Below are 60,948 nucleotides of genomic sequence, written 5' to 3' on the forward strand. Positions count from 1 at the left end.
ATGTCATTTCCTCTTCTGTTAATTTGGAAAATTTATATTTTTGTAAATATTCATCCATTTTGTTTAAATAATCATATTTATCAGTATACAATTGGACAAAATAGTTCCTAATTACTGCTTTCTCTTTATTTGCATTTCCTCTTCATTTGGTAGTACATTCATCCTTTTCATTTTTAATATTGATAATTTGTTTTTTTTAATCAAATTACCAAAGGTTTATCTATTTTAATATTTTTTCATAATACCTACTCTTAGTTTTATTTATTCAGTTTATTTTCTTGCTTTCAAGTTCATTAATTCCTCCTTTGATTTTCAGAATTTGGTGTTGAATTGAGAATTTCTAATTTGTTCTTTTTCTAACTTTTAAAAAAATTGATCTGTTTTTTCTCTGTTTTACTCATGTAAGCATTTGAAGATATAAAATTTCTCCTACTGCTTTGGCTGCATTCTATAAGTTTGGGTATGTTGTGTCATTATTGCCATTCTCTTTGATGAAATGATTTGTTATTGTGGTTTGTTGTTTGACTCAGTTATTCTTTAGGATTAGATTATTTACTTTCCAATTAATTTTTAATCTATCTTTCCATGATCTTTTATTACATGTAATTTTTATTGCATCATGATCTGAAAAAGATTTAATATTTCTGCCTTTCTGCGTTTAGATGTGAGGTTTTTATGACCTAATGCATGGTTAATTTTTGTGTAGGTGCTATGTGCTTCTGACAAAAAGATGTATTACTTTCTAACCTCATTCAGTTTTCTCCAGAACTCTGTTTCTAACTTCTAGTCACCTCCTTAACTTCTTTCTTATTTATTCTGTGATTAGATATATCTAATTCTGAGAGGGAGAGATTGCAGTCCCCCACTAGCAGAGTTTTATTTTCTATTTCTTCCTGAAAATCACTTAACTTCTCCTATAAGAATTTGGATGTTCTACCACTTGGTGCATGTACATTTAGTACTGATATTACTTATTGTCTATGATCCCTTTTAGAAGATGTACTTCCCTTCCTTGTCTCTTTTAATTAGATCTATTTTTGCTTTTCCTTTGTTTGACATCAGGTTTGCTACTCCTGTTTGTTTTTTTACTTCAACTCTAGCATAACATTCTGCTTCAGCCTTTTACCTGTACTCTATATGTGTCTCTTCACTTCAAATATGTTTCTTGTAGACAACATATTATAGGATTCTGGTTTTTAATCCACTCTGCTATCTCCTTCTGTTTTATGAGAAAGTTCATCTCATTCACATTCATGATTATGATTATTGTGTATTTCCCTCAATCCTATTTTGCCCTGTTTATACTTTTCCCTCTTTTTCTTTTTACCCTGTCCTTCCTTACCATGTTTTGCTTCTTGCTTCTGACCCCCACCTCCCTCGGTCTTCCTTCTATCACCTCCATTTTTCTTTTCTCCTTTCCCTCCTACTTCCCTATAAAGTATTTTTTATCCAACTAAGTATGTATGTTATTTCCTTTTTGAGCCAAATCCAATGAGAGTAAGATTCAAACAATTCTCACCCCTCTCACTTCTTTTCTTCTACTGTAATAGGTCTTTCATGCCTTTTCATGTGATATCATTTAATCCATTCTGCCTCCCCCTTTCCTCTTCTCTCAGTACAATTCTTTTTTTTAACCTCTTAATAAATTTTTTATCTTTTTTTCACCTTTTAATAAAATTTTTTTATCATCACATCAAAGTCAGCTTGTACCCATAGTCTCTGTTTTTGTATATTTCTTCTAAGTACCTAATAGAGATATATTTCTTAAGAGTTACAAATGTTATCTTTTCATGTAGTGATGTAAACAGTTTAACTATATTTAATACTATGTATTTTTTCTTTCCTATTTATATTTTTATGCTTCTCTTGAGTCTTGTATTTGAACATCAAATTTTTTGCTCCAGTCTTTTCATCAGGAAAATTTGAAAATTCCTTATTTTATTCAATGTCCATCTTTTTCCCTGCTCAGTTTTGCTGAATAATTGATTCTTGGTTATAATCCAATTTCTTTGCCTTCCAGAATATCATATTCCAAGACCTCTGATCCTTTAATGTAGAAACTGATAAGTCCTGTGTAATCCTGACTATGGCTGTTTGATATTTGAATTGTTTCTTTCTGACTCCTTGCAGTATTTTCTCCTTGACCTGTTAGTTCTGGAATTTGCCTACAATATTCCTTGGAGTTTTCCTTTTGGGGTCTCTTTCAGCAGGGATTGAGGGATTCTTTCAATGACTTATTATTGTCTGAATCTAGGATATCAATGTAGTTTTCCTTTGTAATTTCCAGGTACTTTTTCAAATCAGGACTTTCAGATATTCTAATAATTCTTAATTTGTCTCTCTTAGATCTATTTTCCAGGTCCAGTCACTTTTTCAATGAGGTATCTTATATCTTCTCCTTTTTTATTGTGTTAGCTGATTTGTAATGTCTCATAGTATCATTAGCTTCTTCTTCCCCAATTCCAATTTTTAAGGAATTATTTTCTTCAGTTGGCTTTTATGCTTCCTTTTATACTAGGTCAATACTATTTTTAAAGGATTTATTTTCTTCAGTGGATTTCTTTTTTACCTTTTGCCAATTTTTTTAAAGCAAATTTTTTCTTTAGTCAATTTAGTTAATTCCTTTTCTTATTCTTTTTTTTTGTAGTTTCTTTGCATAACTCATTTCTTTTCCAATTTTTCTTCTCTCCTTCATGCTTTTAAAAATCCTTTTGAGCTCTTTCAAAATTTGAACTTGACACCAATTCATATTTCCCTTTGAGGCTTTGCATGAAGGCATTTTGACAGTTGTCATCTTCTGAGTTTGTGTTTGGATTCCCGGTTGCTAAAGTAGGTTTCTATGATCAGGGCTCTTTTTTGTTTGGGGCTCATTTTAAAAAATTGAGCTCTACTCCTGGGGAACAGGGAGCACTGTCTCAAGCTTTTTGCATTGAGGACCAGGGATTTGGTCAATGACTTTCTGCCTTGTGGCTTATCCACTGTGCTAGAGTAACCCAACCTAATTGCCCTGTGCTAGTCCTGGGTTCCAGGGCTGACAGTTTGTCTATTGCACTGGGGCTGGAGGCCTCACAGATGCCTTACTATATCACTGGCTTGGGGTCTGAGGTGCTGATCTTGCTGTAGCTAAGAGCCTTGTACTTGCTTGCCCAGATACTACCTGCATTGGGTTCCATTCCCCTTTTACTTAAGTGAGATGTAGTTCCTGAAATCCTTCTAAATTATCTTGAGGCGAAAATTGTTTCCCTATCTTTTTGTGAATTCTGTCACTCCAGAATTCTTTTACTGGCTTCACTCAATGTTGTTTCTGAGGGACACTGAGGAGAACTTAGGCACCTTCTTGGTTTCTCTCTGCCATCTTGGTTCCCTAAAACTTTTTTTTAGAGTCATAAACTAGGAGTCAGAAGACCTAGATTATAATGACTTTTCATAAATCACTTAAGTCTCCTGAAAATAAGGATAACAAGTTGTCACATTTATATTGCAGAGTAGTTATTAGCATCACGGGGTAATATGCTGAAAGCATACTACAAACATGAAAATCATTGCCCATTTTGTGATCTAGATGTAGCCTATTCAGTCACATACTATCAGAATTATACCCCTCATTTTACAGATGGAAATAGTAAGACAGCATGAATTTAATTTTTAGCTACCTACACTCCTTTAATCTTGCATGCTTGCGTGTATCATTTATAATTTGCAAGACATAATTTGACTTTAAAAATATTTTACTTAGAAACATTTCAGTGCTATATTGGTAACCTTATACAATTCACCTTATATATCATTCATATATTGCTGCTTCCTTATGTATCCCTCTCACTGTATCAGTGGGTTTTGGCTATCCTTAGGAAGCAAGAGAAGTATTAAACAGGGTTTGATAAACCATAGAGGCAGGAAAAAATGCCAGATTTAAAGATAAAGAACCCAGATAGCCTGGATAGAGCCTGGAGTCAGGAAGAACTGAGTTTAAATCTGACTTTGAACAGGTACTGTGTCATGGTGGGCAAATCATTTAACCTCTATTTCCCTTATTTTCCTCATTCCTGTAAAATGGAATTAATAATAGCACTTATCTCCCTAGGTGGTTGTGAAGATGAAACAAGATAAGTGATGAATGGATCCTTGCAAGTATTTCGAATAGCAGTTTGGAGCTCTATTAGAAAAATAATTGAATCAGCAATACCATTGTTACTTCTATATCCCAAAGAAATTTTTAAAAAATAAATAGAAAACCATCTATTTGTACACAAATATTATAGCATCTTTTTTTTGTGGTGGCTAAGAATTGCAAATAACAGAAGGGATGTCCATCAATTGGGAAATGGATAAAAAAAAAAACTATAGTATATAATTGTGATGGAATATTAGTGTGCTTTGAGAAATGACAAGCAGGATGATTTCAGAAAAACCTGGACTTACATGAATTGATGCAAAGTAAAATGAATAGTTGTTTACAGTAACATCAGCATTGTACAATGAAAAATTTTGAATTCCCTTCCCTATCCTTCCCTCACTTCCCCTTCCCTTCCCTTTCCTCTCCTTCCCTCCCCTCACTTTCCCTCTCTTCCCCTTCTCTTTCCTCCCCTCCTCTCCTCTCCCCTTCCTTTTTCCCCTTCCATCTCTTCCCCCTTTCTTTCTCTCCTCTTCCCTTCCCTCTCTTCCCCTCCCCTCTCCTTCTCTCCCCTTTCCTCTCCTCCCCTCCCCTTCTCTCCTCTTCTCTTCCCTCCCCTTTTCTCCTCTTCCCTTCCCTCCCCTTCTCTCCCCTTCCATCCTCTTCCCTCCCCTTCTCTTTCTTTTTTCCTCTCTTCTTCCATTTCTTTCCCGTTCTTTCCTTCTTTTCCCTTTTTCTCCCCTCTCCTCTCCTCCCCTTCTTTTATACCAAAAAAATGCTGATAGAAATATTTTTAAATAGAGAAGATTTTCATTGTCATTGACCTTAAATTACATGACTAGTAGTTGTATCCCGGGGCCAAAGGTTATGAACACTTTAGTCATTTTTCCTTTTAAAAAAAAATATTTTCTTTTATCTTCTTTTCACTCCCCTCCTCTCCTTTCCTTCCCTTTCTTTTCCTTTCCCCCCTTTTCCTTCCTTTTCTTTTGTTTCCTTTTTTCCCTTTCCTTCCTTCCTTCCTTTGTCGTCTTATATAAAATGATTAATGTGGAAATATTTTACAAGATTGCACATGTATAACCTGTATCATATTGCCTCTCATCTTAGGAAGGGGAGAAGGGAAAGAGGAAGAAATAAAATTTGGAACTCAAAAGTGTTTTTAAAAATGTAAAAAATTATTTTAACTTGTAATTTGTGGTAAAAGAAAATTCAATGAAAGTCTTCTCTATATAAAAATATTTCTGTCAGCACTTTTTCCAGTAGGAAAAAAAACCCTATAAACAGAAAGTTCCCATCAATAGGAAAGTTTATTAATAAATTATTGCTCTGTAAGAAATATGGATTACTAGAAACTTGGGAATGCTTATATGAATTGATGCATAGTGAAGGAAGGACCAAGAGAACAATAATCATAGTGATCATAATAGCATAAAGGAAAACTACCACAAAAATATTAGAATTCAGATTAGTACAGTGGCACTCTTTACTCTAGAGAACTTATGATGAAACATACCTTCCTCTCCATGGCAGAAAGGTAATCGACAACTAGTGGGGAAGGAAGCATGTACCAAGGGACAAAAGTCAAAATGACAGTTTTGCTTAACTATACTTCTAAATTTAGGGGGCAGCTAGGTGGTGCAGTGGATAGAGCACCAGCCCTGAATTCAGGAGGACCTGAGTTCAAATCTGGTCTCAGACACTTAACACTTCCTAGCTGTGTGACCCTGGGCAAGTCACTTAACCCCAGCCTCAGGGGGGAAAAACAAAAAAAAAACAAAAACAAAAACAAACAACAACAAAAAAAAACTATAATTTTAAATTTTCTAGGTTATATTCCATTAGGAGGAGAATTTATTTGAAAATGGCAGGTTTTTTTTAAAGCATCAATGAAACATTTTTAAAAGAATATAAAGCATACAAAGAAAAATCTCTTCAGTTAGTATATTATACTAAGAAAAGTGCTAGATTTGAAGTTAAGATGGCTTAAATCCTATCTCAAACGTTCATTAGCTATATGATAGTAGACTAATCACTTCTCTCAGAATCAGTTTTCTCATCAGTAAAATTTGAGTATTCTTGAGCTACCCATTTCAAAGATAATAATAGAGAAAACACCTTGTTAACATTAAATATGCCTTCTAGATGGAGAAATTATAAAAGGTTACAAGAAAAAGATGACATTTGAACTAGGTCCTAGAATACAGAGCTGAATTTCAGCTAAGATTGGGGTGAGCCTCGGAAAGAGGAAGGGAGAAGTTAGTGAGGAAGAAAAACATTCCATGCATACAGAATGATTTGAAAAGGTCTGGAAGTAGAAAAGCATAGGGTGGGAGGAGGGAGAAAAGATTCCATTACAGGAAATATTGAATAGGGTGGTTTGATTGACAGTTCATTCACTTAATAGCATAGATCAAGAGCAGAACACACCCATATGATCTGACTTCCAGTGTAGTATTCTTGCTTCTTTTTGATTTTCTTCAGACAAATTCAACTATGCTTATTGTTTGAAAATCACTGTCCTAGGTGCTGAGGGAGTTAAAATGTTTATACAAGAACATTTATAGAGGTTATAGTTTGATTGGGTGCTATGAAGCATATGCAAATAGTTTTAACAAAATAATAAAAAAGTAGGGCAAGGTAGCATATACTTTGAAGGCAGGATTATTACTGAGCAGATCAGAAGAGGCTTCCTGGAAGAGAAAAATACAAGCTAGAGTTAAATATGTAAGTATGTATTTATATAGCTATTGTGCACAATTACCTTATTCACATATAATCTCAAAAGAGACTAAACTCAGACTAAAACAAGATTCCAACAATAAACATTTATAAAAAACAATGTACTTAAGTACATTGGACTTGTTAAGGTAATTATGAATAAGATTACTCAGAGAGTCTGTAAGCATTTATTAAGTGCCTACTATGTGCCAGGCATTGAATATAAGTGCTAGGGATACAAAAAAATTCTTTGCCCTTAAGAAGCTCAATCTAATGGGGGAAACAATATACCAACAAGCTACATACTGGAGAAATAGGAAACAATCAAGGCATTGTGCTAAATACTTTGAATTCAAAGATAGCAAGGCAAGTCTCTTTCTGGAGAGAAATAACAGGGACATGGATAAGTATACTGTGAGAGAGGCTAGAAAATTGTATAAAAATATTGGTGTGATGGACAGCATCCAGAGAACAGCCATAATGGTGAAATGCCTTGAGTCCATACCATATTAGGATTGATTAATAGAACTGGGTTAGCCCGAGGAAGAGGAGGCTTGGGGAAAGGAAGAAAAAAGGGAGGGGAAACCATGATAAATGTCAAATACTTGAAAGGCTGTCACATGGAAGAGGAATTAGATTTAATCTGCTTAGCTTCATGATGCCAGAAGACTGATGATGAAGAATGTTATCCCCTTCCTAAGAAGAAGGTGATGTTTTAATGTGCAAAATGCAACACATTTTTTGATATAGCCAACATGCGAATTTGTTATGCTTGATTATGCATATTTGTTACAAGGATTTTGCTCTCTTCCTTCTACTGATGATCCATGGGTGGGGCTGAAAGAAGGGGAAAAAATTGCTTGACAACTGAAAGAACATAAACTTTAGTTTTGTTTTGTTTTGTTTTGTTTTGTTTTTATTTTTTGTTTTTTTAATGAATTGGAGTAGGGGGTGGCAAAAAGACCAACCAGAAAGTGACTGCAATAGTCAAGACAAGAGATAACTGAGAAACTTAATTATGGCAGTGATTCCATGAAAGTAAAAAGGATATAAATAAGAAATGTTCTGTAGTAGAAGTGACAATATTTGACAGGTGATTGGATTTGTAAAGTGATTGAGAGTGAGAAATCAAGAACATTAAAGTCTTAAGCCTAAGTTATTGGGAAGATTACCCTTAATGTAATAGGGAAATTTGGAAGAATCAAGGTTTTTTTTTGTTTTGTTTTGTTTTGTTTGGGGGAGGGGGGGGAAATATGAGCTCTGTTTTGCATATGTACAGTTTAGACATTCACAGAACACATCTGACAATGTCCAAAGGCAGTTGGAGATGCAAGACTGGCAGTCAAAAAATAAATTAAGACTGAAAATATGTGGGATTCATTTTCAAAGAAGCTGAGGTATTCACTAAATGCGAGGGTATAGAGGAGAAAATAAGGACCAAGGGAATGCTCAATTAAGAGTAATGACAAAGATAACAATCAGACAATGAAGACTAATAAAATGGGGTCAGAGGGGATAGTGAAGAGTGCCATGAAATCCAGACAGGAGAACATCCAGTAGAAGATGGTCAACAGTAATAAAGGCTCCAAAAAGATCAAGAAGGATGAGGATCAGAATAATGTAGTCTTACAAAAGAGAAGATTTAGGGGAAAACATGAAAACTGTCCTGAAGGAAATAGAAGGACGTCACATCAAAGTAGCCTCCTATATTTGTTGTGTCTCACATTAGAATATTTTAAAAATAAATAAAAATTAAAACAAAAAATAACAACAACAAGCAAACAAACAAAAAGAATGTGAATTCCCTGAGAGGAGGGACTATGTCAGCTTTTCCATTTCCATCATGTGTCACAGTGCTTTTGTACATTATTGTTATTCAGTTGATTCAGCCAAGTCTGACTTCTTGTGATGCCATTTGGGATTTTCTTAGCAAAGATACTGGAGTACTTTTCCATTTCCTTCTCCAGCTCATTTTTCACATGAAGAAACTGAGGCAAATAGGGTTAAATGGCATTCTTAGAGTCACATATCTAGTAAATATATGAAACTGCATTTGTACTCAGGTCTTCCTGGTGCTTTATCTACTATACTACCCAATTGCCCACATTATACATATTAAACACTTAATAAATGTTATCTCACTCATTCACCAAGAAGACTTATTCTTTTGGGTCCAGAGCCCAGAACTAGAAATTATTAATGGAAGTTGCAAAGAAGCAAATTTCAGTTTGATATCAGGAACAACTTTGTAACAATTGGAGCCCAAAATGTAATGAGCTTTCTCAGGAAGTATGGGTTTACCCTCATAAACAGCCTTCAAATTTTCTCTATGACCATTTGACTGGTAAAATGTAGCTGTTGTCAGAGAGGTAGGTGGTACGGGCCTGGAGTTCATACCTGAAGTCAGGAAGACCTGAATTCAAAAATGGCCTCAGATACTTACTAGCTATGTGATCTTGGGCGAATCATTTAACCTCAGTTTCCTAAAATGAGGATAATAATGTCACCTACTTCCCATGGTTGTTGTGACCATAAAATTAGATAATAAATATAAATGCTAGCTATTACTATTATAATACTTAACCTCTGATGTGAACTTGTTTTTTTTTTTAATATTTATGTAATTACAGTTCAATATAATTAATTTCCCATATATTTTATTTTATCCATTTAAAACATGATTCTAAGAAGGGTTCTATAGACTTCACTAAATTGCCAGAGGGGGTTAATGATTAAGAATCAGCTAGGTGGCGCAGTGGATAGAACACCAGCCTTGAATTCAGGAGGATCCGAGTTCAAATCTGATCTCAGACACTTAACAGTTCCTAGCTGTGTGACCCTGGGCAAGTCACTTAACCCCAGGCTCAGAAGAAAAAAAAAAATAATAATCATTGTTATGGAGGGAATTCTTCCAGTGTGGATTGCATTGAATAGCCTCTAAGTCCCCCCCTAATTCAGAGATTTTATAATTCTGAAAATCATTGAACTAATTTTATTGCTTCACTCAGATTTGAAATTGCTTTTTAAAAAGAAAGCTGCATTTGAGTATTTGAAGAATTTAAAAATGATGGTAGGTATAAGGAAGTAGGAAACTCTCAAAACTAGTGCTCTTGTTCATCTTCTTTTCCTTTCTTTCTTGACTCTATGGTCTACTACATCCCCTAAGAGGCAAAAAATCATTTAAAGAAACCTTGAAAGAATAATGAAGTTTCTAAAGAGCAGCCTACAGCAAGTCTGTGGAAACCAGAAAAGGAAAAGATAGTGATTAGGGGGAATTCTTGGACTGATTAAATGGATATCAAGCTCCCAAGCTTCTTTAATAGCCACATCATTTCCCAGTTACTTCTTTTAAGTTACTTGCCCAGACTTTGGCTCCCTTCTAAAGATTAGGATATGATGATTCTAAGGAATGACATACAAGGCTACTGACTGAGGTAGGCTGAGTAAGCAAAGTCTGATGGACAAAGCTTTGAAAAGTGGATCCTGGTCAGGAAAGCTAGGTGACCCAGTAGAGATAGAGCAGAAAGACCTGAGTTCAAAATAGTCCTCAGAAATTTGCTAGCTGTATGACTATGGGCAAGTCACTTAAGTCCAGTTGCCTTTAAAAAAAAAAGAAAGAAAGAAAGAAAGAAAAAGTGGGGTCTTGGAAAGAGCTGGTACTGAAGAATATTTTGGATTTCTGAGGCAAAATCACATATGTAATCTTGGGTTAATAGTTCAATATCCTCACTGGTGTCCAATCTCTTCAGTTGTGAAATGGAAGGGCTATTGCCTAGTTCAGACCCTCATCACCTCTCCTCAGGACTCCTGGGATATTAATAATTGAGTCTTTGCTCATTACAATTAAATCTCCACTCAGCTGTCAAAGTGACTTTTCTAAAACTTAGGTTTGACCATGTCACTGCTTCCCTCCATTATACACAGACACACATCCAATAAATTCCACTGGCACCTTATTTTCTCCAGATTCAAATATAAAACCCCCTCTTTTATATTTAAGCTCTTGATAACCTGACTCCTTCCTACCTTTCCCTTATACCACCCTAGACACTCTATACTGGCCTATATTCCTCCCACAAGATATACCATCTCTGCTTGCTTTACTTTGCCGGAATTGTCCTTCATGCCTAGAAGGATCTTCAGCCCTTCTATCCTTCCCTTCTTTGGATTATTGGAGGACTCACCTTCTGCAGGATGACTTTTCTGGCTAGCTGCTGGTACCTTCCCCTATCCAATTACCTTTTATCTAGTCTATATTTATCTTTGAAAGACCTAGTTAAGATAGATAGACAGACAGACAGATAGAGATGTAGATATAGTCTCCCTCATAGGATGTATCTAGTTGTTTACATGTCTCCTCCTTATGGACTGAATTGATTTTACTCTCTTCCTATTCCTATCACCTAGCACTGTGATGAGGACCCTAAGATATCTTCAGTTCTAAAATCCAAAGATTCAGTAACACTCCATTTTCTGAACTTGAAATTTTGGAGCTAACCAGTGGAATCTCTGTCATAAAGGAGTGGAGGGATAAAATAAATTATCTTCTGCATTCTCTTACTCATAAGTTCCTAAGAAAGTAGGAAAACAAAAGGGTTTATTCCTCCATGAAGTGTACAATGTAGAACACTGCCAGACAGTAGCACACCCATGATGGGGAACATTTAAAAGAGTAGCTTGGATCAAAAAAACCAAAGCATTAAGGAAATCTGTAACTCAAATTTATATCTGAAGTTTGACTATGATAGGTTCTGTTTGCTGCTGCCAATTGTCTTTATTTAAATATCTTTTTAATTTAATGCCTTTCATTTAAATATCTTTATGGCATTAGTCATTACATTGTATGCTATTAAAAGAGAATTTCTGTTGTAAATCTTTAAATGGCAGACCTTTAAGATGACTTAGACAAGAGACTAATCAGCCTCTGTTTTCAAGAGACTTTTGTTGTTTGTTGCTCTTGCAATCATTCAGTCATGTCTGACTCTTCTTATCTACATGGACCACAGAACAGGAGGCCCTTCCATCCCTCACTATCTCCTAAAATCTGTTGAAGTTCATGATCTTTGTTTCCATGATATCATCTCTTCATCTCATCCTTTACCATTCCTTTTTCCTTTTACCTTCTATCTTTACCAACATCAAGATCTTTTCCAAAGGAATCCAAAGGGATTCCTATTCAGCTCCTATTGAGCATGAATTTTTAATGGTATACAAAGTTATAAATCAAATGGTGTAGCTTTATACATTAGATCCAAAAAGCATTTTAGCTAATAAAATATATGTTATATACATTTTAGTAGCAAATACATATTTATTGATAAGCATATAATTATGTATTTAAATAGATATCTTATAAATAAGTATAAACATTTATGTGTAATAAACATAATATATGTATACATATTTACCTTGAATCAATAAGAAATTGCCTTTTTTGCTTTGCTACTTTATTTCCCTCCAAGATTAATAGTAAAATTCAACTGCAAGGAGCAGTTAAGGATGTGGTTAATGTGCATGGTTACAACTAGATTTCACATTTAGTTGTGATAATCTTAGCCATAGAAAAACTTGATTCTCCAAAACTTCTTTCTGTAACATGTATGTCAGAGACTCACAACACAAGGCCCTCAATTTTTTTATTCTCTTTATTCATAGCCCCAGCCCAGGAAAAGTGAAAAAACAAATTATTGTTCACTAAGTCCTTCATTGTTTCCTGACATTAACTCTTTATTTGCAAGTAGCTTGCTGTGTTATAGGGAAAAAAAGGTATTATTAAATGAGGGAAACAAAATAAAAATCCTAAAATTGCAGCTTTCACTAGGTCCTTCTCTGTGAAGGTCCTCATAGTGACCTGGATTCTCAAAAGTTTGTTCAATGCACTGCAGGTTCTAGCAGATATTGAAAACAAAACAAAACAAAACAAAACAAAACAAAACAAAACAAAACAAAACAAAACAAAAAAAAAAAAAAAACCTGGAAAGTCCTCAGGAGAGTGCTCAACAAAACACTATATGCTAGTAATCCAAAGACTAGTCAACTAACTGAAAAGTTATGGGACCTGACCTCTGTCAAAATAGGATCACTGTCAACAGTACATCTTCTATCCTATGGCTAGAAAAAATTCTCACTCCCTCCTCCCTTAATCCTTGTGATTCAGAATAATCTGCTGAGATAATCACCTCTATTTCCATCTTCATCCATCTCAGGGCCCTAGTTCTCTCTACACATTTACATTTTATCATGTCTTCTATAACTATTGCCCTATTGTTAATAATCTCCCCTTCATTCTAGATATCTTTATTTCATATGCTTTCCATTTTCTGGTGCTCATAGAAACCTGGATCTCTCCAGAACATAAGACACAACATGTCAAATACATACACATATATGTATATGTATACACGGAGGGGGTGGGTGGTGGAGCCAAGATGACAGAGAAGCAAGACAAACTTTCTAAGCTAATTCCCTTTCTACCAACTATTTAATTCAGCTTCAAAAATAGCGCTTGACAGGTAAAACCCACAAAGTTTGGAAATACCAAAACTTACCAGTGGAAGAGAAACTGGAATATAGCCAGAAAAGGTTTGACCTGAGGTGGTGGGAGTAGACCAGCACAGAACCGGGAGAGAAATGGGAGCAGGGCGGCCTTTGTGATTGGAAGGTTTACACAGAGCTCTCTGCTATAGCTTGACTGCTTTGCTTTGGTGGCAGAGTAGTGGACAGTAAGAGAAGTTGGAGCCTGGGGTAGAAGGTACTCTGAGGGACGCCAAAGCCCTAGAGGATCTGGCTGCGCTCACCCAGAACCGGAAGTGACCTAGTGCAGACCATAACACAGTTCTTCACAGCATTCTGCAGCAAGGGGCTTGTGGTGGGGGGCAGTCACACACAGCAGGGGCACATCTCGGGGCAGCCTCTCATCTGTATAGTGAGGGGCTCGGCCAGGGGTAGTGGAATTTCCCCAGCTCGACTGTGCTCCCCAGGCAGGGACACTTCTGGATGCAGTGAGGGACAGGACTACTGCTAATACTCAAAGTGGGCTTTTGTGGGGGGGCAGTGATACTTTTGCTCCTTAACCTCTAGCCCCAAGGCGGTCCTCACAGTGGGGCTCCTAGCAGGGCACTTACACAGCTCAGCCTGTGATACCCAGGCATAATCACTTCCCCGTGGAGCTCTTCCCAGAGCCCTCCCGCAGCTCGGCTGTTCCTTGCAGCACATTGAGAGGGCAGTTACTGTCCATATACCCATCCTTGCTCTGCAGAGAAAGCTGGTAATCTCCTTGCCCTGAGGGAAGACCTTGAAGGCTTTAAAAAAAATGAGCAAAAAAATGAAGAAAATGATTGACAGCTTCTATGCAGAAAAAGAGCAGGCTTCCAACCCTGAGGAGATTAATAGCAGACAGCCTCCAGACAATAACCCAAATAATGCTCTCCTAGAAGAAACTATTAAAAATCTGAAGAGAGAATTAGAAGAAAAATGGGGAAAGGAAAGAGAAGCTATGTTAGAGAATAACAATGTCCTGAAATGTGAATTAGAAAAGGTAAACAATTTCCTGAAATGTGAATTGGAAAAGGTAAAGAATTCACAGGAAGTGCAGGGAAACAGAATTAGGGAATTGGAAAAGATAAAGAAATCACAGGAAAGTAGGATCTGTGAATTGGAAAAGATAAAGAATTCCCAAGAAAGTAGGATTTGTAAATTGGAAAAAGAAAATAATTCACTAAAAACAAATTTAGTGAAATGGAAAAAAATTCCATAGAGCAACACAAGTCATTTAAAAACTCAATTGGACACATACAAAAAGATGTTAAAAAAGCTAATGAAGAAAATAGCTCATTAAGAATCAGAACTGAACAAATAGAAATGAATGATTCATTGAGACACCAAGAATCAGTCAAGCAAAACCAAAAAAATGAAAATCTGGAGAAAAATGTCAGCTATCTACTTGACAAAATGACAGACCTGGAAAATAGATCTAGGAGAGACAATCTGAGGATTATTGGACTTCCTGAAAATTATGATGAAAAAAAGAGCCTAGATACTATTTTACAGGAAATCATCAAAGAGAACTGCCCAGAGGTAATAGAACCAGAAGGTAAAATAGACATTGAAAGAATTCATCGAACACCTTCTGAAAAAGACCCTAAAAAAAAAAAAACTCCAAGGAACATTATGGCCAAATTTCAGAACTTTCAAACTAAAGAAAAAATAATATAAGCAGCCAGGAAAAAACAATTCAAATACCAAGGTGCCACAATAAAGGTCACTCAAGATCTGGCTGCCTTTATATTAAAGGATCAAAGGGTCTGGAATCTGATATTCCAAAAGGCAAAGAACTTGGAATGCAGCCAAGAATAAACTACCCAGCTAAGTTGAGCATTTTCATCCATGGAAGAAGATGGATATGTAATGAAACAGATGAATTCCATATGTTTCTAAGGAAAAAACCAGATCTAAACAAAAAATTTGATCTCCAATCGTAGGACTCAAGAGAAGCAGAAAAAGGTAAAATGAACTCTTGAGGACTGTATTTCTGTCATGGATATACATTAAGACTACATGTATAATTTGATTTTAAGGATATGACCAAAAAAAAAGGAAGAGGAAGTAGAAATGGAAAGGGGATAGTGTCAGAAAAAGGAGGAAGGGGAGATAAAAAGAGGGAAACTACATTCCACAAAAAGGCAAAGAAAACCTATCATATCTGAGGGAAGATAGAGAGGGGGAGGAACATTGTGTGAACCTTACTCCCATCAGAATTGGCTCAAAGAGAAAATAATTGATGTATTGGTTTTACAGAAAATTCTTTCTCACCTCATTAAAAAGGGGGAGAGGAAAAGGGAAAAGGAAAAGAGCAATAAGGGAAGGGAACAAGAAAGGGAAAGCACTTTAAAGGGAGGAGGGAAGGATACTAAAGAGGGAGGGCTGCATGATGCAAAGGGGGCTCATAACTTTAATACTGGGGAAGGGGTTCAGGAGGGGTAAGGGAAAAAAGCATAATCAGGGGATAATATGATGGCAGGAAATTCAGAATTAGTCATTTTAACTGTAAATGTGAATGGGATGAACTCTCTCATTAAGTGGAGACAGATAGCAGACCGGATCAAAAGTCAGAACCCTACAATATGTTGTTTACAGGAAACACATTTAAAGCAGGGAGATACATACAGAGTAAAGGTAAAAGGCTGGAGCAGAATCTATTATGCTTCAAGTGAAGTAAAAAAAAAGCAGGTGTGTAGCCATCCTTATCTCAGATCAAGCAAAAGCAAAAATTGATCTAATTAAAAAAAGATAAGGAAGGAAACTATATCTTGCTAAAGGGTAGCATAGACAATGAAGCAATTTCAATACTAAATATATATGCACCAAGTGGTATAGCATCTAACTTCCTAAAGGAGAAGTTAAGAGAGTTGCAAGAAGAAATTGACAACAAAACTATAATAGTGGGAGATCTCAACCTTGTACTCTCAGAATTAGATAAATCAAACCACAAAGCAAATAAAGAAATTAAAGAGGTAAATCGAATATTAGGAAACTTACGTATGATAGATCTTTGGAGAAAACTGAATGGTGACAGAAAGGAGTATACTTTCTTCTCAGCAATTCATGGAAACTATACAAAAGTTGACCATATATTAGGACATAAAAATCTCAAAATTAAATGCAGGAAGGCAGAAATAGTAAAGGCTTTCTTTTCAGATCATGATGCAATAAAAACTATATTCAACAAAAAGTTAGGGGTAAATAGATCAAAAAGTAATTGGAAACTAAATAATCTCATCTTAAAGAATGATTGGGTGAAACAGCAAATTATAGACACAATTAATAATTTCACTCAAGATAATGACAATGATGAGACATCATACCAAAATTTGTGGGATGCAGCTAAAACAATAATAAGGGGAAATTTTATATATTTGGAAGTTTACTTGAAGAAAATAGAGAAAGAGAAGATCAATGAATTGGGCTTGCAACTTAAAAAGCTAGAAAAAGACCAAATTTAAAACCCCCAATCAAATACTAAACTTGAAATTCTAAAATTAAAAGGAGAAATTAATAATATTAAAAGTAAAAATACTATTGAACTAATAAATAAAACTAAGAGTTGATTTTATGAAAAAACCAATAAAATAGATAAACCTTTGGTAAATCTGATTAGAAAAAGGAGAGAGGAAAATCAAATTGTTAGTCTTAAAAATGAAAACGGGGAACTGTCCACCAATGAGAAGGAAATTATTAAAATAATAAGGAGTTACTTTGCCCAACTTTATGCCAATAAATTTGATAACATAAGTGAAATGGAGGACTACCTCCAAAAATATAGGCTTTCCAGATTAACAGAGGAGGAAGTAAATTGCTTAAATAGTCCCATTTCAGAAAAAGAAATAAAGCAAGCTATTAATAATCAACTCCCTAAGAAAAAAATCTCCAGGACCAGATGGATTCACAGGTGAATTCTACCAAACATTCAAAGAACAATTAGCTCCAATGTTATATAAACTATTTGAAAAAATAGGGAGTGAAGGAGTCCTACCAAATTCCTTTTATGACACAGACATGGTACTGATACCCAAACCAGGTAGGTTGAAAATGGAGAAAGAAAACTATAGACCAATCTCCCTAATGAATATTGATGCTAAAATCTTAAATAAGATGTTAGCAAAAAGACTACAGAAAATCATCCCCAGGATAATACATCATGATCAAGTAGGATTTATACCAGGAATGCAGGGCTGGTTCAATATTAGGAAAACTATCAGAATAATTGGCCATATTAATAATCAAATTAACAAAAATCATATGATCATCTCAATAGATGCAGAAAAAGCATTTGATAAAATCCAACATCCATTTCTATTAAAAACACTTGAGAATATAGAAATAAATGGACTTTTCCTTAAAATAATCAGTTGCATCTATTTAAAACCATCAATAAGTATCATATGTAATGGGGAAAGATTGCAACCATTCCCATTAAGATCAGGGGTAAAACAAGGTTGTCCACTATCACCATTACTATTCAATATTGTATTAGAAATGCTAGCTTTGGCAATAAGAGTAGAGAAAGAGGTTAAAGGAATTAGAGTAGGTAATGAGGAAACCAAATTATCATTCTTTGCTGATGATATGATAGTATATGTAGAGAACCCCAAAGATTCAACTAAAAAGCTATTAGAAATAATCCACTATCTTCAACATAGAGAAGAGCTAATCCAATTCCAATTGATCAATGACGGACAGAATCAGCTACATCCAGAAAAGGAACACTGGGAAATGAGTGTAAACTGTGAGCATTTTTTTTTGTTTTTCTTCCCAGATTATTTTTACCTTCCGAATACAATTCTTCCTTTGCCACAACAACAACAAAATTCGGTTCTGCACATATATATTGTACCTAGGATATACTATAACATATTTAATATGTATGGGAATGCCTGCCATCTAGGGGAAGGGGTGAAGGGAAGGAGGGGAAAAATTCAGAACAGAAGGGAGTACAAGGGATAATGTTGTAAAAAAAAAAAAAATTACCTAAGCATATGTACTGTCCAAAAAAATGTTATAATTATAAAATTAATTTTAAAAAAGAAAGTATCCACACCTTTAGCAAAGTTGCAGGATACAAAATAAATCCACATAAATCATCAGCATTCTTATATGTCACTAACAAAATCCAACAGTTAGAGTTACGGAAAAAAATTCCATTTAAAGTAACTACCGATAGTATAAAATATTTAGGAATCTATCTGCCAAGGGAAAATCAGAAACTATATGAGCAAAACTACAAAACACGTTCCACACAAATTAAGTCCAATCTAATGAATTGGAATAATAGTAAATGCTCTTGGATAGGGAGAGCAAATATAATAAGGATGACAATACTACCTAAACTAATCTATTTATTTAGCGCTATACCAATCAGACTCCCAAAAAACTATTTTAATGACCTAGAAAAAATGACAACAAAGTTCATGTGGAAAAACAAAAGGTCAAGAATTTCAAGGGAATTAATGAAAAAAAAAATCAAATGAAGGTGGTCTAGCAGTACCAGATCTAAATTTATATTATAAAGCAACCGTTACCAAAACCATTTGGTATTGGCCAAGAAATAGATTAGTTGATCAGTGGAATAGGTTAGGTCCAAAGGACAAAATAATCAATAACTCTAATAACCTAGTGTTTGGCAAACCCAAGGACCCCAGCCTTTGGGATAAGATCTCAATGTTTGACAAAAATTGCTGGGAAAATTGGAAATTAATATAGCAGAAACTAGGCATTGACCCACACTTAACACCATACACCAAGGTCAGGTCAAAATGGGTTCATGAACTAGGAATAAAGAATGAGATTATAAATAAATTAGAGGAACATAGGATAATTTACCTCTCAGAATTGAGGAAGAGGAATGAATTTATGTCCAAAAAAGAACTAGAGATCATTATTGATCACAAAGCACAGAACTTAGATTATGTCAAATTGAAAAGTTTTTGTACAAACAAAACTAATGCAGATAAGATTAGAAGGGAAACAATAAACTGGGAAAACATTTTTACAGTCAAAGGTTCAGATAAAGGCCTCATTTCCAAAATATATAGAGAATTGACTCTAATATATAAGAAATCAAGCCAATCTCCAATTGATAAATGGTCAAAGGACATGAACAGACAATTCTTGGATAAAGAAATTGAAATTATTTCTAGTCATATGAAAAGATGCTCCAAATCATTATTAATCAGAGAAATGCAAATTAAGACAACTCTGAGATACCACTACACACTTGTCAGATTGGCTAGAATGACAGGGAAAGGTAATGCAGAATGCTGGAGGGGATGTGGGAAAATAGGGACACTGATACATTGTTGGTGGAGCTGTGAATACATCCAGCCATTCTGGAGAGCGATTTGGAACTACGCTCAAAAAGTTATCAAATTGTGCATATCCTTTGACCTAGCATGTGTGTGTGTGTGTGTGTGTGTGTGTGTGTGTGTGTGTGTGTGTGTGTATTTGTTGTGTTCTTTTGAATATCCTAGACTCCAGGGAATTATAATAACTATCTCATGTGACTTGTGTCATTTCTATGATCTTGGATTTTGAATTTTCTCTCTTGAATCATTATCTACTGTCCTTCTAGTTCTCCTGTTTCACTCCTTGTAGGGATCATTGGATTCCCTAACATATTAAAAGACTGATGCAGGACTTCAAAAACTTGTGGGGATCATTGGATTCCCTAACACGTGAAGCAATGGACAATAGATTGATTTTGGACTATCTCTTGGTTGTTGAAGAAGGCGTACATGTGACTGATGTTTGCACACCCTCTTTTTAGGACTTCTGGAAATCTTTTACAAACTGTGTTGATTTATATTGTTTGTTATATCACTACTTGCATGTACAATTCATGTTTGTTACACCACATTGAGCCTGCACTGACTGTGGGGAGAGTCATCACTAATAGCCTCTGCATTATTGCTATGTGCTTGTGTAATAACTCCCATGCTGATGGATTTGTGCATACTTGTCTCTAATAATGCCCTTCAACCCAGAAATTCCTAGCAATCCCCACTTCCCTTTGGTGCTTTTCATCTCCCTTCCTGAGAAGTCATGAGGGGCATGATCACCTCCTTTTTGGGGTTCTCACCTCCCTGAAAAGTCAGGGATAGCGCAACCACCTGTAGTCTAAAACAAAAGCTCAGTCAGTAGAGCATGAGACTCTTAATCTCAGGGTCGTGGATTCGTGCCCCATGTTGGGTGCCAAAATGCTGGAATTCTGTCTTCCCAGAAATCAGCTGGAGTCAGCATCACTAAACGTCTTTATTCTTGATCTTTTATGGTCAAGGTCAGGGGATTAAATCTAGCACTCTCCACACACACCTTCCTCCCTCAAACGCCACGACAGTGAGAGAGAGTGTCTCAATTTCCTCTTCCTCCTCTTACTCCCCCCACACACGTCACTTCCCCCTCTTTGTCCTACCAATCAAGTCAGCACAGAATAGCTGGGGAGGGTCAACCTTCAAACAAGTTGTTAGGAAACCGTCCAATTGGCAGTTAGTCTCACGTGCTTCATTATCCAAGTGCATTTGCTCAGTTCTAGCCCTTTACAACTCCTCCTAAGACTTTTTTTCTTTTATTAGGAACTTATAGAATCAAAGTGGTCTAATGGATAGAGAACTGGCTTTAGAGCCAGGAAAATCTTGGACAAGTGACTTAACCTCTTACTAATCTTCTAGGCAACTCTCTAAGACTATAAGTTGCTGAGAAGGCAACTATGTGATAATGGTAGTTTTCCTCACCCAGAAGTTCCCTATATCAGTGAAAATACAGGTATAATTCCTCCCTATCCTATGAACTTGACAAACACCAGAAAATCTGAACATTTATGCAAAGATCTGTAAAAGAATTCATATGAAAACACAAATCTCTATTATGTACAGATAGTCATATATTATATCACTTATAAATATATACTATAAATATATACATATAATACAATACAATATATTATAATATAATATAACATTGTTAAAGAGGATTCAGCTTGTCAGAGTCCCCTTTTCAGTTTTCCTTTGTTCTCATATATATTTTTAAATATTTAATTAAAACTTTTCTTTCTTTCCTTCCTTTTTTTTTTTTTTTTTGCATTATGAGCACTATTTCCTATAATTTCCCCTCAATACTTCCTGCCCCCAAATGCCTTGCTATGTAGCAAATAAATATGGTTTGGCAAACAAAAAAAAAAAAATAAAAATCACATATTCTGAAAATATATGTCATTCTGCACATCTAGTCCACCACCACTCTTTTCCAAGAGTTGGGAAGTATGATTTAAATAAGGCATTTGGAGTCAGGATTAGTCATTGCATTGATCAAAATTTGTAAATAGTTCTTCTTTGCAATATTATAGTCATTCCGCAAATTGTTCTCCCTGGTCTGTTCACTTTACTCTGCTTCAGTTCATATAAGTTTCTCCAAATCTTATGTTCTCATTTCTTTTGGCACAATAATATCCCATTTATTTCCATACCATATTTTCTTAGACTATTCTTTGACTTCACCATAACCTCTAATCCATCTACCTTTGCTTTGGTTTTACTTTTCATTCTTCATAGTCTTGATTTCATTATTACCATTTCAGCTAGTTATGCCCTATATTCTTGAATCTCTTTCCCTTTTCCCTCTTGCCACTCATGCCTTGCCAAGTCACCAAGCATTTATTAAGTGCTTACTATATGCCAGACACTGTATCAAACCTCAATCCTGAGTTATCCTCCTGTCCCTCACTGTCTCTCCTATTTCAGTATCTCCATGAACACTGGGACAAAGTTGAACAATTTCCCAGTGTGTTGGAATCAGGGTTGATTATTTTCAGTCTAAGCTGAACTGAGCTGTCACTGCTTCACAGAAATTTTGTTTCTTCTATGATTTTACTTTTTAAACAATAGCTTTTTAATTTCAAATATATGCAAAGCTAATCTTCAACATTCATTCTTTTTTTTTTGGAGTTTATATTTTTATTAATTTTATAATTATAACATTTTTGACAGTACATATGCATAGGTAATTTTATACAACATTATCCCTTGTACTCCCTTCTGTTCCAAATTTTCCCCTCCTTCCCTCCACCTCCTCCCCTAGATGGCAAGCATTCCTATACATATTAAATATGTTATAGTATATCCTAGGTACAATATATATGTGCAGAACCGAATTTTGTTGTTGTTGTTGCAAATGAAGAATTGGATTCGGAAGATAAAAACAACCTAAGGAGAAAAACAAAAAATGCTCACAGTTTACACTCATTTCCCAGTGTTTCTTCTCTGGGTGTAGCTGATTCTGTCCATCATTGATCAATTGGAATTGGATTATCTCTTCTCTACAACATTCACTCTTACAAAACCTTGGTGTTCCAAAATTTTCTCCTTCCCTTCCTCCCACCCCCTCCTTTAGACAGCAAGTAATCTAGTTAACCATGTGTAACTCTTCTATACATATTTCCACATTTATCATACTGCATAAGAAAAATCAGACCAAAAAGGGAAAAATGAGAAAGAAAAAAAAGCAAGCAGTAAAAAATGTGAAAATGCTAGGTTGTGATCCTCATTCACTCCCCACAGTCCTCCTTCTGGATGCAGATGACTCTCTCCATCATGAATCTGTTGGAATTGGCCTGAATTATCTCACTGTTGAAAGGAGTCAAGTCCATCAGAGCTGATCATCACATAATCTTATTATTGCTGTGTTCAATGTCCTCTTAATTCCACTCATTTCACTTAGTATCAATTCATGTAAGTCTCTCAGACCTTTCTGAGTCATCTTGCTAATCATTTCTTATACAATAATAGTATTCCATAACATTCATATATCATAACTTATTCAGCCTTACCCAACTGATGGACATTTACTCAATTTCCTTCTTTGCCACTACAAAACTACAAACATTTTGGTCCTTTTCCCTTTTTTATGATCTCTTTGGGATACAGTTGGGAGACACTGCTGGATCAAAGGTTATGCACAGTTTGATAGCCCTTTGGGAATAGTTCCAATTTGCTTTCCAGAATGGCTAAATCAGTTCACAACTCCACCAACAATGTATTGTTCCAGTTTTCCCACATCCTCTCCAATATTTATCTTTATCTTTTCCTGTCATCTTAACCAATCTGAGAGGTGTGTAGTAGTATCTCAGAGTTGTCTTAATTTGCATTTCTCTAATCAATGGTGACTTAGAACATTTTTTCACATGACTAGAAATGGTTTAATTTATTCATCTGAAAAATTGTCTGTTCATATCCTTTCACCATTTATCAATTGGAGAATGGCTTGTATTGTTTCAAATTTGAGTCAATTCTCTTTATATTTTAGAAATGAAACCTTTATCAGAACCTTTGGAAGTAAACTTTTCCCCAGTTTTCCACTTCCCTTCTAATCTTGACTGCATTGATTTTGTTTGTACAAAAACTTTTTAATTTAATGTAATATGATTTTACTTTCTATCACATATATCCTACAACCACTATTCCATATCTTCTTCCTTAAGCTACTTAATTTCTATCATTCCATATCTAGCAATCTTTGCTCTGCATTGTGAAGCATAGGAAGAAAGGAAATAAACATTTTTAAGCACATATGGTGTGCCAGGAACCGTATTGCCATTTTACAATTGAGGAAATCTGATTTGCGCAGGGTCACAGACAAATTGTGTCTGGGATTACATTTGAACTCAGGGCTTCCTGAGCTCTATAGCTGCACCACCTATTTGTCAACATCCTTATTCTCCCACCCCCCCCTCAAAAATAAAAAAGGAAGAAAATTAAATTTAAAAGATTCTAGCCCTCATCCTAAACAAACAAAAATAAAATCTATCTCCAGTGAACTCCTTATAAGCTGGAGAAAAATGAGTTTCTTTCTCAAGGTCACACCCATACACTCCAACAGTTTCACCCAGCCCTAGCTTTGGAATTGCAATTCCCTCAGAGGGCCCTTTAGATATGTGTAGAGTGTGAACATGTGTAGGTGTAGAGTGTGTGGTAAGGTATGTGTAGAGTGAATAGTAAGGTCATTCAAGATCCAGTGATGGAAGCAGAGAGAGCTAAATAACACAACTCTACAGATTCTCCCAGTCCTCACCCCCACCCTATCCCAACCCCAACCCCCTTTACTCCTACAGAACAAAGCTGCAGGGGACTGGCTTTGGGAAACAGGGCGTGGTCCCAGAAGAGTGTAAAGGAGAGATAATGCCCACCTGTCCCCAGTCAATATCAGATGCTGCTTAGGGAATAGAAGAAACGTGTTGGGCCGGGACGACTAGCTAATCACAAAACGGTTTGTACCTAACGCTTTTACCAGGACAATGAATGCGTTTATCTTACGCCCGGGTGTGGCCAAAAGGGCAAAGAATCCTCTTTCATCTTCTCCCCTTTTTTTTCCGGACCCGCAAGCCATCAACAACAACAACAAAAAGGATTAGGGTACTATTCTTGGGAGACTAGGGAATTGGATTTTGTTATCTTCAGTGTAAAATGTAAAGATTAGATTAAGACGTTGTTAGGTTCTTCCAGCTTCAATATCCCACTTCCCTACTTCCATCTCGTGTAGATCAGAACTTATCTAGAATTTGGACACCTCAGAGTTTAGGAGAGGAAGGCGCTGGACTAGAGGGTGACTCTCCACGGAGTCCCACTCGTCTAGGTAAGGTGTGCATTCACCCGGAAGCTGAACCCCAGCGGTGAGTCAAACTAGGCCAGCTCTAACTTCCCCAGGGCTTTATTCTGGAATTGAAAGAGGGAGGCGGAGGCGGAGGCGGGGTGGGGGTGAGGGGTGGGAAGCTGGGAGTTGCGGGATGTGTACTGAGTTTGCGTAGTTGCTGAGATTGAAGTTTGGTCTCTGTTTCTTATTGAGATGCTGTAATTGTGTCGAGAGGAGGCGGGAGGCGGTCCGGGAGCAGAATGGCCCTGGTCCGAGAGGTCCCCTGATCTGTTGAAGTAGACAACGCCCTTGGAGCTTGTCCAGAGAGTCGCTGCTGATTTGTCGGAATTGTTCAAGACCTAGAGGACGAGTGTGGGATCCGAATCGAACTCAAACCCACCAGTATCCTAGTTCGTCTTGTGTTTATCACGCACTTGCTTTCCTCATTTCTGTAGCTGAAATTCAGGCCATTTCACAGATGGAAAAATAATGCCCACAATTTCCAGATTCAATCGATAATTCTTTCCATCTATGTGTTTCGTTCTTTTCTTTTTCTCATTTAATTTCTCTTTATCTTTATTATTCTCAAATTTTTCTTTAATTTGCTTTTTTAAAAAAAACTCATTTTCCTTTTTTTCGTTGTTTTTCTTATTTCCTTTCTTTTCCTCGTTTTATATTTTCTTTTTAATTTTTCTTTCTCTATTCTTTCTTCTTTCTCTTTCTGTCCCTAGCTTTCTGTCTCACTGTCTTTCCCTTCTCCCACTCTTCTACTCTTCTCTGTCTTTTTCCACCCCTATCACCAAACTCACCCCTCATCCCTTATACATGTACTCACTCTCTCCCTTTCCCAGTTCAGGTCTTTCTCTTTCTGATCAGTTGCTTTTTTTTTTTTTTTTTTTTTTTTTTTTAAACTTCACTTCTTGGAACAGTCCATCAGTTCACTCTTTTCCGAATTGCCAGGGCTCCCATTTGTGCGTACTAGAAAGTGTTCTTCCTGGTCTGGGAAAGAGATCTAGGGACCTTCCTTCTCTCTAGAGAATGGAAAACCCAACCTATAAAATCCTGCAAAGGCCTGAAGCCGGTGCCTAACTTTTCCAGGGCGGGGCTCCGAAGGAAGAGCCAGGGGAATCTCCAGAGGCTGGACATTCTTTTTATTCTTTGGGAAATTGATTCTCCTCTAGATCCAACACGGTTATCTGCACAGCACCAAAGACTGAAGTTGTCCGCTGCAACCCTTGTCTCTTTCTCCAACACCTCGTCAAATTCCCTTTCTGGGAATGAACTGCTGGAGCCAAAACGGAGCCTGGGGCCCGAAGGTTGGACCAGAATCCCTTCTCACATACTCTCCCTTCTGTCTCTTTTCCCCTTCCCTGCTTCCGCGCCCCAGTTTAGGATGAGCGCTGCCCCCTCTCACTACTTCTCAGCCCTCCCAGACTGGGACTTAGTCAAAGTTTCCTTTTATTTATTTATTAGAGAGAGAGAGAGAGAGAGAGAGAGAGAGAGAGAGAGAGAGAGAGAGAGAGAGAGAGAGAGAGAGAGAGAGAGAGAGAGAGAGAGAGAGAGAGAGAGAGAGAGAGAACACAGGGGAAGGGAGAGCACTTCTTGTTTCTCTACTCCTGGAGGATCTACCAGATGATCGAATGTTCAACAGGTCTCTTGCCTCAGGTTCCTGGACTTCTGCCTCTTTTTCGTTTTACTACACCTCTGATCTTGCAGATTGTGCGTCTATGAGCCCTTCCCTACTACCACAGAGTCCAGCCCAGTCTGAAGCGTCAATTAAGTTTCCAATGCAAGAAAAAGGTCTCCATTCTCTCACAGGAGCCCTAAAATATCTGAACCCTAAATAGCAAAATCTTGAAATTAAAGAGCTGAAAAGAACTCTAAATCTTCTGAGGCAGAAATCCCCTTCCTATAACATTCTGGACAAGGAGCCATGCAGCCTCTGTTTGAATAGGATATGAGATGGAGAAAACGAGGTCAACTGGAGTGCAGATAAAGACAATCTGATTTTGGGGGGGAAGGGGAGTGGGAAGAGAGGAGGCAGGAATCAGAATTATCCAAAACCAACTATAGATTCTTAGATTTGGAGAGACACTTAAGAGATCTATTCATCCAACTTCCTTCTCAGTGAAGGAATACCTACTCAACATCCTTGTCCTAATAGTCTGTAGTTTCCTCCCAGTTGTTTTATGGGGCTACTCAGACTAACTGCTGGTCCATCTGACAGTCTTTCACTCATTTGAAGACTGTGATCACAGAATACTAAAACTTTAGAACTTAAAAGAACTCTCCAGGTTATCTAAATCCAAGAATCTAGAAGATCTGGGTTCAAATCTTATCTCTCAGACCTATTGGCTTTGTGACTTCAAGCAAAGCATTTAACCTTTTCAGCCTGTTCTCACATCTGTCAAATGGAGTTAATAGTATTTACCTCCATAGAGTTATAAGACTCAGATGAAGTAATACATATGAAGAGCTTTGCAAAATTGCAAGCTTTATAGTAGTGGAGCTCCAAATCGCTGATTTCATTAGTGTAAAGTTTAGAAATTTCTTATTTAATTTAATTTAACATCAACTTGTTCATAATTTATGGTTGAATGCAGCTACTAAGAGGTTAAGTGATTACACTCAGACGTCTCAGGAAAGGCTTGAAATCAAGTTTCCGGGCTCTAAGGAAGGTCCTTTTTTCATTAAACCACACTGCCACCCTTAATAACACCTTCCTGCAGGTTCCTTTTCCTTTTCTCCTCCTTCCCTTTCTCCTTCATTTCCTTCTGTTCCCCTTTCCTCATTCTCCTCCTCCCCTTCTCATTTCCCTTTCCTCTTCCTCTCCTTTACCACTCCTCCATCATTTTCCTTTTCCTATTTGGATGATGATAGCCTGGTGTTGCTTAGGTGACAGGCTGAAACAGATCTCCGGACTTTCTTGTTTCCATCTGATACAATGCAAAAATAAATTTAAAAATTAGGCCTACAAAAGTGAAATATACAGTTTCTTTATAAATTCATCATTGTATAGACATGCTGTTCTATACAGAGCATCCTTTAAATATGGCTAAAATGCACATCCTGTGGGATTAGATGCCATCTTTGCCAAGGATCAGTGTTAGTCATTCCACAGTACTTATGCAGTGTTCACACATGATAGATATATCTTTTCTAAACTACATAAAAATTCATACAATATTTTTAAGATACATGTTTACCAAAAAGTTATCAAACTGTGCATATCCTTTGATCCAGCAGTGTTACTACTGGGCCTATATCCCAAAGAGATACTAAAGAAGGGAAGGGACCTGTATGTGCCAAAATCTTTTATAGTGGCTAGAAACTGGAAATTGAATGGATGCAATGTTTGGATAAATTGTGGTATATGAATGTTATGGAATATTATTGTTCTGTAAGAAAGGACCAGCAGGATGATTTCAGAAAGGCCTGGAGAGACTTACATGAACTGATGTTAAGTGAAATGAGCAGGACCAGAAGATCATTATACACTTCAGAAACAATACTGTATGAGGATATATTCTGATGGACATGGATATCTTCAAAAAAAAAAAAAAAAAAAAGAAAATCTAATTGAGTTCCAATTGATCAATGATGGACAGAATCAGCTATACCCAGAGAAGGAACACTGGGAAATGAATGTGGACTACTTGCATTTTTGTTTTTCTTCCCAGGATTTTTTTTTATCTTCTGAATCCAATTCTTCCTGTGCAACAAGAAATTCGGTTCTGCACACATATATTGTGTCTAGGATACACTATAACACATTTAACATGTATGGGACTGCCTGCCTTCTAAGGGAGGGGGTAGAGAGAGGGAAGGGAAAAATTGGAACAAAAGTGAGTGCAATCGATAATGTTGTAAAAAAAAAAAATTACCCAGGCATATGTTCTGTCAATAAAAAGTTATTTAAAAAGATACATGCTTACTATGTCCTTGTGGCTGCATAGAATGGTTTTACTAATTTATAATGTCATTACTAATACAGTAATAGTAATTAATTAGTAATTACGCTTCACACTGATATAGCACTTTACAGGTCATAAGACTATCTTTAACGCATAAGTCTTAATGTTCTTAAGATTCTGGATGTCAAGAGCAAGGATTAGAATAAACCTCAGATCAGTTTTTTTGGAAATAACATCTTCCTTCTGCTTTGAGTATTTGATTGGCATTTAATTCCTGTTGCAGAGTCACATCTGTATCTTAGTGTGCATGTGCATCAGAAGCTCTTTCTAGGAGTCAGTTCTCTGCTTTAAAGGATTTAAGGAGCCCTCAGACACTGGGGAGGCAGGGATGATCTCCACTGCCCAGGCTGGGAGAGTGTGGTTTAGAGAAGGATGCAAGGGTAGGTTTAGAGAGGAAAAGCCTGACTTCACACTGAGAGAATATAAGTGGGATGGGAATGGGAATGGGAAGGGATTGGAAATCTCCCTAGAGAAAAAGCCAAATGATAAAGCAGAAAAAAAGAAAATGAGAAAGAGAATGAGAGATTGAAACCCTACTTCCTCACCTCTCTCTCTCATCTCCTCCAGGAATGGACACTTCTTCCTGGCAGATAATGATCTGGGGTCTCCTATGAGAACACCCATTCTGTGAAGTATGGAACCCAGATAGAGGTTTCAGAGTTCCTCACTTCCCCCCTCCACTCCCCAATAATTGTAAGCACTGGCTGGAGGGTAGAGAATGATGAGGCTCTCCTGGCTCCTGAGTACTCTGGCATCATATTGGGGTAGGATCCACAGATCCACAGAAAAAAAGAGAAGTATTGTAAGAGTAGAAAAGGTGAAGGATCATTTGGGGATGCTTGACGTCTAAACTACACGAACACTGACAGTACCAAAGACTGATGGTACCAAAGGAAGTGTGTTCTTCTCAGATTTGGTTTGAAAAATAGATTTGTCCTGCCTGTTTTACTGTTTAGAAAATAGATCTTCTACTCCTGCTCTGATAGTTTCAGTGGGCCCTCTCTCTCTCTCTCTCTCTCTCTCTCTCTCTCTCTCTCTCTCTCTCTCTCTCTCTCTCTCTCTCTCTCTCTCTCACTTATATTATCGTTGATTTGTTTTAAATTAATAAACCGGGCTCAGCACACTCACGAATTGGGGGTTGGAGAGGCAGAGACACTTTTTTGTATTTTGCTGGAAGTCTGTGGCTGTGCTGGGATTCAGTTAGATCTGGCATTCTGGTGGGTACTGCTTTTGCTTGGGTTGGTGGCTATCGGTATTGTGGGATGCCTCCGATATCACTCGGATACTCGTGATGTTTGCTAATACCGAGTCTGTGACAATGAGTGCACTTAGGGATCAGAGTTCAGATTTCGGGAAATGGTCTGAAGATGCTCAGTTCCTGGTCTGGGGGGGAGGGGGCGGGGGTAAGGCTTGGGGGAGAGGGCAGTGGGAAGAAAACTATTTCTGAGCCTCTGATCTCTCTCTCTCTCTGTCTCTCTCTGTCTCTCTCTGTCTCTCTCTGTCTCTCTCTGTCTCTCTCTCTGTCTCTCTGTCTCTCTGTCTCTCTGTCTCTCTCTCTTTCTCTCTCTCTCTCTGTCTCTCTCTGTCTCTCTCTGTCTCTCTCTCTATGTATATATACATATATATATATATATATATATATATATATATATATATATATATATATATATATATATATATATATATATATCTTGGGGAAAGACCCTGGAAAACTGCTCCAGAAAAAAAAAAAAAAAGTCCTCTAACGCCTAGCCTAGCTCTGCACATAGTGGGCAGTTTTAAAATTCGCTTTAGTGAGCTCTATCATCCACTTCTGGATGGAAATAATAGTTTGGTTCTCATTTTTAGCACTCAGCACAGTGACGAGTACATAGGAAATTGCTGTGAATTGCTACAAATGAATGCTGATTGATTTGCCCGTCCATTCTTTACACAACTAGTGAAGAAGGCAGTACGGGTGTTATACTCATTTCAGCGGGTGTTATGCCTATTTTACAACAATGAAACTGAGGTCCAGAGGGCCAAAGGGTCTTGAATACGATCAGAATAGGAGTAATAATTCTTTTGCTTTCAAGCCCGCGAATCTTTCCGTGGGTTGAGACCAAAAGAAAAAAGTTTGTTTCAGAGTAACACCTCAGATGCAATTCGGACTAGGAAGGAGAGAAACTCATAGAGCAGCGGGCTCTGCAGCTAGAAGATTCACCCACGAGCTGGAGCCCAGAGAAACGGGACGGGCTCGGAGGGGGTGGGGCGGGGAGGGGACTGCTTAGTCCTGGAGGTGTGTCCGTCCTCTATTTCTCCACCTCCCCCCGCCGTGGCAGGTCGGAGCAGCTCTCCACCGGCCCAGGCCCTCAGGGAGGGGGCATAGCTAGCCGGAATGGAAGGAGGAGCCGCTGCACCTTTAAGTGTCATTGGAGGAAGCGACAGCCCGGGAGCTGATATATAGAGGGCAGGCCGGCCGCGGCACCGAGTGTGGGGTGCCCCCGACCTGACCCGAGAGAGCCAGCCTGGGAGCTGCGCTGCTGGCGCCGGAGGGTCAGACAGAGCCTAGGCCGACCCTAACTAAGGAAGTCAGGGCGAGGCGAGCAGTCTGGGTGACCATGGCCACGCTTCTGGGCGCGTACCCCTGGCCGGACGGGCTGGAATGCCCAGCTTTGGACGGGGAGCTTTCCGACGGGCTGGCGTCCCCGGCACCCCATCGTACCCCTGGGGATAAAAGCTCGGAGAGTCGCATCCGCCGGCCCATGAACGCCTTCATGGTGTGGGCCAAGGACGAGAGGAAGCGGCTGGCAGTGCAAAACCCCGACCTACACAACGCGGAGCTCAGTAAGATGCTGGGTAAGAACAGGAGCGAATCCTCCAAGCCCCCTTCCTAAATCCTGTCCAGTGCTGCTACCCACCTCGTGCGCGTATGTGTGGATGTGTGTGGATGTGTGTGTGTGAGTGTTTGTGTGTGTGTGTGTGTGTGTGTGTGTGTGTGTGTGTGTGTGTGTGAGAGAGAGAGAGAGAGAGAGAGAGAGAGAGAGAGAGAGAGAGAGAGAGAGAGAGAGAGAGAGAGAGAGAGAGAGAGAGAGGGAGGAGAGAGAGAGCAGAGAGACAGAGAGACAGAGAGACAGAGAGACAGAGAGACAGAGACAGACAGAGACAGAGACAGAGAGAAGAGAGACAGAGAGACAGAGACAGAGAGACAGAGACAGAGAGACAGAGAGAGAGAGAGAGTATGACAGAGACAGTGAGACACACACACACAGAAACAGAGGTGGGGGGAGGGAAGGAGGGAGGGAAGGAGAAAGAGAGAGAAAGAAAGAGAGGGAGAGGGAGAGGGAGAAAAAGAAAAAGAGAGAGGGAGAGAGGCACAGGGAGAGAGGGAAAGGGTGAGGTGGAAGTATTGGGCAGTGGAGGTGGCAGAAGATGGAGAGATGTTTCTTGGAAAGTGAACACATGCTGGACGTAAGAGTCCAAAAGTCGTGTGTGTGTGTGTCTGTGTATGTGTGTGTCCGAAGAGTCTGCATATTTGGGAAATATGGGAATAGTTATTGTGTCCGTATGTTTTGGGATCCTAGGAAATATACCGGAGCGGAGGGAACAAATACAATTATTGTACGAATGTTTAATGAAATACAGTGAACTTACGGATCTACAATGAGAATAGAGGCATTTGAAAGCGTGTTTTCTAGGAGATGGGAAACGGCCTGATCCGGAGAGAGGGAGACAGAACTTTCGACATAGTTTAGTTACGTCTTGAAGAACTAAATAAGATGTCTCTTGGGTTGGCATAAAATTGCGGCCTCTTATTTATTAAGCGCTTACTGTATACCAGCCACTGTTAAGCTTTATAGGGGGAAAGGAAGGAAAAAAAAAATCCCTGTCTCGAAGTGGAGCAGTAAATCGAACTACTGTACTCGCTCGATTGGCCTGAGAGGTGAGAATCTCAGATCTCAGAACTTCAGACTCTCCGAGTTCCTGGCACTCACCTCCTAGTCGGAGGGCTCTAGAGGGCCGAGTTCTGTGTGGTGCTAATTAACAAAAATACCGGCAAATAGTTCCCCGAAGCGGACTACGCATCCCCCAAGGTTCAAGGGGCAGCTCTTGTTTTTGGCAGACACGAATGAATCCACCAAGAAGGTCGGAAAAGATTTGTAACCGAAACACTGAGGGAAACGGTTCGGCTGTCAATCTAGATGACTAACAGGCATTTATGAGCGGGAAAGTAATTATTCCTTACACATTATTTGCAGTATTGTTATAGTTTGAATAATAACAAGCATCATCATCAATGGAGTAACATTGGGGGGGTAACATTTATAAATTACTAGTTACAAAACTATTCTTGGAGTGGGAAAGAAAACACGCATAATCTGGCAATATTCGTTACCCGAATTTGTAGATTAGATTAGGGTGTGGACTACGATTTGGGGATTGATTTGGATTGAGATTATGAAGCGGATCCTAGAGGATGTGGGCTGGAGGGAGCCTTCTATGCTGGGATTTTGCCGTGGGGAGTTAGAGGAAGGCTCAGATTTAATGAAAGGTGCTTGAGGGAAGGGAAGAAGAGGAACGGAAAAAGAGGCTGTTTGTTCTTTTAGTCCCTTTCTCAAAAGATGAAAGGCTGAGTTTGTTTAGACTTTAAGTTCTAGATCTTTTTTTGTGTTATAATCATCACTTGGACAGTATAGTGAAGCCTATGGAATCCTTAAAATAACATGTTTAAATACATAAAATAAATTACTTAGGCTCACAAAACAATTATGCTGAGATGTGTAGTTATCAAAATATTGAAAAGCAGGAAGATCCTGACCCCAAGTTAAGAACCCCTGTTAAGCACTTTAATTTAAAAGTAGAGTTTGGTTTTCTTTCTTTTTAAATAAATAAACATATATATATATATACATACATACATACATATATATATATATACATACATACATACATACATATATATATATATATAAAGAATAAGAGCTTTCTCTGTTTTACACATTGTGCTCAAATATTTCTGCTCCTGGGGAAGGAGAATCTTTTTCTTTTTTCTGCCTTTCATTTTAAGGCCTATGTCATTCAAATGGAAGAGTAGAGATTCCTTTTAATTCTGTGTGCATATTCTATGATTCACTGCTTCTCATTCCTGAACCAGAGACTTTGTAAAACTGGAGTTTTATTTTAGTGGTTAAAACGGAAAGGTGTCAGATCTCTTTCCAATCTTGATCTGGATGGATGGACAGGACAGCTTCCTTCTTCCCCCTGAGTTTTCACTATTTCATATGACATAAATTCTTGAATAACCTCATTTTTGCTGGATAAATTCAACAGACAAAAAGCTTTGCCTCCTGAGTCTCATTTCTAAATTTTAATGGAAGGCAGGACAAATCAGTTCTAATTCAGAGGTTCTAATTGAACCATGACACACCTGCTAGCTCCCAGCTTTCACTCATCCACCCCTGTATAGGTCCAGAATGAACAACTTGGAGAAAAATGACTGAGCTTGTAGTTTAATGAAATACTCTGCATAAATTCAACCTGTGATTTAGAATGAGTGGTTGGATCAAACTTAGAAGGGTACTTAGGAAGATCTCAGGCCAAGACCACTTCTCATTTCTTTAGTATTTTTCCTGATTAAATCAAGTACAGTGTATCTACAATTCATTGTATTAATTCAACAAACATTTAAGGGCAAAGCACAGTGCTTAGATTGGCACCGGATGGCTAAAAAAATGCCCTTGTCTGGTTGGCATCCTGTATTTGCCACTATTCTTAAGGGGCTCTCAGGTGACAAAAAGTCTTTTAATAGCTTGGATGAAAAATGCTTCTTCAGTAACTAATTTTTTAAGGAGCAGAATTCACAGAGTTTTGAATTAAAGCATTACTACCTAATAGGGTAGAAACACTATTTTAGAAACAGGATTTTAGAATATAAAGAGAACTTAAACATCATGTTATTTAAGCTCTCCATATTTTGCAGTTGAAGAAATTGAGTCTCAGAGAGTTCAAATACCTTGCCCATACCAAAGACCTAATTAGAGGCACAGCTGGAACTGAAAGCCAGATGTCTAGATCTCTTGGTCCAAAACATTTTCTATCACATCAGTGCTCTTATCAACGTACAGCACTTCCTGTAGTTTACTGTATTTTAGTAATTATATTTACAACAAGAATCAGTTGTGGTGTAGAGTAGTGTGGTCTACTCAAATAGAAATAAGGGCTACTAATCTGTACATAAGGATCCTTGTGGATCACATATTTTCTTAGTTTGACATTTTAATATTGTCTATTTAAAATTTATTTTGTTAAATATTTCCCCAATATATTTTAATCTAGTTCAGGTCATACTTAGGAGTGTTGTGGACCACATTTTTGACACCTATGGTGTAGAAAATAGAAAGCTGGTGTCCGTGTTGGGAAGACTTGGATTCAAAATCTGCCTCTCTGTGATGGCACAAATCACAAGCTCTGTCACAGGCTGTGGCTGTAAATAGCAAACAGTGCTTTCATTGGTAGAGGGAGTTTATTCTTTGGGAGACCCTCCCAACAATGAACACAGTTCCAGATCATATTTACAATCAATATGCCCAGTGCTTAGGCCTCAGTCTTAGTAATTAAACTATTTGAAGACTTGATTTTTTGAGCTATTTGCTTGGGGAGCAAATTCTCTGAAAGGCAGAGAGGAACTCATTAGAATTTGTCCCTTTCCAGCAGAGGGTGTCTTTTGCCACTCTTACACAAAGAAATCCTAGCACTGAGCACAGTACCTGGAACATAGCAGGATCTTAATAAATGTTTATTGAATGACTTTGTAGGATAAGTATTCCCTTGGTTATGTTTCTACTAAGACTTTTCCTGGTCACTCTGCCTGCCACTGTCAATACCTAAGCTGTTTCTATGCAGAGTTGTCAACTAACTGTATGATTTCAAGGGAGCAAGTCACTTAACTTTTTTTGGAATTTGGTTTCATCCATAAAATTGGGAGATTAGACCAGATGATTGGATTGGGTGGGGTCAGGTTAATCAGGGAAGCATTCTTGCAAGAAGTATATTTTTAAACTGGATGTTATTTCAGTAGCTTGATTTTTATGACAAGGGAAGTGAACCCAGGGAGATGAAACGACTGCTTCTGAAGCCAAATATCTAGTTACTTTTGTGTAGATTATGGAATTAATTTGTCTCAAACTCAGCATCCATAAATCTACATTAAAGGCAATTTTAATGGTTGCAATACAGGTTGTAGTCTTCATATGGATCTAGACACAGTGATGTCCTGTTAAGAAGAATGACCTGCACATTCATGGACTAGAATCCTGTTTTCCTTTCAGTTATGAAGGACAATCATTTATTACACTCAAGATGGCATGGATGAATTTTTGATATTCATAATTGGGAAGAAATGTCCACCTTCATGAGATTTCTGAATCCATATTTTTCTTCAGCACAATTGTCTAACTCAACTAGGACTTTATGCCTTCACTAAGTCTTTTTTTTTGTTCTTCACTAAGTCTTAATTCCTGCTTGTAAAATGTCTGAAATTTCCTGCTTGTAAAATGTCTGAAATTTCCTGCTTGTAAAATAGCTGATATTTACCCACATCATCATTGACATTTAGTAAGGAAGGCAGGAGATGACTTTAAGTTCTCAAGTGATTAGAATGACCATTTGAATGTAAGCAGGATCTTAATTAGATAAATTAAAAATAATAATTTTAGCTACAGGCAGGTCAGCTGGTCTTTCAATAATGAAAAGGATACTCACCTTTATATTTGAGATGAGGTGTGGGTAGTGGGTTTGCGTGTCAGTGGTTTGCATGTGGAGTGTTTGTGGGAGGAGGAATATGAGAGGTGAGGGTTCTGTCGATGCGGGTGAAGCATTTGTGGTGGGAAGTGTGCGTGGGGTATCTGGGAAGGGCATGTGAAGTGCCTTGTTTGTGTTTCTCTGTTGTGAGAGAGTGGTGTGATTGAGCTCTGGGTGGTGCAGTGCCTTCCTGTGGGAGAGTTGTCTGGTGCAAACTGTGTGGGAGAGGGATTTTCAAAGATCTGACCTCTGACACTGTAAAGGACTCTAAAAATGGCCTCTTCTACCTCCTGTGAGCAGGAAAGTCCTGGAAAGCTCTGACCCTCTCCCAGAAGAGGCCGTACGTGGACGAAGCTGAGAGACTCCGGGTACAGCATATGCAAGATTATCCCAACTATAAGTACCGCCCTCGTAGAAAGAAGCAGCTCAAGCGCATCTGCAAACGGGTGGACCCAGGTTTCCTGCTGAGCAGCCTGTCCCGGGACCAGAACACCCTCCCGGACAAGAGGTGTGGCAGCAGGGTTTCTGTGGGGGAGAAGGAGGAACACGGTGAGTACTCCCCGGCTACAGCCCTTCCCAGCCTCCGGGGCTGCTACCAGGAGGTCACTGGCAGCTGCACCAGTGGCAGCAGCTCCACCAGCAGTGTGGATGCCTACCCGTACGGGTTGCCCACCCCACCAGAAATGTCTCCTTTGGATGTCCTGGAGCCTGAGCAGACCTTCTTCTCTTCCCCCTGCCAGGAAGAGCACTCTCACTCCCACCCGCTCCCACACATCTCAGGGGCTACGTACTCTCCAGAATATATGCCCAGCCCCCTCCACTGTAACCATGCATTGGGCTCCATTGCCCTCACCCAGTCCCCGGGCGTCTCCATGATCCCCTCTGTGACCAGCTGCTCGCCTTCCCCAGCATACTACTCCCCCCCTGCCTTCCATGCTCTCCACCCCAACCTTCACGCCCATCTGGGCCAGCTCTCCCCTCCCCCCGAGCACCCAGGTTTTGATGCCCTAGATCAACTGAGCCAGGTGGAACTCTTGGGGGACATGGACCGCAATGAATTTGATCAGTATTTGAATACTCCCGGCCATCCAGACTCCACGGGGGGCATCAGTATCAATGGACACGCCTCCCAGGTGACGCCAGGGGGGCCCACAGAGACCAGTCTCATCTCAGTTCTGGCTGACGCCACAGCAACCTACTACAACAGCTACAGTGTCTCCTAGGCCCTCGGGCCGTGCTGACCTTCTCCTCTGTGCGGACTTGGCTGAGCGCAGAGACTAAACAGTGTTACCCGCGCCTTTCCTCGACACAGCGCCGCTGAGCATTCCCTCGGAATGGGTCCAAGTCTGAGCTGACCGATCGGAGTCCACTTCGTCCTGTAGAGAAATGAACTTCTGCTCCTCCGCTTTCCCTTCTTGACAACTAGTTCCACTTTTCTTCAACCTCCTCTCTGAGAGCCTTGCTTCTTGATTCTCTCTATATCTGAGGTGGCAATGTAAGTCCCCTACTTAGGCTATTTAAGACTGAAATTTTTTCTGACTTTTCTCTCTTCTTCCCATCATATGAAAAATGACAGCTCCACTCCATCTTTGGGAATCCCTCCATTGTACTCATTTCCCCGCCCCAAACACAGGCTTGCAGCACTCTCTGCATTCTGCCAACTTAAAAAAAGTGACAAAAAACCCCCACAACAGCTGGAACAGCGACAGCAGCTGGGATTTGTGAAATTGTTGGTTAAAGGTTTATGAATGATAAGAAAGCAAAGGCGAAAGAAAGATCTGTTAACTAAAGGTAGTTTTTATGTATTTATTTGTGGATGGAAATACAAAAATCCATGAAAACAGACATAATCACTTAAGTATCCGAAGATGACCCTTGGATTGTCTCAGATACTTATGCATACACACACAAGCAGAATGTTCTGGAATACCTTCCCCAAAACCCCAAGCCTGCTTCACAGAAGGTCTGTGAAGCAGGTTAGGAACAAACAGACTTACTTTCTTCCATTGTCGGGACTCATGGGATGTATGTACCATATTTTGTTATAGTCCTCTCTGTATAGGAAGGTTTCCTCTTGTCTCTTATCTGTGTCTCTGTCTTGCTTGCTTTCTCTTTCTCTCCATATCTCCTTTGCCTCCCAAGGAAATATACTCACCCTCTTTGAAAGATTTTATGAGCCCTATTTTCATCCTACAGACATTTCCAGCCTTCTTCAAAGTCTCCTTTGAAGGACTATATTCAACACTGAGCAACAAGACCACTGATTGTCTTTCAATTTCAGTGTATTATTGCTTATCAGGAACCTGTAAATGATTATATATTCTTCCTCAATTTCCCCCATATTTTGTATTGTTAAAGTTTCTTTTTCTCTTCCATGAAAAGTTTTATTGTAAATCAATTATAAAACATGATTAATCTTCATGTTATTACTGCATATGAAATTTGAAAATAAATAATAAATAGTTGTAGCTACGATTGACTGATGTGCAATCTTGAATGTGTATTATCTTTTTAAACACTACAGTTATTAAGCTAAAATGTTCCATCTTTTATAAGAGTAATGTTTGCTTTGGAACAGCTGTGTAGATATGAGTTTGTTTAAAATATTTAATTTAAATAAACACTTTTTTTTTACCATGATGATTTTATCATTTGAATTTGAATTTTGTCCTCCAGAATGCAAAAATGTGATTTTCATGAGAGAAACATTTATTATGTTTATTGTGTGCAACTTTTGTATGTACTATTAGTCAAAATCTTTTCTACATCAACTTTTTTAAAAAATAAAATATTTGTGGTATATTTACAACTGCTGTGGTATTTTATAAAGCCAGATAAAATTATAAATCCCAGCACATTCTTCTGGAAAGAGTGGTATTAACATGGTCTGAAATATAGAAGTGTTAAGAAGCACATGAGAAGAAACTCTTTCTTATAAGAACTTTCTTCTTATGTGCTATTTAATATGAGTCTTATAAAGTCTTCAGTGGAATTTGCACATTCAAAATGAATTGAGATTATTATATATATATATATACATTTCTCAAACTAACAAGGTCACCTGAAATTATAAACCAATAGTATAATTTTAGATTGGAAAATCATGTTCTTTGCCTGATTAGTGTGTGTGTGTGTGTGTGTGTGTGTGTGTGTGTGTGTGTGTGTGTGTGTATACACACAGTACAACCAAATTCACAGAAGCTCAGACTGGCAGAATATTCCAGAGACCATAACAACTCCAAATTATCTGAACAAAACATTTTCCTGTATCATACTGCATAAAATTGTCAAGTGTTCTTGACTAGAAGATCTCAGGCAAAGAGGAGGTTTTCTGAGTTAACTAATTTTACTTCTGGATAGTTACCCTAGTTATTAAGAGTTATCTATTCCTTGTAGAATATTTCTTTATGATCAATAAATCTCTACGTGAGGTCTTGACTTTCCCTTCCACAAGGTAGTGCCTGAGATAAAACATACTTGAATGCAATGATTTATTTTCCTCAGGCCCTGCTGTGCTGAGAAGTCAGTCCTGGGAAGGCCCAAATTGGCATTGTACTAATTATTCATCATTTTAATAGTACTTTATAGTATAAAGAGCTCTGTAGACATTTTTATGGGCCATTTCTTGCCCACAGCTCAGGAGGAGCTCAATCATTCTTCTATCCTATTGCACAGTGTCATTAGGACTTAGGGAGGGGAAGTGGCCAACTTAAGGTCATGTAATGAGTCAGCCAAAATTAGGCTTTTCTGTTGTTGAGATCAGTCTGTCCGGGCATAGGGTTTCTACAGAGCATTTTATGGCTATATACAACTACATAGTATGTACCACAACTGTGCAACAAGGTAAAAGGAAAACAAGGAAGAACAAATGGGAAGTTATGGAAATAAAATTAAAATAAAAATGGATCAATTAGCAAATGATTGGGAAGAAAGGGAGGAGAAGGTAGAAAGAACATTGGATGCAGAATTAGTTTCCTCATCTGTAGAATGGGAGAGTTGGGTTTGACTAGATGGTCTTTAAGATCTCTAAATCTATGATCTTGGATCAGACAGCTTGGGTTATAATCCAGCCCAATTCAACCTTTCATAACTACCTAACTCCTACTTTTGGGGGGTTCTCAGTTCTCTTTCTATAAACTGGGGGTGATTTTAATATAAAACATCTACCACATAGATTTGTTGTAGGGGAAATATTTTGCTAACTTTAAAGTATTCTCTATCTGAAGCATTGTAGCAAGTAGACAGAATAATGACTTTGGAGCCAGAGAACCTGGGTTCAAATCCTCCCTCTGAAGCTTCTGAGCTGTTTGATTGTAGAGAAATCACTAACCTTCCAGTTCCTCAACTTTAAAATGAGAGAGTCGAATCAGATGACCAATCTAGCTTTAAACCTATGATCCTGTATGCGTGAGTAACTGTCATTAGGGGTCACCTGGCTAACTATGATAGATTGCAGCACCACCTGCTGACTGGAAGAACAATGTCCACTTAATGCAGTTCATGTTTTTGGACAGTCTGGGATGGTAGTGGGAGGACAAGAATGACAGAGGAAAGGATATTTAAATCTTCTGTTTATTTAGAACCCATTGCTTCTTCAGACAAATCTATTCTGATTTGGGGGCTCACTATGGGAGTAGAGTGGGGTGTTGGTATTAATGGTGGTGGTTGTCATTGCATTGATCTTTTGGTCCTCAGGGAAATGACTAGAGAGACTGGTGATAATAGGAAGTGATCGTACTGTTCTTCCCTTTTTGTTCTTCTGCAGCTCCTTCAGCTTCCCTGGTCATCATTCCCTTTTCCTCCATCCTGAGAAAAATGAATATAGTGTCATATATAGGAAAAATGATTGTCCATAAATCCTTTCAGTGTACAGAGGAAAAAAAAAGAAATAGAGAAGGGTACACAGATAGGGAAATGCTATAACTACCTTATTAAATTTCACTTACACACAAACAAGTAGAGGGTGTCCCAAAAGTCTTAGTCTATGAGTCATCCTCTATGTATATTATATATCTATATACATACTTCTTGAAATCATCTTTAACAGAAATCTTCAGTTTCTTAAACAATAACAAAAATAACTAATATTTATATAGTATTTACTATGTACCAGGTATTGGCCAAGTGCTTTACTATAATCAATTATCTCATGTGATCCTGGGAAGTGGGTACAATTATTATCTCCATTTTACAGTTGAGAAAACTGATCAAAGAAGATACAATCCTCTTGTTCTTTGGTGAAATGTTTGTGTTTGTAGAAGATTGTTACATAGGCCACCCTCTGGAATAGCATTGTGGGTTCTCAGAAGGCAATGAATCATCTGCAGGGGTTTAGGGGTGGCCCTAAGGAGCCAGCATTTCTGCTGGTGTTGTTCTTAAAGTCTCCATATTTGTGTTTCCCGATGTCCAGTAACGAACTAGTCAACATCAATTAGTTTTTACAGGTGGGAATTTACCAAGAAATTAAAGGAAGAACAATAGTTACAAAGCAATCCTTTCCCATCCCCCAACCTTGGGGACAAACTGTCCCTTTGCACATCTATAAGATTCTCGGGATAGAATAGACTCAAACTCGAAGGTAGTCAGGCATATATGAGACCAAGGGGCGCTTTCTTTTCTCTTTTTGCATAATTCCTACCCAATTTGCTTCTGCTTTTTCAGTCTGGGCTAGCTCCTTATGAAACTTATAGTCTTGGTGGTTGGGACAATTCACTTCAGGGCTGGGTCAAACAGATGGCTCCTGGATCTTTGATAGACTCACCTGGCTGTTGCTACCAGGGCTGGTTGCCAAGAAGTGAGACCTCTCCCCAAGGTTTCACCTGAAGGCAGTTTGATCTCAGGAGCCAGGACGCAGTAGAATTCTCCAAAGGCAGACTTCTAGGTCCCTGTTCATACCTCACCTATGCTTTCAGAGGAATACACTCCCCACTTCCCTTTTCACCACCTGAGCTGGCAGTAGCACCAAGAGCACTTAGGCTGCTGGTGGTTATGGGAAGAATCTTGGTCTAATGACAAACTTGTTACTTCAGGCAATTAATTGAATTTATATATTTGGGGGTTCTTAAAAAATATTATGTCCTGCAAGGGTTTGATTAGTTTTGGTAACCTTTTAAGAAACAGGACAATTAAAGAATGGAACCTATTCTGAATAATAACAGCTGACATGTGGAATTTTACATAAATCATCTCATCTGATCATTACAATAATCCTGAGAGAGTTGCTACAAGCATTCTTATACCCATATTACATATGAGAAAAGGAGGTTAACAATCTAAATAAGTGTCTAGGGCAGCATTCAATGCCTGATCTCTACAGTAGGAGCTCTACTTGACTTGGACTATCTTTGACTGAAGTGTCTCTTAGTAGTTTTATAAGACTCAATTTACACAGGGAACAAAAAGTCCAATTTCCTGGCTTTTGAATAATCAAGAAGGAACTAGTTATGCCCTAGTCTGAACTCCCAGCTTCCCTGGGGCTGTTTCCTGCTGGTCAATTAGTCATTCAATTAGCATTTATTCTAGCACAAAGACAACCCTTGCTTTCTGGGAGCTTACATCATTGTAATAAGGGAAGACAAGATCTCAAAGATCTCTTCCCTCCCCTCTCTGCCACTCCTCCCAGGTACCTGGGTAGGGCTTGGGAGACAAATATCAGCAGCCATCTGTGTGTGTGTGTGTGTGTGTGTGTGTGTGTGTGTGTGTGTGTAGATAATGAGGATGCAGAGGATAGAGAGGGAAGAGGGAGATTGGAGGATTGCCTTCCCTTCTGTCTCTGAATGGGGAAGGAGGGCAGGGCAACAGAATCTGCCTGAGAGGTAAATGCTTTTTTAGTCTGTTATCATTGTTAAGGAGGATCCTATGTCAAGCTGAGGGCCTTGAAGAGAGAGAATAAAACCAATAGATCCCTTGTGAGCCAGTGGGCTTCAGAGGAAAGAGAATGAGACCGGGCCTATCCAGAACTGAGTTCAAATTGGTCTTCTGCTACTGATTAATTGTATGGATGACCTTGGAGCAGAAATTTCAGTTTTCGGATGCTGGCTTTTCTTATTTGTACAATAATATCATTTCTACCTCATGGGTAGAGAGGTGGGATTTGGAGTTAGGGAGATCTGAGTTCAAATTTGATAATAGACACTTAACTAGCCTCTGTGTGACACTGAGTAACTTCTGCCTACCTCAGTTTTCTCACCTGTACAGTGGGTATAATAGCTCCTCTCTCCCAGGATTATTGTGAGAATAACATGAGATAATAGTTGTAAAGTGCTTCACAAACCTTAAGGTGCCATAATAAATGCTAGTTATTATTATTATTAGCTATTATTATCTCACTAGATTGCTTTGAGAGTAAAATTAGATGATGTCTGTGAAAGCACTTCAAAAGTTGTCAAATTCTGTAGAGATATAGCATAAGTCACTTTTGCTGTCTAGATCTGTTTCCTCATCTGTTAAATGAGGTTGTACTGGGGCATCTCTGAGGTCCCTTCCAGGGCTCAGATTCTATTGTTTCCTAAAATTGGTCAGATTTAAATGATCATCTCTGGTTTTCACTAGATCAGAATTATCAGTGACTGGTTTCCCCTGCTTGCTTCTATTATCAATTCAGAAATGTCCCTTTTTTGTCCCTGTGATTAATGTAATGTTCTACAGCTCAGCTCAACATAGCTTCCAATCTATTACTTACTATTCTTAGCTAATTGTGTGTGTGTGCGCACACGTGCATGTTTGAATTCTTTATGTGTCAGCTCCAGCACCACCTCAGAAGGAGGTTCAACCAGCTCCCAGATTGCAAAACACTAGTTGGGTTGGCCAGATTTCCCCAGCCCTTCTTACGACTGCCAGTGTCATCACCAAGCCCTGTCTAAGGACAATGAGTCCAAACCTCCCACCATAGGAACTCGCAACCAGTGTGACTGCTGAGCTATTTTTTAATGATTAGAACTCCTATGTTTATTTGAGAAACCTCCTGGAGGAAAGGATACTATACTAGAAGTCAGGAAAACCGAGTTCTCATCTTGGCTCTGCCATTTAACCACTTGTTTGACTTTGGGTAATTACCTAATCTCTTTGGTCTTCAGTTTCCTCTCTCTAAAACTGGAAAAATAATGGCATATCTGCCTTCCTCACAGGGTTGTTGAGGATCAAATAAGACCCTCATTGGATATGAAAGTTGTTTCAAAACTGTTAATCACTAAAAAAAAACACACAGTGGAGTAAATAGAACCAGAAACACATACAATATACAATGATTGCAATAATGAGTAATGGGCTAATGAGTGCAGTTCTTATGAGGATGCTCATTGCACTCTCTTGATACAGGATTATAATTCTCCAAAGGAGAGAGAAGGAGCCATTCTCTCTTTAGTGCAGAGGGGGAGGAACTATGGGTATGAATTATGCATACACACATTCATGCCTACATATATACATGCATACACACACATATATAGTTGGACTTGATTAGGGGGACAGCTAGGTTGCTCAGTGGATAGAGCTTCAAGTCTAGAAGTTAGGAATACCTCAATTCAAATCTTACCTCAAATAGCTGTGTCAGCTTAATTTCTGTGTACCACAGTTTCTTCATCTGCAAAACGAAAACAATAATAACACTCTACTTTTCAGTGTTATTGTGAGAATTAAATGAAGTAATATTTTGGTATGTTGGTTAGTTTTGCTAAATAGTTTTTGATATTTTTGTTGTTATTAGAAGGGAGGGATATATTGGGAAATCAAGGTGACCTAAAAACCAAAGAAAATATTTAGTAAAGTCATGTGATATTTGTGGAAAAGATGGAGATACATGGAGTAAAAATTAGTGTAATCAGGTAACTTTTTAACTGGTTGAATGTATGAGCATAAAACATAGTCATTTGATTGATTCTATATTAACCCGAAGGGAGGTTTCTAGTGGAAACCTTCTATCCTCAGAGAACTATGCTTGACCCTGTGCTATTTAACATTATTAGTGACTGTATTAAAGGAATGTTCAATTGTTTTTCAGTCACATCCATCTCTTTGTGATCCCATTTAGAATTTCTTGACAAAGATCCTGTCATGGTTTGCATTTTCTTCTCCAGCTCATTTTACAGATAAGGAAACTGAGTCAAACAGGACTAAGTAACTTGCCCAGGGTCACACAGCTAGTAAGTGTCTGAGGTCAGATTTAACTCAGGAAGTTGAATCTTTCTGACTCCTGGTCTAGCATTCTATACATTGTCCTGCCTAACTGCCTCTGTTCAAGGAATAAATTGCTATTTATCAAGTCTGTATATGACACAAAGCTAGGAGGGATACAAAGTCAGTTCAAAAGTTCTTGATAAATTAAAACTGAACCAAATCAGATGACATTTAATAATTGAGTCAAATGTAAAGTTTTATATTTGAATTTTAAAAGTCGACTTTTAAATAGAAGATACGGGAAGTATGACTAGATAGGATTGGACAATTGTCTTGGAAAAGATTTGAGAGTTTTGGTGGACTGAGTTTAATATGTGGCAATATTATGACCCAGCAGCCAGGAAATCTGATCCCAGTTTGGATTGTATAAGAGAGGTATATAAATCTTCAGGAAACAAAGAGATGATGTCTGTTCACTAGATCTAGAATATTATTGTGTTCAATTCTAGACGCTGTAGTTTAAGAAGGACATTGATAAACCAGACAGCATTCATCCAAGGGCAATGAAAGAAGGTTGAGGGCATTTAGAATATGAAGACCAGTTGAACAAAGAGCTTACATTACAAAGGTTGTTGTTGGTCAGTGGTTTCCAGTCATATCCAACTTTTTCTGATACCATTTGGGATTTTCTTAGCAAAGACATTGTCAGGTTTTGCCATTTCCTTCTCCAGCTTATTTTTACAGATGAGGAAATTGAGGCAAACAGAATTAAGTAATTTGCCCAGGGTGCCTTAAATAGTGTCTGAGGCTGAATTTGAACTCAGGAAGATGAGTCTGCCTGATTCTAGGACTGGCAGTTCAACTATTATTCCACCTAACATCCCCTACAAAGGTGGTTTAGTCTATGAAAAAAAAAAGACATAGGAAGAATTTGATAGCTATTTTAAGTTTTTAAGGCTGTTACCTAGAAGAGAAATTAGACTTGTTCTGTTTGTATCCAGAAGAAAGCATTGGTAACAATGAGGATATAGTGTGTCAGCAGGGCACTCTGTCTTCACATTGATTACCCAGAAAAGCCACTCCATTTTCAATGTATCCGATGAATCTTCATCCCCTCAAAACTATAGTTCATGAGCCCCCAGTGATGTGGTTAGTTTTACTTCTCAGTCAGAAGACATAAATAGTTCAAAGCAAGCCTCTGGCAGGGTTGCCAATGTCTTCTAGAGATCTTCTCACACTAATTTTCTACATCTGCTCTTTGCTGAGCTCTCTCAGATATATCTCCCCCATTGTATAGCATATTCTAACTCTTCTTCCTGAATATCAGTGGCAGACTTCAAGTACTTTCTCTCAAAAAGAGAAGGAATCCCTAATTCTAACTTAAATTTAACATTTTATTGAATCATTGAAAAATAATTGAAAACAGGTGAAAAATATTTTCAAATTGAAAAAAGATTCTGAGAGTGGGTCCACAGGGTTTCATCAGATTGCTACAAGAATTGATGCAAAAATTATATTAAGACATTCTGCCAAGGATAAAATATGTAGAGATAGGAGCTCTAATTTTCCCTGAAAAGATGTCCCCAATGTAATAATGCTATTTATCTTGCTACCTGACTAAATACAAGTTTGATCTTCTGTAAAAAGCAGCCTCAGATTCTTTTTTTTTTTTTAAATAGTTTTTATTTACCAGATATTTGCATGGGTAATTTTACAGCATTGACAACTGCCAAACCTTTTGTTCTAATTTTTCCTCTCCTTTCCCTCCCCCCCCCAGATGGCAGGTTGACCAATACATGTTAAATATGTTAAAGTATAAATTAAATATAATATATGTATATATGTCCAAACAGTTGTTTTGCTGTACAAAAAGAATCAGACTTTGAAATAGTGTACAATTAGCCTGTGAAGGAAGTAAAAAATGCAGGCGGACAAAATTAGAGGGATTGGGAATTCTATGTAGTGGTTCATAGTCAACTCCCAGAGTTCTTTCTCTGGGTGTAGCTGGTCCAGTTCATTACTGCTCTATTGGAACTGATTTGGTTCATCTCATTGTTAAAGATGCAGCCTCAGATACTTAATGAAGTTGCAGTATACCCATTTGGCAACTTCTCAAATACATCTCCTCAGACGGTGATGGCGCAGATCCTCATCATCTCACACTTTGACTATTGCAATAGCTTGCTGGTGGATAGACCTGGCACTCCAATCTATCAGAGGATAGATTCAGCTCCCAAAGTGATTATCCTTTAGTGCAGATCCAACCACATCACACCTCAGTAAGTCCAGTAACTCCCCATCAGCTCTAGCATCAAATAAAAAACTCTGTTTGACATTCAAAGTCTTTGTCACATAGCACACCCTCTCCCTACCCCCTTCTAGTTTTCTTGCAACCTGCTCTCTCCTCCTTCCCTACCTTCCTCAGTTCCACAATGACACTGGCCTTCTTTTCGGTTCCTGGAACAAGACATTCCATTTCTCCGGATATTTTCCCTGGCTGTACCCCACGCCTGAAATGCTCTCCCTCTGGAATGTTCTCCCTCCTCATCTCCACTTCCTGGCTTCCTTCAAGTCTCAGCCAAAATTCAACCTTCTACAGGAAGGCTTTCCCAATATCTCTTAATTCTAGAGCCTTCCCTTGTTGATTATTTCCTATTTATCCTGTATATAGTTGTTTGCATGTAGTTGTCTGCCTGTTGTTCCTATTAGAATGCGAGCTCCTTGAAAGCAGAGCTGGTTCTTTGCCTGTATATCCCTGGCCCTTCTCACACTTCCTGGCATAAATTAGGTGCTTAATAAATGCTTTACTGACTGACAGGAATAAAAAAAATGTTTAAAATTCTATGTTTGAAAAAGGGTCATTTAATCTACCTCCTTACTTAGAGGCAGAGCTGCTTTATAAACCATCCCAGACAAATGCTGTTGCTTTCCATTTTATTTTTAAAAGCCTCCAGGGAAGGAAGCTTTCCCTCACTAAGATAGATTAAAACTTAATGGGTCCTATTGTCAAGAAGTTCTGCCTTTTAGCTAATATTAATCCTTTTTTGCCACAGTGTAAGCTTGTTTGTTCCTGTTCCATCCTCATTGGAGATGGGGAAATAAGGACTAGACATTCTTTAATTACATACTTGAAGATCAGTCACTTCTTAGTTTCTGTTTTCTAGATTGTCATCTTAGGTCTTTTACCCCTTGTCCTCATTCATCCTACATTCTAGGCCTTTTTAGAGATGGCCTAATGTAGTATCCTGAATTTGAAATCAGGAAGTCCTGTTTTTAAATCCTGTCTCTCATATTTACCACTTGACCTCTACCAGACTCAGTTATCTCTTTAAGTTTACACATGATAGACCCACTGCAGCCTGCCTCTGTTAAAGGAGCTTCTACGTGATGGTACATACTAATAAAGCCATAGGGCACTGGAATTATCATTTAACATTTTGTGATGTTTCGCTTTGGGATCCTTTTCAAGAGCTTCCTATCATCTCTTTAAACTGTGAGGTATCAGAGGAGATAGACTGCAAAATACTCATGGCATGGAGTGATAGGAGGTGAAGCACTTGGAGGCTATTGTAACAAGCATTTACTCATGAGGGAACTGAATTGAAATAGTAGGTACTTTCTCCTGGGGGAATACGTGGGTAGTGGGTATCATCATTATTTGGGGCAGGTAGATGGTGCAGTGGGTAGAAAGTCAGGCTTGGGATCAGGAAGACCTAATTCAAATCCAGCCTCAAACATCACCTGTGTGATCCTAAGCAAGTCAATTCAAGAAATGGTAAACCATATCTTTTCCAAGAAAACCCCAAATAGGGTCACAAAGGATCAGGTGACTGAAAATGACTGAAGGAACCACTATCATCATTGTTATCATTATCATCACCATGGCCACCACTATTATCTCCTGGATCCTCCTCCTCCTCTTCCCTGTCTCCATCATTCCCATTAACCATTCTCATTATCACCATCATCATCACTACCATCACCCTATCACAATCACCACCATCACTGTGCACCAGAAGCATCCCCATGAATACTACCAGCACCCTACATTTATACCACCATACTGTCTATTTTATCAATACCATCTCCCACCAGTACTACCCTGTCATTACCATCTCTCCCAGCCTCATTGCCATTAATGCCAAATCACCTAACACTATCACCCCACTTCAATATCACATCACTCAAATTATTACCACTACGGCCTTCAAAACGTCCTCCCTTCTAATTTTATCTTTATAAACGACCCTGTGAAATAGGTGCAATTTTGCCTACATAAAATCACTCTCTTTTTACAAGAAACTGAGATACGGAGAGGCAAAGTGTTTTTCTCAAGATAACTAAGTGGAAGATTTTGATGGGAACTATATTCCGATGCTGGTTCTGTCATTCTTTGATGACACTGTTAAAATAATTTAATTTTTCCACTTGAAAAGAAATGAGAAAAAATAGGGCTGCTAACTCCTTAGTCCTTCTGAACCCACTTAGATGTTTATTGGAAGACGCTCTGTGAGAGAATATTTATGAACTTCTTATTAAAGATTCTTGAAGAAATGTATAAAGTTCAGGACACTTTCTATTAAATATATTTGAACTATATAGGAGTTAGATGGTCAGCAGCAGAATATTTCTCCTCTTCTGCACTGCTCTCTGGGCACTACAAATTGTCATGGGTCTCTAATCTAGGACACTGTATGTGAATACTTTCTTCTTCTAAGGCAAGCTGTTCAGAAATTCTGTGCACACTTGTGATTCTTGAAAGATGAAAAATAATAGCATCAAAGCAGTTCTGGGGCAGCCATCATAAAATCATATAATCAAGCTGGATGAGACTCTAGGGGTTCTCTTGTCTAAGTCATACATGAATCATGAATTCCATTTTCAATATCTGGTCCATGGTGCCATTGCTTTGGGGGAAGCACAACAAAAGACTTAATCAGGGAAAATTGGAAAATGGGGTTGTAGCAGTCTCCAAAAAGTATCTTTTCAGAGCAAAGAGAATCTTATTGTTTAGCCTGGCCTTTAGAGCCTAGCCATGACAGATAAAGTAAAAGTTGGGAAAAGGGTGGTTGGGGGGGAGTAGTAGAATACTGATTCTAGAAAGAAATGTTTCGTAAGGGAGGGAAGAGGGAGAGATGATCAGCCAATAGATTATAGTAAAATAAGAGTTTTTCAGAGTTCTTGAATATGGAGGTGGTGCATTTGGTGATATATGACAACCTGTATGTGTGGCTGGGGGGCTTGGAGGATTAATTCATGGAAAGGGAGATGGTTAAGGAACTGAGAAGTTAAGAGTGTTTGAAGGATAGTCAACATGTAAATACATCTTGTATCTTGAAGTTTCTTCACATGAGGGCAGGAATTATAGAGGGAGAAAAATTGCAAACCAAGTATTGAACTGATTGAAGAAGAAAAGGGGATGACCTGGAGGCCTGTAGATAACAGCTACTAGAATCAAGGTCCTCTTAGGACAGATGAAGCTGTTCCTTTTCAGGGAACCATAATGGGTGTTAGCTGCAGTTAGGCGATCATCATTCTGTCTTGTGGGAAGTGAGGCAAAGAGAGAAACGGCTTCCCAAGTTTAAATGACATTTACCACTTGAAATACTAGTCCGGAAGAATGATGGTTACCTCACCCTTCCCAAAAGGCCTTGGATTTTGGCCTGTCTGAAAGTCTTGGGGGAGGGAAGGGGAGAGGGGTGAGGTATGCTCCCAGGAGACTCCGTTTCCTCAAGGCTTCAAGGAACAGGTGATGACTTTCTTCACTGTCATCAATTAGCTGGAACTTCTGTGGCTCAGTCATAGGCTCCAGTAAGCAGGAAGGGCTGTTGTCTCCCTCCACCATGACCTCCCCTACCCCCAATCCTTCCACCTCCCCACTCCCAAACCCTGCCTAGGGTCAGCCTGGCGGCAAGAAAGGGAACCTGATTAAAATCTGAAACACTTATTCTTCAGAGAGGGCACTGAGACCCTCTAAATAAGATTTACTCACAGAGGAAGCCTATGGAGTAAATGCCTTTTGTCTCTTATTCCTGTCAAACCTGGCATACCCCTTCTCCTCAGGAAGCAAGGGAGGGTCAGACTCCATTTATTAGCAGGGCCAAGGAGAGCATCTGAGGGGCATAGAGGAAAAATAGGAGACGTCTTGAGACAGTTGATAGAGTTTTGGAGATCATCAGTACAGTGCCAGGCAAACAATAGGCACTTAATAAATGCTTATTGATTGATTGATGGCCAAGAAAAGGCAGGGACAGAAAAGAATCAGAAGAGATTGAATCAGGGGTCCATGGAGCACAAAGCAGACCTTTGTCATTCCCGAATGGACCCAAGGTGGACTCATTTTAGCAAGGACTCTCATTCTCCTCCCTCCTAGGTTTTGCTCAGCTATAAAGAAGAGCCTGAAGGAGTGGAAGAGGGGGGAGGCAGAGGGTGGAGGAGCGAGACAAGCTGCTGAGTGTTTTCCTGCTGGGGCCTGCTGATGGGAGCTACTTTGGAGAGGGGCAGGATGTGTCCAGAGCTTAGTGTTTCCTGCCTGATAAGGCAGCCCCTCCCTCTGGATCCATGGTCTCAGGGCCTACCTTCAAGGGAAGAGCTGATCTGAGGGAAGGGGCCAGCTAAGGAGAAAAATAACAGCTCCAGATAGAGTGGCTGCTCCCAAGCTTTGCTCCCTCCACCCAGCTTCTGCCCCTGTCCCCAGGCTCAGATGTGGAGCAGGAAATAGGGATAGGACCAAAATATAATCAAAGCATCCCCTTTCTCCATGATGGTTTCAAAAATGCCTCATCAATGGAGGACCCCCCATAAAGTAGGAGCTACCTTGGCCTATGGGGAAATCTGAATTTATTTCCTTTGTGAAATTCTTTGCCTTTAGAATCCTAAAGAAGGGGTCTTTCTGCTGGGCCAGTGTCAGAGAGTATCCTCCATAGCTCCTTGGGGAGAGCAGGGGCATTTGATGACATGGTGGGGCAGGAACTTGTGAACTGAAAATCCAGGTTGAAGTACATAGGTCCAGTGATGGCAGCCAGTTTGGAGATAGACTTGCCACCATCTTGGCTCTCTTGAACTGGCTTTTGGAGCAGTGGCAATAATAAAGTACATCACTGGGTCACAGACTTCAGAGAGTTCAGGGTGGGAAGACCCAGAATAGGAAAACCTGAGTTCAAATCCTGTCTCACATACTAGCTTGTTACCCGTTAACCTATCAGCCTCAATTTCCTCATCTGTAAAATGTTAATAACAGCATCTTTTTCTTTTTTAAGATTAAACATATTTCCATATTTGTCATGATGTGAAATGAGAAATACAGTAAAAGGAACCCTCAATCATCCTTCCTCTTCAAAAGGGGATCTGCATTGAGACTCCATAGTTCTTTCTTGAGGTGTGGCTAGCAGTTTCCAAAGTGAATTCTTTGGAATTGCCTTGGATCACTGTATTGATGAGAAGAGCTATTAAGAGTTGATCATCCCACAATGTGGCTGTTACTATGTACAATGTACTCCTGGTACTGAAAAACACCTATTTCAAAAGGTCATCGTGTGGATCAAATGACGTAATATATGTGAAATGTTTTGCAAGCCTTAAAGTGGTACATGAATATTAGCTATTATTATTGTTGCTATTATTATTATTGCTATCTGCCCTGTTCCTCTCTCTTAGCCCATTTTCTGAAGCAGCAGAAAGTTGGGTCTTATAATTATGTCCCCTTAGCCCTCTGACATCTCCACTCATTCTGTCATGTCCCTATTTCATGGCAAATAGACGTGTTGGCAGGGGTGTTTGATATCCTGAATGGCTGAGTACAAGAACCTTCAAGGGATCTCTGGTCATGTGTGGATAGAGATCCAGTCTACCTTTGCAATTTGGGAAAGCAATTGTTTTGTGACCAATAGCTACTAGCATTGTAGCTCTCAACAGTCCCTGGGACATCTTGCATTACTGCACGAGTGAGCATCCATGGAGTGGTACCTGGAACACCTGGTCCTCTGGTCCCCAGTCATTGTTCAAGATATTTTTCATGAAGAAATCACTACTTGTCCAGGGATAACTGAGACCTGAACCTCTTTCCACCAGTTTCTGGATGGGTGGGGCATCTGCGAAAACAAGATAGATGGTTCAGCTTTGGGCTTTTCAACAGTTGGCTCTTGAAGGTGAGTGGCCACAGCTGGAATAAGGAAATGCTCATCTGCAGGGGCTTGCAGGTAATCTGGTCTACATCACTCAGAAAAAGCAAGAGGTCTTTCTTGGGCTTGATGCATAATTTGGTTCTGGGGTCTCACTTAGATCCTGGCTTTGACGGGGACAGGGGTGAAAGATCTGGAGACAGGGGACATTAGAACCTAGCACCCAAGAATTCTGAGGCAAATGTCCCACTTCCCTGACCTGAGCTGGCAAAAGGCCTCTGGACCAGTTCTTCTACTAGCTGGCGTTAAGCAAGATGTATCTCATCTGGAAAATGAGGTTGTGAGATGAGATGATCCCTGATGTTCCTCTTGTGAGGGTTGAACATCTCATCTATCCCCTAATTTTACAGATTAAATTAATGAGGACCTGGATGCAGGAAACAGAGATTCTGAGAGCCAGGAAGGATTTCAGGGAGATCTCAAATGCCCATCTTTGATGTCCAGAATGTTCCTTCCTACTCTGAAAAGGTACTGTAAACCTAAAATCTGTGTTTAAATCCCCGCTCTGACACTTATAAGACCTCGGACAGACCATTTTCATCATTTGTAAAAGGAGATTTGGTTAGAGATTCTGTACCTTTTGCACAAAATAAAGTACACGGAATCACAAAGAAAACAAATTATATTGAAACAGTTGTCAAGTTATTTAAAAAGTTTTAAAAATTCTCTTCTGACTCTAAATCCTATAATTCTATGTTCCAGTCTTCCAGTCTTCCTCTTCTCCCTCCTGAGGCAAAGGGAAAAGGATGAAAGAATATATGGAGGTGCCAGGTGGATTGGCTTGGCATTTAATTTTTCTTGTCCTGCTGAGGGGATCCTCCAGGTGGGATGCAGTGATGGCAGAGAAGCCGCCATCCTCATTAGGCCCGCAGTTCAGGCATTCCTCTCATTGGTTGCCTTGAAATTGAAGACTGTTCTTTCTTCATAATCCTTAAACCTTTCCTCCTGCTCTTTCTTATGTGGTTGCTACCACTCATTTCTGCCCTCTACTCCCACCCACCTTTGTCAGTAGCTCCAAGCCATTTCTAAACCTGGCCCCATTTCTAAACCCGAGGGTCCCACCTCCAGTCTCTCAGGCTCCACCCCGGGCTCAACTTGCCTCTACCTGGCCCTGCCCACAGTGCCTGTTCCCTCCACCTGGGTTTCTATCTTGCAAAATGTGGTCCCTCAGCTTTAAGGGAGGTGGTGCAAGAGTCAACTGTTTCCTCAGGCTTTGGCTTGTGTAACTATATGTTAAACCTTCCATCTGCACAGTGGATGATAGAACCACACTCCCTGGCTAGAGATTTCAGCTTCACACACCTGCAACAATTCAATGGTTCTCCTTCATGAAGAGGGGGTGGGGTAGTTCTGAAACAGAACTTCTAGTCTTAGATCCCTAATGCTAAGAAGCTGACATTTATTCAGTGAGCAATCTCAGTTTTTCCATCTGAGAAAGGGGATATCCATCTATCATCTATTTATCTACCTAGTTATCTATCTATCTACCTATCATATATTATTCTACCTACCTAATCTGTGAGAGAGGGAGGGAAACTCCTGGGTAGAGAAATGATAATTAATTAAAATAATAATTAATAAACCTATTGTGAAAATAAAAAAAAATTATGATCACCTCCAATCCCCAATCCCTCATCTACAATAAAATCATCTTTTGACAGAGCATGGGACATGTTTAATCCCAAATGGACTTCTCTCATTCTCAGCTCAAGTCTGAGTAAGCTTCTCTACAGATTCAGATAATAATAATAATAATACATATTTCTATACTTGAGCACTTTATGGATTACCAAACAAATTTCTCACAATGACCCTGTGGGAGTAATTTACATAATTATTATTCCCATTTTTCAGATGAGGAAACTGAAGTGACTTGTCCAAGATCTTTAACAGTGTCAAAGGCATGATTCAAGTCCATGTGTCCTGACCATAAATCCAATATTCTTTTCACTATACCACATGAAACCACATTCTTATTCATTAAGGCAATCAGTTTTACTAAAAAAAATTTTAAAATATTGTTAAAGAAACTTAAATGTGAAGACAGGGCAACCAGGTAGGAGATTATTGAAAAAGTCTAGACACGAGGTGACCCTTTACTAGGGTGGTGGTTATGTGAGCAAAGAAGAGAATGAATGTTTGAGATGTTATGGAGAAAGACTTATGAGAGTTGGCAGATGATTTGACATGGAAAGATCGGGATAGAGGACAAAGTGGTGGATAACTCCATGTTTTGGGGTCTGAGTCAACAGGAGTTGGTAGTATACCCTAAAATAAGGGAGTCAGGAAGAGAGGTAGTTTTGAGGGGGGAAGTTTTGATCTGTACATGTTGAGGATGAAATATCTATAGACATCTCAAAATAATGTAAGAATGGCTAATCCCCTTTTCTCTGAAAGTTAATGGGGTATTTTGGTAGAGAGCACTGGCCCTCTCTTGCCACCCTTTGATACTCTCTTCACTTCCCAAAGAGTACAAACTTCAAAGAGCTCAATATATAGTGCTTAAGATGAGAAACATTCTCTGCAAATGCAGATCATTGTCTTCTCTGTAATTTATATAGTCTTAGAGGATTGCCTAGGGGCACTGGGGTTAAAAGACTTGTCTAGCTAGGCGGCATAGTGGAAAGAGTGCAGGATCTGCAGTCAAGAAAACTTATCTTCCTGAGTTCAAATATGGCTCTAACACTTCCTAACTGTGTGACCCTGAGCAAGTCACTTAACTCTGTTTGCCGCGGTTTCCTCATCTGTAAAATGAGTTGGATAAGGAAATGACAACCACTCCAATATCTTTGTCAAGAAAATCTCAAATGGGATCACCAAGAATTGGACACAATTGAAAAGCTACTGAACACAATTGAAAAATGACTGAACAGCAACAAAAAAGCTCACCTCGGTAAGATGACAAAACTGAGATTTGAACTTGTCCTGAAATGTACTATTCCAGTTAATTATCATCTTATGGGAAATGGCTTCCTACAGCATTTAATTTCTTTTTTTTTATTAAAAATTATTTTCAGTTCCAAATTCTTCCCCTCCTTCTAACTTCTTTTACAGCCTTTGAGAATGCAGAAATATGATACCCATTTTACATATGAAGTCATGGAAAATATATTTCCACATTAGCCATGGGGGTGGGAGGGGGGAAATATGCTTCAATCTGCATTCAGAATCAATCAATTTTTCTATATGGAGGTAGACAGCACTTTTCATCAAGTCCTTAGAAACTGTGGATCATTTACATTGATCAGAATTTCTAAATCTTTCACATTTCACACTGATTACATGCTTATTATATTATTTTTGTAATATTGCTATTGTTATATTTTTTCTCCCATTCTGCTCAAATTCACTTCCCATCAATGAATGTCTTTCTAGAATTTTCTGAACCCATTCCTCCTTACAGTACCATAATATTCTATTTCTTACATAATGATCCTTATATTTTTAATGTCATTTCTTACAATACAATAATATTCTATCATAATCATATATCTTAGCTTTTTCCACCATTTTTCAATCGATGGACATTCCCTCAGTTTCCAATTATTTGCTATCACAGACAAAAAAAGAGCTACTAAATAATTTTGCACCTATGAATCCTTTTCCTTTGATTTCATTGAGGAACAGACCTAGTAACAGTTTTGCTGGGTCAAAAGGAAGCATTTAATTTCAACAATGATTCACTGAAGATAGTGGACCAAATTCCTCTCCAGTGGGTTTCAGGGTGACTCCATTTTCTAGACACTGCAAACTGAGGCCCGAGGAAGAAAGTGACTTTTTGACTTCTCACAGAATGAATCATCAGTTTAGCTGGGACCAGAATTCAGAATTGCTGATAGACAGCATTTAATAAGCCAGGGGACACATTACATGTTTTCCTTAAACATGTTCAATCTTGTTTATTCTTATTTTCACATATAGGAAAAGACCTATGCCAGGCTACTTATCTGCACTCACTGTGTTGAAAACTGTTTAAGGTTGGGATTTTATTGGTCCCTAACTTTTCAATATGTGTATGGCTTATTTTTGCTGATTGGAAGTTTCTAGAGGACAAAGATGGTATGGTAGTTATTTATTCTCCTTTCCTCAGCTCCCAACCCAGAATATACCCTATCTATGTATATTGGATTCATCTTCCTAAAAACCCAGGTTTTAATCACATAGCTCCCTACTCAAGAACTTTCAATGGCTTCCCATTGCCCACAGGATTAAGACCAAGATCCTAAACTGAATGTTTGGTGCTCTCTGTAACTTGGAACCATTCTGCCTACCTAATTCTCTTCTTTCCCATGTCTTTTCCCCCAAATAATATGCAATTTCAGTAAGTCCATTTCTCACTACTTCCCTCCCCTCAGATGTTCATTTCTGATTTTGCTCATCTTGCAATAGAAAAGATCCCTTCTCTCCTTCTCTCTTCTCCTTTAAAAGCTTTTCGTCCTTCATCTTGACTCAAGTGCCAACTCCTCCATCAAGTCTGACCACTTCAGCCTGTGATGAGTTCATGGTTCTATAAAATCCTGTGGCACTGTGATCTGTGTCATTAATTTTGTTATTTAATGTCACACTGTCTTGCGTTATTATGTAACTTTCATTGTGTAAATGAGTGGGTCTGATTTACTCAATTAAATTGCAAGCTCTCTGAGAGCAGAAACTATGTCCCATTTCTCTTGGATCTCTCCAAGCATCTAGGACAATGTTTTGTACATACACCATTAAGCTTCTGATTTTCCCTGTATCATCCCAGATAAAACCCTTATAATACTTAGTCAATAGTCATCAAGTTAACTGTGGCCAAAAATGTGCATATAAGACTCAAACTATCTCTTGAATAAATAAATGAATGAATGATTTTTATTTCTTGGTGTTTCCTACCCCATCCCCACTAGCACAGCACTGTATATGTATTAGAAATAAGAAAGAAACATTTATTAAACACCTACTTTGTTCGAGACACTGTGTTAAGCAACCACTTTGCAAACATTATTTCATTTAATCTTAGCAACAATCCTGGGAAATAGGTGTTATTTTTATGCCCATTTTACAGTTGAGGAAACTGAGGCAGACAGACTTGCCCAGGGTCACATAGCTAGAAAATTTCTAAGGTCAAATTTTAATTCAGACCTTCCTGACTCCAGGCCCAATCACTGTCCTATCTAGTAGATGTTTAATAACTATTATGTGAACAAGAAATATTCTGGGATACAGAATATTGAGACAGTGGCAAGAATACTGGATTGGAAGTGGGTGAATCTAGGATGGAATCCTGGCTGCTTCTTGGTAGCAGTGGAATCTTGGGTAAGTTATTTTAATCTCTTTGGGGTCAGTTTACCCATTCATTGAGGCAGTGCAAATGCAGTCAGTGATTCCTAGACAGATTATTAGTTCATATAATAGTTGAAGTCATCATTTTCAGGAGACATATTTGTTTTAATTCAATTCTTTAGAATTATGAGTCCAAAAGCATTTATTAAGTACTTACTGTGTGTTAGGATCATGATAAATAAGCCCTTGGAAATATGGTCAGGTGGCTCCTGCCCCCAGGGATCTCACAATATTGATGGACACCACATGAAAACAAGATATATAGATGTCAATAAGGGGTAATTTCAGAAGGAAGGCTTTAGCTGTGGGATAGGTGGAGAGAAGGAAGCCAAGAAGCAGAGATGAGAAGGGACATAATTCCATGCATGGGAAGGATAGCCTATGCAAAGGCATGAAGGTGAGAAAGGGCATCTTGGGGGCAAGGAACAAGAAATCCAGTGTTAGTTAGTATGAAGAGGGAAGTAAAGTGTAAGGAGACTGAAAAGTTAGTTAGGGAACAAATTGTAAAAGACTTTAAAAATCAAACAGAGGAATCTGTATTTTTGATCCTAGAGGTAAGAGGGAGTCACTGGAGTCTATTGAGGATTGGCTGACATGATCAGACATGCATTTAAAGGAAAATCATTTCGGAAGCAGAGTGGAGGATGGACTGGATGGAATAGGGAGAGATTTGAGGCAGGCAGACCAGCAGCAGGTTATTATAATAGTCTAGCCATGATGTGATAAGGATCTGCATCACAGTAAGGGTATTGTCAGAGGAGAGAAGGAAGCATACAATAAAAAATGTTATGAAGGAATAAAAGAAGACTTGCTAAGGTTATTCTTTCAGATTAGGGAAAACAACAAGGAGTGCCAGGGCAAACAATGCACGGAGGGTAATTACTCTTCCAATAACTAGTTGGATGACCCTATACTTTATAGATCTCAGTGTCCTCGCCTAGAAAATGAGAAGTTGGGCTTAATGATTTAGAGGATCCCCTCTAGCTCTGAAATTCTAAAACCAAAACACTAATGTGCTTCTAAATGATTGAAATGGAAGGGAAAGAAAGTAACCCATTACTTCTCAAAACTAGGTTACTTGCTGGAGAGAAAGCTGTTCCAATCTGTCCCTGACTCAAGGCTCCCCTCCTGTACAAAGTTTTTCCTGATTCTCTCAGTGGCTAACATTCTCTTGCATCTCAAATTACCCTGTATATGCTCATTTGTGTTCGCGGTGAATGCCCTAATGGAGTAAGCTCCTTGAGGACAAAAGTAGTTTCATTTTTCCCCTTGGTATATATAGTGCCTGGCACAATATCTTATACATAGGAGTCACTGAAAAAATATGTATTGAATCAAATTAACATAAGCTTTGTCTGTATAACCTCAAAATAGTCATTCAGCTTGGTCAACTCAATAAGCCAACACACAATACTCAGTCAGCACTCAACCCAGTCAACCGACCTGGAGAAGTCAGACCCAGAGAGGCAGATTTTGACTTTATGTAAATAAAGTCCTTAATACTAAGTCTTGCCAAAAGTGGGATGGTTTTCCATGAGAGATAAGAGCTCACCACCAGTAAAGCTCCTTAGTG

The 60,948-nt window shown here is 38.7% G+C and overlaps 1 protein-coding gene across 1 annotated transcript; it reads left to right on the forward strand.

Moving 5' to 3' along the window:
- Positions 1-31,450: 31,450 nt before the first annotated feature.
- Positions 31,451-39,563, forward strand: SOX7 (SRY-box transcription factor 7). Its single transcript, XM_074287547.1, has 2 exons — positions 31,451-31,818; positions 37,060-39,563. Exons 1-2 carry the CDS (start codon positions 31,581-31,583, stop codon positions 37,980-37,982), a joined length of 1,161 nt encoding a protein of 386 aa, XP_074143648.1. The 5' UTR covers positions 31,451-31,580; the 3' UTR covers positions 37,983-39,563.
- The last annotated feature ends 21,385 nt before the right edge of the window (positions 39,564-60,948 follow it).

Source organism: Sminthopsis crassicaudata, chromosome 2, assembly GCF_048593235.1.
Source record: "Sminthopsis crassicaudata isolate SCR6 chromosome 2, ASM4859323v1, whole genome shotgun sequence".
In the NCBI taxonomy this organism is placed as follows: domain Eukaryota; kingdom Metazoa; phylum Chordata; class Mammalia; order Dasyuromorphia; family Dasyuridae; genus Sminthopsis; species Sminthopsis crassicaudata.

Coding starts and splice junctions, on each gene's coding strand:
- SOX7 (XM_074287547.1), top strand. CDS start 31,581: ATGGCCACGCTTCTGGGCGCGTACCCCTGGCCGGACGGGCTGGAATGC. Junction 31,819..37,059: donor GGAGCTCAGTAAGATGCTGG/GTAAGAACAGGA, acceptor TCCTGTGAGCAG/GAAAGTCCTGGAAAGCTCTG.